General features: G+C 55.1%; 1 protein-coding gene and 1 pseudogene across 1 annotated transcript; one reads left to right on the forward strand and one right to left on the reverse strand.

Moving 5' to 3' along the window:
• Nucleotides 1–23,797: 23,797 nt before the first annotated feature.
• On the reverse strand, nucleotides 23,798–25,736 carry ASCL2 (achaete-scute family bHLH transcription factor 2). The gene is made up of 2 exons (XM_037839980.1): nucleotides 24,928–25,736; nucleotides 23,798–24,365 (listed from the first exon to the last, which is right to left on the reverse strand). Exon 1 carries the CDS (start codon nucleotides 25,516–25,518, stop codon nucleotides 24,946–24,948), a length of 573 nt encoding a protein of 190 aa, XP_037695908.1. The 5' UTR covers nucleotides 25,519–25,736; the 3' UTR covers nucleotides 23,798–24,365; nucleotides 24,928–24,945.
• A 5,530-nt stretch (nucleotides 25,737–31,266) lies between these two features.
• On the forward strand, nucleotides 31,267–35,612 carry LOC119536547 (annotated as a pseudogene).
• The last annotated feature ends 34,914 nt before the right edge of the window (nucleotides 35,613–70,526 follow it).

Here is a 70,526-nt window from a genome sequence, read left to right on the forward strand (position 1 = left end):
CCGATCTCATGACATTAAAAGGATAATAAAGGAATACTACAAAAAAACTCTATGCCAAGTTTAATAATTTAGATGAAACGGACCAATTTATTGAAAGACACAAACTACCAAAACTCACACAAGGAGAACTAGATAGCCTGAATAGCCCCTGTTTTAGTTTCCTGGCTGCCAAAACAAATACCATCCAATGGGTTGGCTTGAACAGTAGTTTATTGGCTCACGGGTTTGAGGCCAGGAGAAGTAAAAACTTAAGGTGTCGTCAAGGTGATGCTTCCTCCCTGAGGACTGAGGTGTTCTGGGACTGGCCGCCAACAACCCTTGCTCCTTGGCTTTTCTGTCACACAGCAAAGCACTTGGTGGCCTCTCCTGGCTTCTCTAGTTTCTGCTAACTTCCCGCTCCTTCCCGTGGCTTTCTCTCCATGTGTCTGAATTTCCTTCTGCTTGTAAAGGACTCCAGTAATAGGATGAAGACCCATCCAATTGAGGTGGGCCACACCTTAACTGAAGTAGCTTCATCAAAAGGTCCCACTTAACAAAAGTCCACATCCATAGGAATGGATCGAGTTTAAGAACATGTTTTTCTGGGCTACACACAGCTCCAAACCACCACAGCCCTGTATCCATTAAAGAAATTGCTTCAATCACTGTGCTGTTTTGCATCTATTATGTCCCCCACAAAAGTCACGATCTTTTAACCCAATCTGGTGAGTGCAGACTTATTATGGATGGGATCTTTTGATTCGGTTGTTTCCATGGAGGTGTGACCCTGCCCATTCAAGGTGGGTCTTGATTAGTTTACTAAAGTCCTTAAGAGATCTCAGGGGCCAACACAGACCCAGATGCTTGGAGATGCAGACAGAAGGACATTTGGAGATGCAAAGCTAAGAGATGAAGCCCAGAGTTTGCCCCAGAGAAGCTAAGAGGGGACCCCCAGACACTTAGAGAGAAAAGCCCTGGGAGAACAAGCAAGGATGCACAGGAGCTGAGAGAGAGAAGCTAAGAGAGACAGAAGCCCAGAGACATTTTGGAGAAAGCCATCTGAAACCAGAACCCAGGAGCAAAGGACCAGCAGACTCCAGCCATGTGCCTTCCCAGCTGACGGAGGTGTTCCGGATGCCACCGGCCTTTCTTCGGTGAAGGTGTCCTCTTGTTGATGCCTTAGTTTGGACACTTTTATGGCCTTCAGACTGTAAATTTGTAGCCTAATGAACCCCCTTTATAAAAGCCAGTCCATTTCTGGTATTTTGCATTTTGGCAGCTTTAGCAAACTGGAACAATCATCGAAAGTCTTCTTCCATGAAAAATATTACCAAGTCCAGATAGTACCACTGACGATTTCTACCAAATATTTAAGGATGACATGACACCAAGTCTCCTCAATTTTCTATGGAAAACAGAAGCAAAGGGATCACTCCCTAATACCAAAAATCAGATAATGACAGAACAAGAAAAGAAAACTACAGAACGATGTCTCTCATGAATATAGATGGAAAAATTCTCAAAAAATACTACCAAATCGAATCCAACACTGTTTCAAATGAATTATACATCATGACTGTTTCATTTCCTGGCTGTTAAACACCATACAGTGGGTTGGCTTAACAACAGGACTCATGATTTGAGGCTAGTAGAAGTCCCAAATCCAGGTGTCGGCAAGGTGATGCTTTCTCCCCACAGACTGTGGCGCTCTGGGGCCGGCTGCCAGCAATCCTCAGTCCTTGGCTTTTCTGTCACACGGTGATGCACATGGCGGTGTCTTCCCCTTTGTCCTCAGGGTTACAGTGACATCCAGCTCTGGCTGCTCCCTGTGGCTTCTCTCTCTGTCCCCAATTTCCTTAGCTCACAAGGACTTCAGCTATGTTCGTTTAAGGCCCACCCTCCCACAGTTTGGGCACCCCTTAACTAATCTTCAAGGCCCTATTGACAAACGGGCTCACACCCACAGGACTGGGAGTTGAGACCAGAACTGCCTTTTGTGGGGGACAGGACTCAATCCCCAACAATGATTGTGAAGACCCGGGTCCCTGCCCTCTCCCCCATTATGAGATACACGCAGCCACCTACATGGCCAGGCAACGGCCGCCACTTCCCTCCTGTGATGATTAGGTTCATGTACCAACTCGGCCAGGTGATGGTACCCAGCTGCCTAGTCAAGCAAGCACTAGCCTAACTGTTACTGTAAGGACATCTGTGTCTGGTTAATAAACCAACAGGCTGGTTTATTAAATCATCAGTCAACTGGCTGCAGCTGTAACTGATTATATCCATGGAGGGTGTGTCTTCTGCAACAAGAGAACATAGTCAGCTGGATTTAATGAAATCAGTTGAAGACTTTGAAGGGAGACAGATAGAGGACCTTCACTTCTTTGGCTGACCAGTGAAGTGTTTCCTGAGGAGTTCATCAAAGTTGCCAGTTCCTTTCCTGAGGAGTTCATCGAACATGTTCATCGAAATTGCCAGTTTGCTGCCTGAGGAGTTCATTGAGCATCTTCCTTGGAGTTGACAGTTTGCTGACTGTCTACAGAATTTGGACTCATACATAACCACAGTTGCATGAATCACTTTTATAAATCTTATATTTATAGATATCTCTCATTGATTCTGTTTCCCTAGAGAACCCTAACTAATACACCTCCCTAATCATGGTTAGTAACCAAATCTTACAAGACCTTGCTGTTAACAAATCCCACAAGAACTCTGTTGTCACAACCTTCATAAGCCCACCCCACTCCTCCCTCTTATCCACATAGTTCATTTTCCATGGCCACCACAGCCATGGGACCATCATCTCCTGTCAGTAAGTCCCAATTAAACCCACGTCCACTTCCATGCCTGGTGTCTCTTCGGTCTTAGGGCTAAGCTGGGCTGGAACAAAATGATCAAGTGATGTTTATTCCAGCCTTGCAAGTCACACTCAACATGTGAAAATCAATGCACATAATCCACATATCAACAAACTAAAGAAAAAAATCATATGATCATAATAATTGGTACAGGAAAAGGCATTTGACAAAATCCAACAACCATTCATGATAAAAACTCCCAGCAAATTAGGAGAGGAGCTTCCTCACTTTAACAAGAAAACACCTACAAAAACCCTACAGTTAACATAAGACTTAATGGTGAAGTGCTAGATGCTTTCCTTCTAAGATTGGGAATGAGGTAAGGATGTCTTCTCTCACCACTCCTATTCAACCTTGTACTAGAAATCCCAGCCAGTTTAATAAGACAAGAAAATGAAATAAAAGACATACAGAATGATGTAGAAAATGTGACAAAATGTTAAAATTGGTAGAGCTGGGTATGGGGAGGGTGGATGTTGGGGTTCTTTATATGGGATTTGAATTATTTTTGTAACTGTCCTGAAAGTTTGAAGGTGTTTCAAGATAAAAAGTTTTTTTTTTTAAAATAAGGTATACATGTTGGAAAGAAAAAAATAAAACTGCCTCTACTCACAGATGAAATGCTTGTCCATATAGAAAATCTCAAGGCAATAATCAAAAAATTTTAAAAAAAGGAACTAATAAGCTGGTATAACAAGGTAGCATACAAAATGAATATACAAGACAAATATACAAAATATCAGTATTGAACAACTAGAATTTGAAATGAAAAACCAATACCCTTTCCAATATCACCCCCACAAGTAAAACACTTAGGTATAAACTAACAAAAACACAGAATCTATATATAGAATGCTACAAAACACTGATGAAAGAAAAATCAAAGCAGCACTAAATAAATGGAGAAATATTCTGCATTCCTGGATCGGAAGACCCAATTTTAAGATGTCAGTTCTTCCCAACTTGATATATAGATTCAACAGAATCGCAATAAAAATTCCAGCAAGCTGTGTTACAGATACTGAAACTGATTCCAAAGTTTATATGCAAGGGCTAAGGTCCTAGAAAAGCCAACACGATACTGAAGAAGAAAGAAGTTGGAGAACTCACACTACCCAACTTCAAAACTTACTATAACAAAGTTGGCAGAGAGAATTCCCATACAGACCTCTTGCCCAGTTTCCCCTTTTGCTAACATCTTACATTGCTACAATCATTTGTCACAACTACAATTATCTTTTTAAAGAGATATAAGTAAAAGACAAAATAAATATATTTACCCACATAGTTACCATTTTCATGCTCTTTGTTCCTTTGAGTAGAACCATATTTTTATCCGGTATTACTTTCCTTCTGCTTGAAAAATTTCCTTTAACATTTCTTGTAGTGCAGATATGCTGGATATTAGTTCTTGCAGCTTTTGCGTGTCTGAAATGGTCTTTATTTGGCCATCATTTTGGAAAGATGTTTTCACTGGATATATGTTTTGGTTTCCTAGGCACTCCAAGCAAATACCATGAAATGGGTTGGTTTAAACAAAGGGAATTTATTAGCCTACAGATTTGAGGCTATAAAAATGTCCAAATCAAGGCATCATCAAGATGATGCTTTCTTCCCAAAGACTAGCTTCTGGAGATCCTTGGCTCCTCCATCACCTGGCAAGGGACATAGTAGCGTCTGTTGGTCTCCCCCTTCTCTTCTGGGTTTCTGGTTGCTTTCAGCTTCTCGCTTCCGTGGCTCTCCTTCTCCATCTCCCTCTCCCTTCACTGTAGTAGCCTCACCCAAAGGTCCTACTCACAATGGGTTCACACCACAGGAACGGCTTAGCTCTAAGAACATGACTTTCTGGGGTATACACAGCTTCAAACCACCACAATAGCTCATTTCTTTTTGTCACTGAAAAACATTCCATTGTATAGATGTACCTCAGTCTGTTTATCCGTTCTCCTATCGAGGGACATCTTGGCTCCTTCCAGTTTAGTGCGATTTTGAATAAGGCTGCCATAAAACCTTCATGGGAGGTTCTGCGCAGATATAAGATTTTGAATCAGTTGGGTCAATGCCCAGGAGTGTGATTGCTGGATTATAGATCAGATGAGGTTTAGCTTTGTAAGGAACTGCTGGACCGTCCTCTAAACTGACCCCTATTTTGCGTTCTCACAGGTAACAGCGTGTCCTGTGGTTCCACACCATGCTGGCCGTCAGTATTGCCAAGGTGTTTAAATTTTTTTAGCCATTCTAATGGGTGTTCAGTGATATTTCACTGTTTTAAATTTGTTTTTCCCTCATAACAAATGATGTTGAGCATCTTTTCTTGTGCTTATTTGCCATCTGTAGATCTTCGGTGAGATGCTGTTCAGGTCTGTGTTGGTTTCCCAGCTGCTGAAGCAAATACCAAGCAACGGGTTGGGTTAAGCAAGGGGAATTTATTGGCTCACGGCTCTGGGGCCAGGAGAAGTCCAAAATCCAGGAGTCATCAAGGCCATGCTTTCTCCAAGAAGACTGTGGCGTTCGGTGGCTGGCTCCCGGTCACCCGTGGTCCGTGGCTCTCCCATCCCGTGGTGACAGACACGGCGGTGTCCTCTCCTTTCTCCTCCAGTTTCCATTGACTTCCCAGCTGCTCCTCCCAAGACGGGGAACGAGGCAAGAATGTCTTTTTTTTTGGTAAAAAGGTGATTTTATTGGTATAAAACAATTTAAACATTATATAAATACAATATAAATATTTCTTTTAAAAATATGTATAAGTTAGAGATTTATTTGAGGTAAGCCTACACATTCCAAGAAATGATTTGGCTCTGAAACAAAGATATTTGACCTGTATAGCCATTTTATGTTAATATTTAAAAACTAATGCGTAAAACATTTCAAGTGGCACTTCATAAAAATATCTATCCCTTATATAAATTAACTCAACTTCACATAGTTAAGCATCAATAAATTAAAAATAATTAAAATAGTGTCCTAACGCTCATACTTGTAGTTCTTCAAAGAGAACATAAGTTATGTGCCCAGTGGACGGGTTTGTGGAATTTGTCTAAACCTCATTCTGTTTATGATTCCAGCTTGATTCAGGGGGGCCACAGCTTACCTGGGTAACACCCTGAAGACATCCTATTTCAAGGGGTCCAGCACCAGGACATGTCCAGCCTGGGGGCACGGTTCAAACCGCCCCAGACCCGTCTCTGCAGAGACTCTGGAGCAGGCCGGGCCACCTGCAGCCACGTTTCCACTCACAGGGAGGCTCCTGGGCTGCTCCCGGGCCCTGGGAGGAACGGGGCACCTGGCCACGGGGCATGGCTGGACTCCCCAAGGCGTGGGTCAAGAGAGCCCAGCAGCCCTCCACACTAAGACGGAAGAGCTAATCCAGACCCGGCACAGGTGAGCTATGGGAATAAGGGCCCAAACCCTCATTCCATCCATCACCGGCCCCTCGCCCCGGTTCAAAGCTCCGGCCTCGTGGGGCGGCCCCCGGTCACTGGCTCTGGGGGAGGAACAGGCCTGTGCTGGGCCCATGATAGGTCAGCTGGGTACATCAGTGGAGGCTAAAGTGGGCTGCTGTGGCAGAAATGGGGGACGGGGGACACCCTACCAGGGGCAGAGCTGTGAGCACGGCATCTGGTGATCCTCTACGTGTGGGGAGAGAAGCGGACCAAGTTTGAGATTCTACTTTCAGAAGCTTTGGGCTCTATTGGTCTAAAGGTCCTGGTTCCCCAAGGGAGACACGACCACCAGGGACACCATTAACCCTGAAGGCACAGCTCCCTCCTGGTCACCTTGGGCTCCCCATGCCAGCAACCAGCAGACCGAGACACGTCACCGCAATTGGCCCTGATCATCCCGAGGAGGTAAGGCTGCTATTATACACGGGGGCAGGAAGAAACAGGTTTCCCTCTTGGGTGATGCAGCAGAGGCCTGGATTTTACTGTCACGGACAAGCTCCACAATCCCAGCCTGACAAGGTCAAGGCAAATGGGCCCTCCAAGGAGGCAGGGCATCTAGAGATGGGAAATAATGGTTATCGGTTACGGTCTCAAGAGCAATGGCAGTAGAAGGGAGGGTTCATCCACTAACCCTAACATTGTAAGGTTCCCCAGAACTTGAGAAGAGTAACCGAATCCTAGAGAAGCTCCTCTGGACGGAGCTGGCCTCTCGGTGGCTGGCTCGGGGTGGCTGCAGTGGAGGCTCCGGGCCCATCCGATTCCTTGCACCCAGATCACGTGCATGAGAGTGTTGAGAGCCCAGGGCTCGCTGAAGAATGGTTCTTGGCTAAAAGGGGCTCCTCACCTCAGGGGTAGGTGTCCCAGGGGCCCTCACAGCAAATGACTGACATGGCGGAACAAAAGTCCAGCTGTTATGGGTCGAGTTGTGTCCCCCAAAATGACATGCTGAAGTCCTACTCCCCAGTAACTCGAGAATGTGATCCTATTTGGAAAAAGGGTCATTACAGATGGACGGAGGTCATGGTGGAGTGGGGGGGGGGCCCTTCGTCCCTGTGACTGCTGTCTTGTGGGGAGGAGTGGAGACACATGGAGAGGAAGGTGGCCACGGAACGGGGGGGACGGAGGCCAGGCCCCATCCCCAGTGGACACCCAGGTCTGGGCTGGGTAGACCAGCAGTCAGGGCTGGTGAAGTTCTGGATGTTCGTTGTGTGGGACAGGGAGCTCGCTGCCAGCCCTTCTCTGAGCTTCCGGAGAGTGAGGGGTGAGAGCAATGACTCCAGAGCGCCGCTGAAGCGCAACGATCCGTGACTTGGCGTGGTGCCATGCCCACACGACGCTGCTCCTAGAAACCAAGAGGCCACCGGAGCAGGGAGGCCCCAGCACTCGGCCGGACCCTGGTTCCAAAATCATGCTGACCCATCTGTGCACAGGACTTGAGTCTCACCTGGGACAAGGGGGATCCCAGGAGAGCCAGAAAGCTGACCCCACCCACCTCCCACGCTGGCCTGACTCGATTTCCAGGCCCCGGATGTCAAAGCCCCAGGCTGTCTGCACCTCCGGGCGTGGGCCTTGGGTCTGTGGTCCCCGAGTGGCGCCAGAGGCTCGTAGGCTGCAGAACCTCCAGAGGCCCCAGCACCCCAGGCTCCCCTTTTGTGCACGTCAGATCGTTCCAGCACCTCCAAGCCAAGACAGGACCCCAGCGGATTCTGCAGGACAATTGAACGGGGTGGCCAGGGCCTGTCCTAACCCCCTGGGGCCTTGGTCACCCCGTTTTTACATGGGCTGGTGGTGCCCATCTGCCCACCTAGGGAGGATACAGCAAGGACCTGATGTGAAGATACCTGTACAACCCTGGAAAGGAAAAGTAACCATAGAAGGCGACTTCCAGCTTCCACCTGGGATGCAGAAAGCTGGAAAGAGCACTGCCCCCCACCCAGAAAAAACGTTCACAACAAGCCCCAAACCAGCTGAAACTTCTCAACCTTTCTTGAGGCGGTCAGAGCTGAGGTCACGGGGCAGCCAACTAACCTGAAATCTAAGGCAAACGGGACCTGCCGGGAGAGAAGGAAGCAAGCCCTGCTTACCTGGGCCAGGTGACACAGCGGAAAATGTGAATGACCCGGGGAAGGCTGGGGAAGGCTGGGGAGGATACAGGAACCTGGGTCCGCAGGTACCAGGAAGATTTGCCCCCAGTTGCGGGCTTGTCTGCCCAGGCCTCGCGGCGAGCTCTCGAGAAGGGCTGGCAGGGGTCCTGGGACGCTGTCCTTGGGGCGCAGGCTGGGGGAGGGCTGGGCTGAGCTGTGCTCCCCGACACGGACGCGGCTTCGTCTTACTCAGTGTGCTCACAGGCGCGAGCCCAGTGCCAACAGGATCTCCTGAAGACATTGTCAGAGAAGGTGTGGCCCCACCGAGTCAGGCCACGACTTCATCCTTACCACCGGAGGCCTTATGGAGAGGACAAACAGAAGCCAGAAGTTAGAGAAAAATGCACAGGAAGGAGCCAGATGTCCACGGACCCCAAAAGAGCAGACACAAGAGGCGGGGGGCAGGGATACAAGCCAGGGAACCCCAAGGCTGCCGGAAGCCAGTGCCAGACCACTACGGACGCCGGGAGAAAGGAAGCCTTGTCAATCTCCTGATTCTGGGCTTCTTTTAGCCTCAAAACCGTGAGCCACGCCACTGTGTGGGAAACCGAGATGTGGGGGCAGCAGCCCCCACACAGGCCCAGACCCCTCCCTGACCATCCCACGCCCTCTTCCTATGGAACTACAGCCTTAAACTGTATATATTATTATATATAACATTAACATGATCGTTAATGACATATAAAGCAACGCCATATTATTTGAAGGTAGACACTGAATAATTAGCGATATATGTCATAAATCCTAGAACAACCATTCAATTAAAATATATATATATGTTTATGATAAACCACTTGTGAAGATATATGGAATCATAAGAAATATTCATTTAATCCAAAAGATGGCAAAAAAGGGGGGGGGGGACAAATACCAGATGTAACAAATAGAAAATGGCTACAAGGTGGTAAATTTTAATCCCATTAAATTTAGACACTCTAAGCACATCAATTAAAAGACATTGTCAGATCGGATAAACAGAGCGAGACCCAACCACATGCTGTCTATGGGAAATTCATTTTAAATATAATGACATAAATAGGTTTAAAGTAAAAGGATGGAAAAAGATACACCACACAAACACTTATCAAAATAAAGTCAGAATAACTATATTTGTAACAGACAAAGTAGACTTCAGAACAAGGGAATATTAGATGGGTAGGAGTGATAGGCCATAATGATAAAGGGTTCAATTATCCAAGAAGAGGAAACGTGCATCTAACAACAGAGCTTCAAAATGCATGATGCAAAACATGATAAAACTCAAAGGATGAACAGACACGTCCACACTCTTCTCCCTGAAATTGACAGAACAATTAGGCAAAACATCAGTAAGGACATAAAAGTGCAGGAAAATACTATCAACAAACGTATCCTATTGAAATTCATGGAATACGCTCCCCAGTGAGAGCGGAAGGACATTGTTTCCAGGTGAATATAAAACAGTCACCCAGATAGACAATACTCAAGATCATTAAACAAGTCATGAGAAACGCAAAAGAGGGGAAATCAGATAATGTCTGTTCCTGATCATAACAAAATTAAACTAGAAATAAAAAGCTAATATACCCCCTCCCCCCTATGTGGGAACCAACTCTCAGGGGTGTAAATCTCCCTGGCAGCGCAGCGTATGACTCCCGGGGATGAATGTGGACCTGGCATCGTGGGACTGAGAGTATCTTCTTGACCAAAAGGGGGATGCAAAATGAGACGAAATAGTTTCAGTGGCTGAGAGATTCCAAATGGAGTCGAGAGGTCACTCTGGTGGACATTCTTATGCACTATATAGATAACACCTCTTAGGCTTTAATGTATTGGAATAGCTAGAAGTAAATACCTGAAACTACCAAACTCCAACCCAGCAGTCTGGACTCCTGAAGACAATTATATAATAATGTGGATTACAAGGGGTGACAGTGTGATTGTGAAGACCTTGTGGCTCACACCCCCTTTATCTAGTGTATGGATGAGTAGAGGAATGGGGATAAAAACTAAAGGACAAATGGGGTGGGATGGGCGGATGATTGGGGTGTTCTTTTTTCACTTTTATTTTTTATTCTTGTTCTGGTTCTTTCTGATGTAAGGAAAATGTTCAGAGATAGATTGTGGTGATGAACACATAACTATGTTATCATACTGTGGACAGTGGATTGTATATCATGGATGATTGTATGGTGTGCGAATGTATTTCAATAAAACTGAATTTAATAAAAAAAAAAAAAAAGCTAATATACCTGGAAAATTCCCAAGTCTTTGTAAATTAAACAACTTGCTTCTAAGTAACCTGAGGGTGAAAAAGAGACTCTCAAGGGAAATTAAAAATTATTTTTCAGTTGAATGAAAATGGAAATAGAACATTCTAAAACATCCTCGGTGCTTAGAGAAAAATGTATAGCACTAAATTCTTATGTTTAAAAGAATGGAAGAAGTGCAAATCAAAATATAACCAGATACCACTCCACACCCACAAGGATGGCTGCTATTAAGAAAAAGTGGAAAATAACAAGTGTTGGAGAGGATGCAGGGACGCTGGAACCCTGCTGCATGGCTGGTGGGACGGCAAACGGGGCAGCCACTGTGGAAGGCAGCGTGGAGGGCAGTTCCACTTGTAGGAATACACCCAAAGAAAGTGACAACAGGGCCTCAGAGACTCGTGTCGTATATGGCAGCATTATTCACAACAGCCAAAGGTGGAGATGACCATGTGCCCATCAACAAATCGACAGTACACGTCCACACAAAGGAATGTTAGAATATTATTCGGCCATAAGAAAAGAGCGAAGTTCTGGAACCTCGAAAGGTACTCCGTGAAATAAGCAAGGACAGATATTGTAGGATATCACTGATAAGATGACTAGAAACAGCAAACTCACAGAGTTAGGAGGTAGATTTGAGGTGACCAGGGGTCAGGGGCAGGCGGAAGGGGGGAATGTTTGCTTGGAAAAAAATTAAAAATAAAAACAAACAAGCAAAAAGAATGAAAGGTCTCGAATTGGCAGTCTAAGCTTCCACTTTAAGACACTAGGAAAAGAAGAGCAAGTTAAACCCAAAGCAAACAGGCAGAATAAAGACGAGAGCAAGAATCGATGAAATCGAGCACAGGTAAACAGGAGGGAAAATGGACGGCAGCAAAAGCTAATTCTTCAGAAAATTAGAGTGAAATTGATAAATCTCTAGTCAGACTGACCAAGCTAGGAAAAGAGAAGGCACAACTGACCAATAACAGGAATGAAAGAGAAGCATCACTGCGAACCCCAAAGACAGCAAAAAGGATAATAATGAAATACTACAAATAACTATGCCCCAAAATTCAACAATTAAGATGATATCGATCAGTTGCTTAAATGACACAAACTCCTCAAATTCACTCAAGAAATAGACAGAGTGGTCCCGTGGCTATTAAAGAAATTGAATTTGTAGTTCAGAACTTTCCCACAAGTAAAACTCCAGGCCCAGATGTTTCTACTGGTGAAGTCTACCATATATTTTAAGAAGAAATAATACCACTGCTACATGGTCTTTTCCCAAAAAAATGAAAGAGGAGGGACTTATTCCACGAGGCCAGTATTATCCTGACACCAAATGCGATGGTTAATTTCACGTGTCAACTTGTCTCGGTTATGGTGTCCAATTATTTGGTCAAGCAAGCACTGGCCTGTTTGCTACTGTGAGTGTATTTCGTAAGTGGATTTGCATCCATAATCAGTTGATTGCATCTATGGCTGATTGCATCTACAATCAACAAAGGAGTTGCCTTCAGCAATGTGGAAAGTTTGCTCATCAAATCAATTGGCAGCCTTCAAAGCCAGAGCTGAGGCTTTGAGAAATCAAAAGAAAGAAATTCTGCCTCAACTTCGTACCACCAGTTTACCCTGGGGAATTTGGACTCCACTTCAACATCATCTTTATCGGAGTTTCGAGCTTGCGGCCTGCCCCACGGAGTTCAGACTTGTCAGACTTCAGAATCACCTTATCAGAGTCTGCGGCTTGTGGTCTGCCCTGCAGAGTTCAGACTTGCCAGCCGCCACTGTCACAGATCTCCGGATTATTGGTTCTGTGTCTCCGAGAACCCTGGCTAATACACCACAATACCTGAACCAGACAGAAACATACCAACCAAAAAACCACCGATTAGTAACACTGTGAACACAGACACAAAAATCCTCAATAAAATATTAGAAAATCAAACCCAGCAATACGTAAAATGACTATCATACCACAAAGGGAATGCAAGGTTGGTGCAGCATTACAAATCCAGTGGATGTCATTCACCATGTTAACACGAAAAAGGAAAAACCATATGAGTACAGCAACACATGCCGAAAAGTCAGCTGACAAAATTCAACATTCATTCACGATAAAAACTCAGCAAACCAGGAATAGAAGGGAACTTTCTTAACCTATTATAGGGCATCAGAACACACACACACATGCACACGCACACACACACACGTGCGCACACACACACACACACACAGAGCTAACATGCTAAATGGCAAAAAAAAACCACAAAATCTTTCCACCTAGGACTGGGGAGAAGGCATAGACCCCTTCCCTCGCTACGCCTCTTCAATATTGTTCTGGAAGGCCTGGCTCTATTTGCAAATGGCATGATTATTTACGTAGCAAATCTCCCCCAATAAACTACCAAAAGCTCCTAAAAATAATAAAATTGTTTGGCAAGATCCACACTCAGGATTAACTCGATCTCCAAAACTCTGTTTTATTTCTGTAGGCTAGCAATGAACAACTAGAACTCTAAATTTTATGGAAAAAACAATACCACTTACAGCAGAACCCAAAAACGAAATGCTTGGATATAAATATAACACAAATGTGTAGATTCTATATTCTGACAACTACAAAACACTAATGAAAAAAATTGAAGAGGACTTAAATAAATGGAAAGACATAGCGTGGTCAGGGATTGGATGATTCAATGTAGGCAATTTGTCAATTCTCTCCAAATAGATCTAAAGACTCATGCTGCCCCAAACCAATCCCCACTTGAAGATTTTGGATACGTCTACAAGCTGATTCTAAAATTCAGAGGGAAATGCAAAAGAACCAGAATAGCCAAAACAATTTAGAAATGGAACAAAGCTAGAGGATTCACACATCCTGAATTGACAAGTGAACACAGGCAAGTCAATGGAGAAAGGAGGGGTTTTCAAACCACTGGACATCCACGTGTAAAAAAAAAGAACCAAAACACAGACCATCCACTTTTCACAAAAATTAACTCAAAATGGATCATAGACCTAAAACACAGAATATAAAGATTCCAGAGAAAAACATGGGAGAAAGTCTTGTGACTTTAAGATAATCAGAAATTCCAACCTCGGCACTGCTGACTTCTTGGGCTGCATATTTTTGTGTTGTTGGAGGCTGCCCTGTAGTTTGCAGAATGCTTATCATATTTTCCCATACTTGTGACAACCAAAAATATCATCAGACATTGTTTCAAACATCCCCTGCAGGCAAAAATCACCCCTAATTGAGAACCGCTGCATTAGGCAATGAGTTTTTAGGTAGGACACCAAAATTACCATCCATTTTTAAAACAGTGAAAAATTGGACTTTGTTACATTTAAAATATTTGTTCTGTAAAAGATAACATTAAGAGAATAATAAGACACACCCCAATTGGAAGAAAACGTCTGACATGGGACGTGTATCCACAATATATAAAGAACTTTCAAACTCAATAACAAGAAAACAATCCAATGTAAAAAGTGGGCAAAAGAATTGAAGAGACACTTCACCAGAGAAGACAAGCAGATGGCAAATAAGCCCACGAAAAGATTCGACATCCTTAGTCATTAGGGAAATTCAAATTGAAATCACAATGAGAAACCACTTTATACCTACCGCAAAGGCTAAAAGGAAAAAGAAAGAAAACAGACAAGACACAACCGAGTGCTGGCAAGGAAGCGAGCCACGAACCCCCATACACGGCTGCAGGGGTGCACACTGGTGCCCCTGCGTTGTGTGTTGGGGTGGGTGTCTGCCGTGCTGCTAGTGGGGGGCCTGCAGGTGGGGGGAGCTGGGAAAGCCGCGGCCGCCAGGGGCAGCGAGGGGCCCTCATGGGGCAGCCGGGTCACCTGCTGCGGCGAGTCCAAACCCGCTGCGGGTGGAGGCCGGCGGAGGGCTGGCTCCTGGAGGCCTGGTCTTTGCAGAGGAAAGGCCCCAGGGCTGCGGGAGAGGAGGGCAGGGATGGCTGGGGCTGGGTGGAGGCCGCGGCTTCCAGCCTTCAGAGGCAATGGAGCAGAAAGAGAAGCTGGAATCCAGCCCCTGCGGCGGCGGCGCCAGGCCCTGCCCAGAACAGGTTCAACCTGAACCAGCTGCCCAGGCTGACCCAGGAGGGGGCTGGGGCGGGGCAGGGGGAGCTGGGGGGGGCTGGCTGGACCACCACCCACCCGCCACCCAGGGCCATGGACCCCACCCACTCCTCACTGCCCACAACCTCCCACCACCCATGGCCCCCAGAACTTGTGGTGCTGCCCAGCCTCAACCATGTGTGCCCAGGCCACCCTGGGGCCCCGCACTGCACCCGAGCCCTGGGACTTCCAGCCGGGCCCCTCCCCGCTCCGCCCAGTGGAGCCCCGACCTGCCCCTGCAGCCTGCTCCACCAGGACCCCCCGTGGCACATCCCCTTTGTGGCAGAAATGGCCAGGCACCTGCTCTTGGCCCAGACCCGTGGCCCACCGCCTCCAGGAAGCCCTCCAAGCCCTCGGCCCCCTCAGCTGGGCTTGGAACCCACATCTGTGTCGCCCATGGTAAGGGGGAGGTGGTGGGCAGGTCACCCCCCACTCCTCGGACCTTCAGAAATGGGAGACCCTGGCGTCCCGGACAAGGGTGCCCAGGGACCCTCCTTCACCCCCTCTGCCCTGCACACAGCGGGCGTCGAGGACGGGGTGGGCCTCACTGGCCCAGACCATCTGGGGGGACTCACGCCGACCCGTGGCCCCTGCAGCCTCCAGCCCTGACCTTTTTAGTCTTAAATCTGAGCATCCGTTCATCTTAACGCCGCCTTCCAGCAGGAGCGTGAGGCCGGGGCAGCAGGGCCTGCGCCTCCAGGGTGTCCGTGTCCTCTCCACAGAGCCGACGGCACCACCCGGCCCCCGGCACACGGGGTGCTCGGCGCCCCCTCCTCGGCAGCTGGCAGGAGCACGATGCGGCTGGTAACGGGGACAGATGGAGGCAAGGGCAGCGGGACCGGTGGACGTGATCGGCACTGCTGCCAGTGGCTGAAATGGGGGGTTCTGCATCGTGTATATGTTACCACGAGAAAAATTAAAATAAAAAGAGGAAAGCAGCCAACCGCCCAGTGTCCCCCAGCACGCTCACACTCACACACTCACACTCACACACTCACACCCCGCCCGCCGCCCCTGCCCCAGCTCCTCGGGTGGAGAACAGGCCCCGTCAACTCCCCTCACCGCGGCCTTGGCAGCCGCCCCCGATACAGACGCAGGGTGACGGTCACGCCCAGCTTTCCACTCCCGGGCACGACGGGGACCCACCGAGGGGCAGCTGCCCAAGGGACCCAGCAGCACCCTGCAGGCCGCCAGGCCCAGGAAGCTGTGGGATCCGTGCACGTAGCCGGGAACACGGGGGCAGGCCCCGGCGAGGGAGCAGGACGGTGCCCGATGTCGGACACGAAGAGCATGCGCTGCGTGGCTGAGCTTACGTGAAGGTCAAGAGCAGGCCAAACCCACCTAGCAGGGGTCCCCATGTACTGAGGCCCTGGTGCCCCCGTCCTGCCCTCTCAGCGAGACTTGCCCTCCTGGCAGCCTGGCCCCGGCTCTGTCCTGTGAGCTCGGCTGGTGTCTGGCCGTCTTGGTCTCTCCTTCCGTCCTCTGGCTCCTGGCCCAGGGCCGGTGGTCCTCGCAGGAGCACTCCAGGAGCAGACCAGCTCTGGGGGCAGAATGGGCTGCCCGGCTCTTCTCACAAACACGAAGATGCTGGGGCCCCTGCACCCCTTTCCACCTCTGAAATCACCCCTCGCGGCTCCCCGAGACCAGGCCTGCTGCTCTCGGGGCTCCCCACGCCCCTGGGAGGTGGCAGGGCAGGGGGTGCAGCAGAAACCGCTTGGGAGCCCAAAAGACGCGCTGGCCTCCCACCCCACCCCAACCCCGACCTGAGAGATGGCCCCACCTCGGCCCAACGGGCCCCCAGCTCTGGCCTGGGGAGGGCAGCCCTGGAGGGCTTCCTGGGGTGGAGGAGGGTCTGGGAGGAGGGGGCTCTGGTGCGGCTGGCAGGCAGCTTGTGTTGGCAGAGAGGGGCTGGGGGCAGCACGGGGCGGGGAGGAGGGTGAGGAGGGAGTGTAGGAACCCGGGGTGGTGCTGGGCAGCTACCCCGGGCCCAGCCCTTGGTGCCCACCGCCCGTCTAAGTTTCCCGGGTGCCCCAAGGAGGGGCCGTGTCAGGCTAAGGGGCAGCGGGGAGGGGAGATGGGGAGACCGCCAGTGTCGGCCAGCATGGGGAAGACACCTGCCCAGCCCCCACTGGCCCTGCTCTCTCTCGGACCAGACGGCCCTGCCCTGGGACCCTGCCCTCGGGCCTCCGTGTCCAGGCCTGTAAAATGGGCACAGCCCTGGACCCCGAGGCAGCGAAGTCACAAGGGAGGGCGGCGACACACGCCAGGGCCCTGCTGGACCCCTTGCACCGGCCCCCACGTGCCCCAAACCCAAAGTGACCCAAGCCTGCCACCAGCACGCCCCGGCCACAGAACCCCAGCTCCGGCCTGGGGTGCGGGGACCCCAGGACCCAGCCCCCAGCCTTGGGTCCTTCTCCAACAGGCAGGTCCAGGATCCCTGCCAAGTGCCCCCCGGGAGGGCGGGGGCGGGCTGCCCACCGAGGCCCAGCAGGGTGGGGGGTGGGCTCCAGCCCCGACCTCCCCAGGCCCAGCGTGCAGGAGCCGCCCCCGCCCCGTCTCCCACCCCGCCCGGGCCACAGACGGTATTCAAATGAGAGACAAATATTTGCCGCCCGAAGACAAAGCCCAGCCTGGCCTCCTGGCCCAGCCCGAGCTGCTCCCAGGCCCTCATTTGGGTATTAGTTGAATTTCGTTTAGGGATTTGCATGCTTATCAATGTGGGGTGATGGCCAGCACCCCCACCCCGGGGAGGAGGGGCAGGTTGCGGGCAGAACCCCAGGGCCCGTAGGCAAATGCTGGGCGGAGTGGGGTCAGCGGGACGGCCCTGGGTGGCTGCCAGCCCCACTAGAACAGTATCAGGGGAAGCCACCAACCTGGGGGCCCATCAACCTGGGGCCGGGGCCACGCCGCCCGACCAGGATGCAGGTTCCTCGGCCTAGACCCCCCCCAGGACCCGGTGGGACCACCAGGGAGAAGAAAGCGGTTCTTGCAAACAGGGCTGCCCATTTTACCAAACTCCCCGTTACACCAGCCCCCCACATTCCAGGTCCCACAAAGGGACCTGCCCCTGCCCCCCTCCACCTCCTCGTCTGCCAGGGCAGCCCAGGGTCCCGGCACGTGTCATGGGACGTGACCGTCCAGCCCTCTGTAGCCCCTGCGGGGGCATCTGGAAAACAGAGCCCCCCCCCAGTGATTGGGAACCTTGGAGGGCAGGTGTGCAGCTTTGCGCAGGGCCCGTCAGGTCCCCACCCCAGCTCTTGGGGTCCCAGGAGGACAGGAGGGGCCCAGAGAGGGCGGGACCCGCATGACGAGGGAAGCAGGAGCTGGTATTCCCGGAAACCCTCTGTGCTCCCTCTCTCGGCCTCTCCACCTGCCGGGGCCCTGGGGCCCTCCGCGGCCTCCCACAGCCCTCTCTGGAGGCCCGTGTGCCTGGTCACGGCCCTGCCACCCTCCCTGGCCCTCCCACAGGGGCTGGTTGGGGCGGCCACAGCCCCTGCCTGGCACATGGAGGCGGGTGAGCAGAGCATGCGCACACCCTGTTCTCCATCTGTTTGGCGTGTGGCCCTGAGCAGGGGCTGTTCTGGGGGTGCCCACAGGGTGACACCCTTTAGATGGCCTCTCTGAGCCCCGGCCAGAACGTATATCTGCAGGGATGTCTGGGAAGGGGTGGTGCAGAGCTCGGGACAATGGTCTGTTTTAATATGTACGGGGGGGACCCTGGGTCCCAGCCTCAGTCGGGGGCACCACTGGGGGCTGGGCCGGGGCCAATGGCCAGTTCTCCTGGCCTCCAAGGCCCCCTGGCTGATTCACTGGCCCCTTTAATCACAGCCAGCAGCTGGGGGATGGGACAGGTGGGGGGTCATGGGGAGTATAACAGGGCTGGGGGCTGGGGGTGCTAGTGCCTGGCTGACCATCCCCTGCATCCCCAGGGGTCTCACGGAAAACAGCCGTCTCAATGCCCCCAGGTGGGGTCCGAGGAGGAGTGGGAGGGCGGGGGCTTTGGGCTCTGGGGCGGACCCCTAGGGTGGAGCCGTGGGCCTTGGGCAGGCGGCCTGAGCCTCCCTGGGCCTCGCTTTCCCCCCGCGAGACCCCTCCCAGGGGCGCTGAGCTCAGCACATTCTCAGGCCCAGTGGAGACTGTTGGCCCCGTGGCCCTGTTCCCTTTGGCAGGCAGCTCCAGCGTGGCCCAGTGGCCCTCCCCCGTCTCCCAGCAGCCAGGGGCTCCCTTTTACCCACAGGGCGGGCCGGGCCCCCACCCTCCCCTCCCACGACCAGCGAGACCCCGGGCATCCCCTCCAAGTCTGCTGTCCGCCTCTTCTGTGAAGACATGGGTAGCCCCCTCCTCAGGGCCCCCTACTGAGACCACCCTGCAGGCCCCACATCCAGGAGGCCCAGCAGGGACGGAGGGAGGGAGTGGGCTGGGGAGATGGACGTGGGGGTCTTCCAGGCAGCCCCCTGTTCCCCCTCCTGACCCCCTGTCACCAAGGTCACTGTGTGGCCCCACCAGGGTCCAGTGAGTTCCCCTTGGGGCTCAGCTGCCCAGCTGCAGCCCCCACGGGGAAGGGTCCCCTGTGCCCCCACCCGGTCCCCCTGAGCCCAGTGGGCCACGCCAGCCTCTGCCTCGGGGGGCTCGTCCTAGTGGGACAGAGGGAGGGGCAGCGCTTTGTGCCCCCACGCCCTGCCCACCCCCCGCCTCATGGGACGCCCGGGCAGCCCCAGGCCCCGGCGCACAGGCGTCCTGCTCTCAGGGACCGGGCCTCAGCCTCGTGGCCTGTGGTCCACAGGTGGGACGGGAGGGTGCCGCGTGGCCGGGGAGACGTGCCTGGCACCGTGTGACCACCCTGGCCGCCCCCTCGCAGGTGACACCCGCGATGCCGCGAGCACAGAGCTCTGGTGGATCCTGGGGTGGGGGCGCACAGGGAGGCTCAGAGGGAGGACACGGCCGGCACTGGACGTCCCCCGCGATGAGGCAGGTGGAGGCAGCCCGGGAGGCCACACTTTCTGCTGGAACCAGAGCCGCCTGCAGAGCAGAAAGCAGCCAGCCGCCAGGGCCCTCCCCGCGTGAGTCAGCCACCCGCTCTGAAAATGATGACACACAAGGAAAGGGAAAGTGCCGGCCGCCTCTTCCTGTCCACCCCCTTACTCATCGATAAGCCCAAGACAGCGCTGGCTGAAGGTGCACGTGTCAAGAAGCGGAATAAAAACAGTGCGCTGTGTGTGGTGTTTCCACTGCTCTGGTGAGAACGGAACACGCATGGGCGGCCGAGCCGTGGAATACAAATTGTGCAATTTCAGCGATTCTGCCTATAAACCAAACGCTGTCACATTTGCATTTAAAGTGCGCATTGCACAATGTAAAGACGGACCGCACAGTTCATGCTAACAGTTGAAGTTGTTCATTTTTCTTAAGGCAGCATTAAATAGCAAATGAAAAGGCACCGTAAGTCAAGGAAGAGTCCACGAAGGAAAAGCAGACACTCAATAGCCAGATACCTCTGACGGCACTTGACGTTTCCACTGCTGTTGAACGCGGGGCCGGCCTTCTCCGCGTGCCCCGGCCCTGCACTCTGGCGGCCCATCCTGCTGGCGTGTCAGCCGACTCCTGGCTTCAGAGAGTGGCGAAGGCCCCTTCCCTGATCGGGGACCAACCCAAAATGAGCAGCCGAGACATCAGGAAACCCCTTCCAAGAGGGAGGCTGGGGGCTGCCCCAGGGACAGGATTGGTGTCCATTTGGGGACATGGAGCAGAGGCCAGAGTGGCCAGTGGGGACCAGGACTGTTTCCCCCAGGGGTGAGGCCTGTGTGGCCACTGGGAGCTCAGGCCAGGTGGGCCCGCCTCCGTCAGGGACAGCCCTGGGTCAGCAGAGCCAGCTGTGGGGCTTAAACTGTGCTTCCCCAAAAGACAGATTCAAGCCCCAACCCCCAGAACCCGGGAATGGGGCCCAATCTGGAAACAGGCTCGTTGCAGATGTGAGCAAATGACGACAAGGGCAGGCCCCAATCCAACCATGGGCATCCACTGAGCTTGCGTCCACAACTGTCCACTTCTCATCCTTGGCCCTGTCTTGACCAAACTTCACTCAGGCTTCCCCTCTCCCCGCAGGCCCCTGAGCTCTGCTCCTCCCACCCCTTCCCCAGCCCAGGCACATGGGCCTGCTCCCACCCGCATACCTCAGGAATCTGCGGCCAGACACTCTTCCTGGCCTCTTGCTCATTTCCTCCTGCCTGCCCAGCTGCCCCTTCAGAGTTTCTGCCGAGCTTGGCTGGCTCCTTGGCCCTCCATGAGAAAGGCCTTTGCCGTTGGTTTTGAGATGCTTGTGGATTTCTGAGACTGGAGGGCTCTCCTCCGCGTTGGCCCTCAGTTGGCACCTTACAGGATGGAGTTCTGGACACAGAGACTTGGACAGATGCCAGGCAGATGGCAGCAGGGCCTGGAGGGACGTGTCCGAGCTGGAGGAGGCTGGGAAGGAGCCCCCGAGCCCGTGCCTCAACTGCGGACTCCTGGCCCCCCAAACTGGAGGGGAACACGTTCCATTGTTTTTAAGCCACCCAGGCCGTGGTGCTTTGCTTTCCCAGGAAACTAAGACAGGGAAACACCCATTTTCTGACAGGGGTTCAGGACAAAAAGCCATTTGGGGCCTCCAGAGACATTCCCAGGAAGGTAAAGCCCAGCTCCTTGGGGGACCATCATTGCACCCCTCCCCGTGCCCCCTGCCTGGTAGTCACAGCCAGGGTGAAGTCGGCTGGATCCGCCTGTGGGGAGGGTCCCTTTGGCCCCAGCCAGCACAAGCACCCTTGCCCCCGCCCCACGGATCCAGGCCCTTGTACTGGAGCTCGGCCCCGCAGGGCCCTGCTACCGCCACCCCCTCCCCCAGCAGAGCCGACGCCAGGCCGGGCACCTGGGCCAGGTGGGGATGCGCCCCGACTCGCCCGTCCAGGACGCGAGGCTCTGAGGGCCCCACCTTCCCAGGCGACGGCGCGGGGCTCAGAAAGAGGCCTTCTGCTTCCGCTCCCAGTTCCCAAGATTTCCAAACCCCACAGGCACATGATCTTTCCAAGCCTCGACTTCCAGGTCTGTGGAACGAGGCGGTGACTGGCGCTCAGAAAGTGACAGCTTTGGGCGGGGGGCTCTGTCACGAGGGGTGGCCCTGGGGTCCCCACAGCAGCCCTTCCCACACCCAGTGTCCACGTTCAGACAGGACATTACAGGGTCCCAACTTCCTAATGGAGGCACCAGCCACCCCCCGAGAGCGCAGATCCATCCCGGCCGCAAGCCCCCCGACGAGAAGGAATCGGCTTGGACACCGAGGACAAACTGGGCCCTTCTGACCCGGTCCGCAGGGAACGTGGGGCAGACCCAGCAAAGGACACCCAGAGCCCGGGAAGCGCCCCAGGGCCCGCGGCTCCTCAACTAATAAACGGGGAAAGGGCTTAAAAGGCACCACAGGCAAATCCGAAATGTGGACCTGGGTGGTTCCTAAATCCAGAAATCCACCTGCAAGAGCAAACCTTGAGCCCGAGGGAGGGAGCCTGCAGCCCCCCAGCATTCGATGATACGGAGGGGCTGCTGCTGGCTTGGGGTGGGGTGATGGCATCGGGGTTCCTTCGCAGGCACACGTGAGAATTCACGGTGAAAAACATGAGCTGTGGGATTTGCCCGGAAATCATGTGCGGGCAGGCAGAGGGGCTTGGAGGGGGCAAGGGTGGCCAGGGTTGCTCATTCTCGAAGCTGGCCATGGGGTTTTATCACAGCCCTCTCTCAACTCTTGTACGTTTGAAATTTAACACAACAAAAAAGCCAAAACACCAAACTTGTAGCGTTTAACCGAGGCAGTTTCTCCGACAGCACTTTTCTCAGGCAGGGGTGGGGCACCCTCTCCTCCCGCCCTGTCCTCCCATCCCTTCCTCTCCCCCAAATCAGCACCGCCCCCTTGCCCCAGTGGCCGGCAGTTCACCTGGGGTCGAGGTGAGGGGTCCCGGGGGACCTCCTGAGATCGCTGACCGTGTCAGGAGAAGGCTGTGGGTGGCCCTCACCAGCCAGGGGGCTCGCAACCATGCACCTGCCCTGTTCCTGGGCCAAGGCCAAGGTGGGCTCACCTGGCCCCGCAGCCCCCAGAGAGCCCACTCCTCATCAGAGCCCCCGTCCCCATCGCAGCCGGGACTCGGCCTTTCACCATGGCTGCAGGGGGCAGGGGGAACGCCTCTGTCCAGCCCTGCTTTGTGGGATCCCCACCTGCCTGCAAGGGTCCCCAGGGACACCATGCGCCCCCCCCCCCCCTCACAGGGACACCTGCTCTCCGCCAACACCACTGGCTTCCCCCTCCCCCAGGTCCCAAGGCTTTGCCCCAGCCACACCCTCCTGAAGGAAAGGGTGCCTCTGGCTGCCCTATAGCAGCCTGGGGGGTCCCCTGAGCCCCACCCACCCAACGATAAATGGGAGATTGTGGGTGCGGCTGGGTTTCAAAGCTGCCAAGGCCCGGGGTCAAAGGTAGAGCTGAGTCAAGTCCCCGCATTGGCCCCGCATTGGCCCCCCCGGCAGACCTGGTCTTCCCTGTCCAAGGGCAGCTCCCCCAGCTCAGGTCCAGACAGACATGGAAACCCCGAACCACCCCCTGCCTGCATTTCCCCACCACCTGGGATGTGCACCCCCATTTGTAAATTAAGCAACTTGTTGGGGCTACCCAGCAGCTAACAGGAAGCCCCACAGCCCAGGCCTGGCCCCGAGCAAGGTGGTGGGCAGCAGCCCCCAGGTCAGGGCACCCCGGGCTTCCCCAAGCCTCACCTGCCTCCCACCCACCCCTCCAAGCCCCCAGCCCCACAGGCATCTCTCAATTGCTTTGCTCTGGGTGACAAGGAGGTTGGACCCCCAGATCTCACTCCTCCTAAACAGGAGGCAGGGTCCAGGGAAAGTGACTGCCCCCCACCTGAGAAATGGGGGGACGAAAACACAAGCCGAGGCACGACCAGAGGCCACCAATAAATAGCACTGATTTATTTGTGAAGTCCACCTTCCCCCAGACAGCACGTTTTCCAGGCCCAGATCTCTCGGGGGGGAGGGGGGCAGTGCTGGGGGGCACAAAACCCAACAGGCAGCCAAGGGAAGGGGGGCACCTGTCGGGGAGCCCACCCCTCCGGGGCTGCTGGAGTCCAGATCTTGGCCAGGTTGGTAAATTCCAGGTAATCTGGGGGAGGAGGGCGGATACCCTTCATGGTGGATTCTTGGTACAAAAATAAGTCTCCATATTCTCAGCAGTCAGTCCCGGAGTTCAAGTCAACTTGTAAAAAGTACATTCTCTCGATCCTTATAAAATCCTTTCCCCTCCAGGAAAATCTCCAAGCCGGAGCGCCCCAATCCCTCCCAGCAGAAAGCAGCAGCTGAGATGCTGGAGGGAACCAGGCGACAGGGGCCCGGTGGGACGAGGGGGCTGTCCTCGGGGTCCCTGGCTCGGGATGGCTTCGCCGTCGGGGCAGGTCTGCCTCGGGGCGGTGGGCGCCGGCCGGTCCGGGGCGCTGGCTGCGGAGGTGAGAGGCGCGCGCCGCTCAGCGTCCGGGGCTGTGGCTGCACAGGGGGAGGAGAAGGGGGATACGGGAACCCGCGTCAGTGGCGGCGGCGCACGGCGGCAGCCAGACCCTGCCCCCACCCCGCCCCCGGCCCCAGCCGCGAAGTCGGCAGTTTCGCTGGCTTCGTGGATTCTGGAGTTGGAGGCTGCGAGTGCCTCGGCTCGGGTCTGAGGCCTGAGGCCCAGCGGGGGTGGAGGCGGGACGGGGCGCGCCGGGAGCCGCGGTGAGTCAGGGCCGCGCACCCGCCGACTCACTTGTGCCACCCGGGGCCGGGGCGCGCGATTTGCAATGCAAAGTCTCCCCACCTCCATCTGCCCCGGGGACCCGCATTCACTAGGGGCCTAGCTCGCCCCATGCCCCCCACGCCCCCGTGTACGAGGGGAAGTTTTGCAATCGCAGGCAAACAAACGTCGGTCTTAAACGGGCTTGAAAAAGTTCCGGGAAAATGAAGCGTGAGCGGAATCGAAGCCATCGCCCGAGGGCGGCCCTCAGCTCCACGGGCTTAGGAGGCGCGCCCCGCCGGCCTCCAGTCCTCCCTCTCCCCGCCACCCGGCGGTTACCTCGGTGGTTGTCGGCGCTCAGTACCCCCCGAGCCAGCTGGAGAAATCAAGCAGCTCCCGCTCTGCGGGGCTCTGCGCGCCCTCGCAGCCGCTGTCATCCGACGAGTAGGCGGAGCGCGGGGAGCCGGGCTCCGAGCTGCCCCCGCGGCCTGGGGACGACGAGGCGCAAGAGGGCGAGGCGGCGGCGGCAGGGGTCCCGGGCGGCGGGCAGGGCGCGGGGGGGCGCGAGGCCGGCGCCAGCAGCCCCCCGGCCAGGGCACTGCGCCTCGCGTCGTGCTCGGCCAGCAGGCACTGCAGCGCACGAATGTACTCCACGGCCGAGCGCAGCGTCTCCACCTTGCTCAGCTTCTTGCTGGCGCCGCCGTGCGGCACATGCTGCCGCAGCGCCTGGAAGCCCAAGTTCACCAGCTTCACGCGGTTGCGCTCGCGTTCGTTGCGCCGTGCCACGGCCGCCGTGCCGCCCCCGCTCTCCGCCGTGCCCGGCCGCCGCCGCCGGCTGCAGCGCAACAGCTCGGGGGACGCGGGCCGCCGCCGGGGAGGGCGGCCGCCGGGGGCGCCGGGCGCGGGTCGGGGCAGCGCGCCGCCGTCCATCGCGTCCGCATCCACCCGCCGGGCGCCTCCGCAGAGCACCCCGCGCGTCGCGTCCAGGTACGCGCCCCGAGGGGGCCCCCCCAGCACAGCGCCGCCGAGCGACTCCCGGGGCGCGCTCCCCAGGTGGCCGAGCAGTGGCGGGCCGTGCACGCCAGGGAGGGTGGGGCGCTCGTGTCCCGCGCGTGCGGCCAGACGCTCCCCGGGTGTCCCGCGGGCGGCCCAGGCGGCCAGGCTTTAAATGTATAGATAACCCCCTCCGCCTGCCGCCCTTCCCACGCCCTCCTTCCCTCGCCTCGCCCTCCCGCCACGCTTCGCCCGCCCCCGCGCGCACCCAACCGACACAGCCCGAGCCGCGCGCGCGCGCGCGCCCCCTCCTCGGCCCCCGGGCGCTCTACGCCGGGCACCGGGGCACTCCCAACCCCCAGCAGGTGCCCAGGGTGGCCCCCTCCCAGACGCACTCCACAGGTGCCCGTAGGCGACCACCTGGTCTTTCGGACCCTGTCGGCAGGTCCCCACTGAGACCCGACCCCGCGCGCATCCTGCAGATCCGGGACCCCGCCGCCCTCCGCCCGCGCTGGGAGTGGGGGGCACAGAAGGCGTAGCCGCGACCACCTCGCGGGTGCCTGGGCCCAGCGAGACCCCCTGGGCCAGCCCGCGCCACGCCGCCCGTGTCCCGCCCCCTGGGGCCTGGGGGCGGGGCGAGGCCCTCGGCCAATCGCGGCGGGCGGGCCGCGCCCCCGGAGGCCGCGCGTACGCCCGGCGCGTGGCTCGCGGAGCGTCGCTGACCAGGCTCGGCCCCCGCCCCGCTGGCCCCGCCCCGCCGCGCACACCTGTGCCGGGCCCGGCGCACACCTGTGTGCTCGCGCACAGGGGCGGGGCGGGGTTTGGGGCGGGGCCGGGTGCCGCGTTCCCGCCCTCCGCACGCTTCGCCCGGGTGTCCCTGCACCCTGGGCCCGGAGACTCGGGGCGGCGCCTTGCGAAGGAGGGTCTGCGGGTTTGCACCCCGTCGCCGCCTCAGCCCCGGGTGGCTGTCAACCTGGCGGCGGCCCCCTCTCTTTTACGTCCCACGCCCCCTCCCCCTCCCTCTGTCCTGTCCTGCACTCTGTCCCGTTCGCTCCTGGCCTCCCCGCGCCTCTGGGCCTCTCTTGGCCCACAGACTCCTTCCCGTGCCCTGTTTCCTCCATCCCCAGCTCGGGGGGGGGCCCACTCCCACCCCTCGCCCAGCGTGGCTGACACTGGGCCTGTGGATAAGAGGTCGCTGCGTTCAGCTGCAGCGCCCCGGGACCGGTCTCCCAGGGGAGGTGGGACGTGGGAAAAGCTTTCTTCCTTGACGGATGGAGGGAAATTGGGGCGCCTGCGGGGTCACAGCCCTGCAGCGGTGTGCAGGACACCACATGAATGGGAGAGTTTCGGTCCTGCCCTGGTGTCGGGGAAAGCCAGCTGAGTGGCCTGTCCCCTCCTGGGGACCGTAGTTGGAGGCGGTGGGTGCACTCAGCCGCCTGAGCTGCGGCTCTGTACTGGCTCCACAAGGCTGGGGTGAGTCTCTGGGCAAGGCCCAGGTTCCCTCCCTGTTTTATTGGTTCCTTCTGTGTGCCCATTGGTTCTGTTACCCTGCACAATTGTCTGGGGCCCTCCTGCTCAGCCCTCCTGCTTTGGAGAGTGGGGTGCAGGGGCTCTCTGCCCATGTGGACCCCATCCTCCCCTCCACCCTGGGAGCTGGGTGGGTGGGCATGGGTCCCATTCTACCTGGGAGGAAGCCAATCCAGGGAGGGCACCTGATGTGCCCACAGTCACATTGGTGAGTGACCCATCCAAATGGAAGTTGGGGCCCTGCCCCTGACCCAGTGTTCCCCAGCCTTCGGCCAGCAGAGCAGCCCCTGCTCCCAACTGCCCCTCTCCCGGCTGAGAGGCTCCTGTCCTTCCCTGGCGGTCCCTTGGCAAACCCCACCCAAAGATGACTGCCTGTCCTCCTGCCCCTGCCCTCACAGGCCCACAAGACCAGGTGCAGAGAAAATCCCGGAATCCTGCAAACTGATCACAGAAATCCTTGCCTGGACTTCAGCTCGGCCTCCTGGGCCTGGAGACTTTCCGGTATCTGCTGTGATGGGACAAACCACGGGATTGAGTGGCTTTGGTGACAGTTTGTCATCTGTGGGACTGCAGGTGGCTGGCTGGTCCCTGGGCTGTCTCACCTGGCTCGTTCCTGCAGCTGCAGTCAGCTGGGAGGACTGGCCTGGATCTCCTCCCCACGGGGTCTCCCCTCCCGGCTCCTTCACAGCTGGGTTCCAGAAGTCATGAAGTCTCTTGAGACCCAGACCCCCAGGAGTCAGGAGACAGGAGGTCCACGTTCCTCAGGGGGTGCAGGCGCAGGGAGGCCCCAACCGTGTGCCCCGTCGGCTCTCTTTCAAAGCCCCCACCCCTCGCACCTGCACGCACAGCCCCACCCACTGGCAGCAAGGCCCTTGTCCCTGCTCAAAACGGACATTGTCACTTGGTGTAGGGATGGATCCCGCCTCCCATAAAAGGCGTGTTCAACCTTGTCCCTGGGGGTGTTCACACCCCCACGTGCACAGAGAACATCTGAAGATGTTTTAGTTAAAAGTGTGGCCCAGACTGCGTGAGGGTGGGCTTTCATCCAAATTAGCTGAAGTCCTTATAAGCAAAGGATATTGGACCCGGAAAGAGAAGCCCTGGGGAGCAGCTAGTGCTGGAAGCCACCGGAACCCGGACGAGAAAGGAGAAGACGCCGTGTGTGCATCGTGAAGGGAAAGCCAAGGAACCCCAGAGGTGGCCGCCGGCCAGAAGATGCCCACCCGGGAGGAAACCAGCCCCCCAGCCTCGTACACGTGGGCCCGTGCATTCCCGCTAAGCCCACCCACTGCTCGGGGTTTGTTGGAGCAGCGGGAATGAGCAGCGTGGGGAGGCCTGTAGTTTCCTGGCCCCAGGCGCAGGCCCTCTCGGCGGACTCCGGCCCTCCTGCTTCCTGCTGCCCCTTCCACCTGGCCCACCCCCGCCCCACCCCTGCACCCACTCTGCCACCCGCACCCCACCCCCCCGCTCTCAAGGTCCTCCCCACCCATTGCAAACTGGGTCCACCCGCCCACCTTGGAAACAGCAGTTTCCTGATGACTGGGGTCTCCCCGACCCTGCACCCCCACCCCCACCCTGCATCTCTTGGACCCCACTCCTTCCTCAGCCCACTGCTCCGGGGCTCTGGGCAGCATTCCCCTCTCCCTGTTCTGGAAGCACACTCTTTTCTGGCTGCTGGGTTTTCTCTTTGTGTTCGGGGGCTCCCCAACACTCACTGCACCCCAAGAACCAGCTCCTTAGCAAGCTCACTGCCAACTGAATGGTCGTGATAGCCAAAAGGTGGACGCAACTCGAGGCCCACCAGGTGACGAATGGATAGACAGCATGTGGCATGTTGCCTGGTGGAATATTATTCAGCCCTGAAAAGGAACGGTGTGTCGGCACAGGCTTCGGCGTGGACGAACCGTGAAAACGTTATGCTCAGAGAAAGAAGCCAGACTCAGAAGGCCTCGTGCCACCTGATTCCCCTGACCCAGACCGTCCCAGGGAGGCGCGTCCACTGAGGCGGCCGGCAGATGGGTGGGTGTGGGGGGCCTGGGGAGATGGGGGGCATAGAGGGTAACAGGTAAAGAGTATGGGGCTCCCTTTTGAGGGGATGAGAATGTTCTAAAATAACTGGGTGATGCGCATACCCATGAACGTGCTAAAACCATTAATTGTTCACTTTAAATGGGTGGATTCTGTGGTATGTGAAATATATATCAATAAAACTGTTAAAAAAAATAAACTAAACCTGCTGCCCAGGCACCTTTCCCATACCCTGGCACCCTTCCTGGAGCCGTTGCACCCACCCTTGAGTCTCTGTCTCCGAATTCTAGACTGGAGCTGGCAAACTTTCTGCCAAGGGCTGGTTAGGAAGTAGTTCAGGCTTTTTGGCCACACGGTCCCCGATGCAGCTGTTCAATTCTGTCATTGCAGCGGCAGACGCACAGCCGTGCTCCAACAAAACTCTACGCAGGGATGCTGAAATTTGAATTTCTTACGAATTTCCTGTGACACAAAAGTCTGCTCTCCTGTTGGTTTTTTCCTCCCACTTAAAATCGGAAGCACCGCTCTCGGCTGGTGGGCAGCGTGCGAGCAAACACAGGCCGTGCAGCAGGCAGACGGAGCCCACCCTGCTGCCCCCGAAACCCACTCCTCCTGGGTCGCCTCCCTGGTGGCGGCACCCCCCCCTCGCCAAGCCGGCCACCAGACACCTTTCCTCTCCTGCACCCCTCAAGCCCAGCTCCTGGCATGGCTCCCCTGCTGTCACTTCGTTGTGTCCCTGTCTGTCTGTCCGTCTGCCACTCCTCCGGCCTGGTCGCCATCTCATCGCCCTCTCTTGGGGTCCCTGGTTTGCCCACTCCCAGCCTCCCGCCCCTGGAGGGCCAGTGGACACGCCTTTGCCCTCGGGGTCAAGGCCTGCCCCATGGCGCTCCATCCTCGCTGTTCCCCTGGCCCTGCTCGGCACTGATGTCCGTCACCTGGAAGCCCCCCGGACCCCCACGGCCTCTGGCCCCCACTGACTGGCAGGCTCGGCGAGGGCACAGATGACCTCTACCCACCTCGATGGCCGAGGAGCCACAAGCATTGGGAGCCACGCTGCTGCCCTCGACACAGCATCAGCTGCTGGGCCACAGGAGGGGGAACCGAGCACCAAGCCCCTCACAGCCCCTCCTCCAGACAGCTCCCCCCCCCACCCAGGCTGCTGGAACCGGGGTGCAGGGTCCAGAAGCTTGGGCTTGTGGAGGAGGTGAAGTCCGGGTTGTTTGGCTTGCGGAGTAGGGGGTGGGGAACCTGCAGAGGATGGGGGTGTTGGCCCTGGGGGAGGAGGTGTTGCTGGGGTGCCAGGCAGACCCTGAGTAGGGCCCCCTCCCACAAGCCTTGGGACCTCGGGGTTAGCCCATCTGGGCCTCAGCCTTTCACGTGAGACAGAGCAGAGCAAGAGTGGAATGAGGAGAAGCACGTGCAGAGCCTGGGGGGCCAGGCCCAGCTTCAGTGCTCTGTGCACCCCTCGTCTGCCCCCAGCCGCTCCCTGAGGGGAGCACGTGGGTCTGCACCCTCCCGACCTCCCCCATCCCAAGAGCAGCGTGGGCAGAAGCCCCTGGGGAGCTCAGAGGGTGGTTGGGGTCGGGGCTGAGCACTGGCTGGCGTGGCCTGAGTCCTTACACCCTGTCCGCAGCCTGAGGCCACTGTGAATCTCCATCTTGGCCCCTCCAGGGACCGTCCCCTCAACGCCAGCTTCCTAATTTGTTCCTTTCTAGGTCAGGTCATGTGTTGGGAGCCCTTGGAACCTTCTGGAATCCTTCTCCAGGCACACACACCATGTTGCAAGCCTCGTGTGAGTTGAATCTGGGTGTTCAAGTCACTTGGGACCTTTGGAACCACCCAGAATCCTTCTCCAGGCATGCAAACCTTGCTGCAAGCCTCAGGTGCACGTCACATCTCGGTGTTCAAGTCACTTGGGAGCCCTTGGAACCTTCTGGAATCCCGATGCAAGGGGAAGCAGGAACCTTTGGAAAGAAGTTCACCCCAATGCTCAAGTTTCAGATGCGCTGAGAAGACAAATTCAAAGCCTGCTCTGGAGAGAAAAGCAAGGGGCTGCCCTGAGGTGGGGGGAGGGGTTCCATTCACAATAAAGCTGGCCGCTTCCATTTCGGGGGTGCAACATCCGAGAGCATGGCCCCCGTTGGCCTCGAGCAGCGCCGTCAGTCGAAATACGATGTGAGCCCCATATGCAATTAAAATGACCTGATAGCCACATTTATAATGCTAAAGAGGAACAGAGGAAATGAGTTTTAATCATATATCCAAGATGTGATCATTTCAAACGTAATCGGTACAAGACGAGCTGCTTCGCGTTCTTCTTGGAAATCATGCTGAGATTTCGAAATCAAGCAGGTATATTTTTGTGCTTGTGGCACATTTTAACTTGGACCAACCAAGTTTCGGTTGCTCGGTGGCTGCTCGTGGGTGGCGGTGAACGTACCGGACAGCACAGGTCCAGGCAGAGAAGCTTCACACTCACTCGTCTCACGTGACCGACGGGGAAACTGAGGCTCGGAGAGGGGAGGTGACTTGCTCAGGGCTGGCCAGTAAGGGGCAGGGAGAGCCCTCGACCCCATCCCCGTGCCCGTCGATTCTGCCTCCTCAGGGCGCTCCATCCTGGGCCCCTCGCAGAGGTGGGCTGAGCACACTTGGAAGAGCCACCCCACGTCCACAGGCAGAGGGGAGCCTGCTTCTCCGTCAAGCCCTTCTCATTCTTCCAAGAAGCAGAAAGCTGGCCGGGCATCAGACCATGAAGAAAATCGCAATACATTCAAGACAGGACAAATCATATGGCCACATGTTGTAACCACAGTGCAACAAAACGAGAAAGAAAACATAACTGCGAAAGCACACTTTTCTAAATAGCCCTTAGGTCAAAGAGGAAAGCAAAGCAGCAATACAGGCATTTTGAAAATATGTAGTCACCAGAAAATTCCCTAGAAACCTTACCACCAAACAAGTTTATGGTCTTAAGTGAATTTCTTAGAAAACAAGAAAGACTGAACATAAATGAACAAAGTGTTCAACTCAACATCAGGAAAAGAAAATCAAAATCAATGTAAAGAAGTGATGATAAGTTGTAAATGTAATAAAGGAAGAAGTTAGCAAGACAGAAAACAGAACCATTAACTTAGTCAATAAAACGAAAAACTGATATTTTTAAAAGATCCACAAAATAGGCAAATCTAATAAAGGAATTAGAGAAGACACTGAAAAAAAAATAATGGAAATCTGAAAGGCGACATAATAGAGATATGAGAAAGATTAAAAATTGAAGAGAGATTTCTGCTTCTGACCGAGATGGCATAACAGGGACAGAATTTACCCTACTCCTTGAAACAACCAAACAAAAGGATCCATTTCGGGAAAAAGTGGTTTTCAAGACACTGGACATCAGGCACCAGAGGACAGTGACACTCCAGAGATGGGGAGCCAATGGGGGGCTGTCCGCTGGGAGAGGCACCAGGAGGCAAACGTGGGCTGAGCCCATGGACTCCTGGGTTGGGGAGGCTGAGCGAGGGCTCCGAGGAGCCGAGGCAGTGGAGTTCTCAGGAGGAGGACCAGAGAGAGACCCAGAGCTCTGCCAAGGGCCCCCTCAAATATTCAGCAGAGGGTGGATCAGTGCATGGATGTGAAGAAGGTGCCAGAGACTGGGGAAAGGATTACCCTGAAAGATCATCCAGCAGCATTCAGCTCTCACCTACGGGTGAGGATAAATAGTGCCATCCCACCTGCCAGCGTGGGAAACCTCAGCATTCACGGGCGCTGGGTGAACTGCTCGAGAGCCTCTTGCCCCAGGAGTGGGGGTTAGTTAATGCTACAGCCCCCTCCAGTCTACTTCACAAATCTTAAAAGCAAGACCAAAAAGAATCAAAGTGTTTCCAAGTAACCTAACTATGCTCAGAACAAAACCAAAAACTATTAAATTTACAATGTCTGATACCCAATTTGAAAAAGCCAACATGCAAAGGAGCTCCGTAATGAGGAGACAAACACAGAACTGATGAGGCCATCAAAAAGAGTTATTACAATCACCTTCCATATGTTGAAAAGGTAAGCACAGATATGGAAGATATTCTAAAAGACACAAACTGAATTTCTAGAGATGAAAACTACCTTGCCTGCGATGAAAAGTACAATAGGTTGGATTAATTTAGATTAGATGTTGCAGAAGAAAAGATTAACGAACTTGAAGATGTAGCAATAAAAGATATCCAAAACTAAACACAGAAAAGAGAATTTTTTTTAATGAAGAAGGAAGAATCAGTAAACTATGGATAACTTCAAATGATCTAATATACGTGTAGTTGGATTCCCTGAATGAAAGGAGAGAGGAGTAGACAGAAAAAATATCCGAAGAAATAATTACTATCATTTTTTCCAAATTTGGTGAAAATTATAAACCCATAGATCCAAGAAGTCCAATAAACCCCAAAAATAAGAAACAAGAAAACTACACTGAGACACATCATAATCCAATTACACAAAACCAGCAGTAAATAAAAAAAATCTTACAAACAGCCAGAGGAAAAAAGACACATTGTGTACAGAGGAATGAAAATAAGGAAGAGAGAAGATTTCTCATAAAAAGCAATGAAGAAAAGGAGAAGAGGATGGAGTAAAATGTTTAAAATAGGAAGAAAGAAAAAAACTGTCAACCTGGGATTCCATATCCAGCAAAAATATCTTTCAAAGGAAAACTGACCGAATGACATCATGCAAGATGGCGCAGAAGGAAGCTCGAGGGGCTGGTCCCTTCCCCAAATCAGGCACTGAACTGGAAACAAAGATTGGAATAAGTCATTTTTGGGAACTGATCAGATGTGTATAAAACCTGGAGGAGGGAAATGGGAAAGGCTGTGGAGGAGGCCGCTTCCTGATCTGGGTCACTGCTCGCCGCCCTCCGGGCCCCTGGCCCCTCGCCCACCATGGAGAAGAGAAGACGGAGCTGATCCAGAAGGCGCAGGTGGCCGAGCAGGCCGAGCACTACGACGACATGGCCCCCTGCAGGAAGGCCGTAACGGGGCAGTGCATCAAGCTGTGCAGCGAGGAGCGCAGCCTGCTCTCCGTGGCCTACAAGAACGTGGCCGGGGGCCGCAGGTCCACCTGGTGGGCATCTCAAGCATCGAGCAGAAGACCAACACCTCTAACAAGAAGCTGCGGCTGATTAAGGACTATCGGGAGAAAGTGGAGTCGGAGCTGAGATCCATCTGCACCGCAGTCCTGGAATTGTTGGATGAGTATTTAATAGCCAATGCACCTAATCCAGAGAGTAAGGTCTTCTATCTGAAAATGAAGGGAGATTACTTCCATACCTTGCTGAAGTAGCCTGTGGCGATGATCGAAAACAAGCAATAGATAATTCCCAAGGAGCTTACCAAGAGGCATTTGATATAAGCAAGAAAGAGATGCAGCCCACACATCCAATCCACCTGGGGCTGGCTCTTAACTTTTCTGTATTTTACTATGAGATCTTCCTTCTGTGCCATCTTGCATGATGTCATTCTGTCAGTTTTCCTTTGAAAGATATTTTTGCTGGATATGGAATCCTAGGTTGACAGTTTTTTTCTTTCTTCCTATTTTGAACATTTTACTCCATCCTTAATAACCCAGAGCTTGCCTGTACACTGGCTAAAACAGCTTTTGATGAGGCCATTGCAGAACTTGATACACCGAATGAAGACTCATGCAAAGACAGCACCCTCATCACGCAGTTGCTTAGAGACACCTAACATTGTGGGCATCAGACAGTGCAGGGGAAGAATGCGACGCAGCAGAAGGGGCAGAAAACTAAATGCATGCAGGGTGTCATCTTTCTTCCCCTCAAGAAACCTTTTTACACATCTCCACTCCTTATTCCACTTGGATTTCCTATAGCAAAGAAACCCATTCATGTGTGTGGAATCAACTGTTCATAGCCTTTTCACACTGCAGCTTTGGGAAAACTCCATTCCTTGATATGTGTTTGTCTTGGCCTTCCTGGTGTAGAGAAGTATTAATAGCTTCATTTCATAGAAACATAAGTAACTTCCAAACACTTAGGCAGAGGACTAAAATGTACTTGGTATTTAAGTAATCTGACCCAATTCTGCAAGTGACTGTTTTTTGTATTACTGTGAAGATATGAAAATGTAGTTAGTTACAATTAAAGAGTGTTCTACATAACTTCTTAATTTCTACATTCTCTCCCTTACTCTTTTTCAGGGGTTTCCTTTCAGTAAGCAACTTTTCCATGCTCTTAATGTATTCCTTTTTAGTAGGGATCCAGAAGTATTAGATTGAATGGAAAAGCATTTGACATTTTTGGGTGCTGGGGGGGGGTCACAAATTGAAATGCCTCCTACATAATACAGTATGGAGGCCACATGTATCTGTGACAACAGGCAGTTTCCTTATTCACTCTTTATATGCTGCTGTTTAAGTTGAAAAATTCCCTTCTCAATAAAAATCCACTTAGCATCCCACCTTTTGTAGTTCTGGCATTCACTTTACTATGTAGTAGAAGTAGCATGTTGCTACCAGAATACAAGCATTGCTTCTGACAAATTAAAGTGCATGTTATTACTTGATACACTAGAAAGAGGATATAAATTAAAGCACACAAGTCCAAGTCTAAAACTTTCATACTTCCCCATGCAGATTTGTGCACATGTGAGGGTATCCAGTTTATCTAGTGATTGTTGTTTAGAGAGTTGGACCACTATTGTGTGTTGCTAATCATCGACTGTAGTCCCAAAACAGCCTTGGGAAAATGTTATGCCCTATGTAACAGCAGAGTAACATAAAATAAAGTTACATTTTATAAACAAACAAACAAACAAAAACATGGAGGAGCATTTGATGGAAGGAAAGGCCTAAATGAGCAGCACGTGGCCACAGCCCCCATTCCTCAACTGCACCACGTCCGTGTGGCTAGCCATCCCTGCCGATGTGGATGTAATGTGTCCCCCCAGACACCACGTTCTTTGATGCAGTCTTGTGGAGGCAGACGTATTAGTGTTGATGGTTAGGTTCAGGTGTCTACTTGGCCAGGTGATGGTGTCCAGGTATCTGGTCAAGCAAGCACTGGCCTAACCATTACTGCAAGGATGTTTATGGCTGGTTAACAAACCAGAAGTCTAGTTTACTAGATCATCAGTCAATTGGCTGAAGCTGTGACTGATGGCATCAACTAAGGGTGTATATTCCACAATGAGAGGATGCAATCAACTAGATTTAATCCTATCAGTTGAAGACTTTTGAGAAAAATAGAGGACCTTCACTCCTTCTTCAGATAGCCAAGGAAGCATTCCTGAGGAGTTTATCGAAGTTGCCAGTTCGTTTCCTGAGGAGTTCATCGAACTCATTCATCAAAGTTGTAGTTCACTGCCTGAGGAGTTCATCAAACATCTTCACTGGAGTTGCCAGGTTGCTTGCTGCCTGCCCTACAGAATTTGGACTCATGCATACCCACAGTTGTATGAGACACCTTTATAAATCTTATATTTATAGATATTTCTCATTGCTTCTGTTACCTAGAGAACCCTAACTAATACAGAACCTATGGAATGAGTGTTTCCATAGAGATGTGACTCAATCAACCATGGGCGAGATCTTTCAATGGATAATTTCCATGGAGGCATTACCTCACCCATTCGGGGTGGGTCTTAATTAAATCACTGGAGCATTTAAAAGAGCTGACAAACAGAAGGAACTCAGAGCAACTTAGAGAGACTCTTTGAAGATGGCTGTTGAAAGATGATGCTGACGTTTTGGAGAATGCCATTTTGAAACGCAACCTGGGAGCAAGCGGATGCCAGCCACGCTAACATCAGCTAACAAAGGTTTTCCCAACACCATTGGCCATCCTCCAGTGAAGGTACCCGATTGCTGATGTCTTACCTTGGACATTTTATGGCCTTAAGACTGTAACTGTGTAACCAAATAAACCCCCTTTATAAAAGCCAATCCATTTCTGGTGTTTTGCAAAACAGCAGCATTAGCAAACCAGAACACCACCCATGACCCAGGAGTGGCTGGCTGGTACCAGGCTGGGAAGGGGAGATGGTGTGCTCCAAAAATTGGGGTCATGCATCTGGCTGGTCTGGTGGTGCCCTGGGGGACTGAGGCACACACCTGCCTTGGTCTTGATCCTTTTGGGCTGCAATGGGTTCTACCTGTGGCATCTACCAGAAGATTGAAAAGGCAGTGTGACTTCTCTACCCTCTCCCCTTTGCAGGCCAGAGATTGAAGGAAATCTCTCAGGCCACAGACTGACCACAGAGATAGTGGATGATCACACACAGCAAGGAATGCACAGTTTCCAAATGTACAAATTGTTTGGTAGAATCACAAGAAGATGGCCCAACTGTCAACAAGTGAAAATTGGCAATTCCTGAGGAGTGGGAGAATCAGGTTCCCAGAGTGACCACATTTTAATTCTCAGAATTTCCAGTTCCTGATGAAAAATTACAAAGCAGACAATGGAGCAAGAAAGCATGGCTCATGCATAGGAAACAAAGAATTTGACAGAAACCATCCCTAAGGAAGCTCAGACATTGGAATTATTAGGAAAAATGTTTAACTGTCTTAATTATGCTCAAAGATCTTAAAAAAATTAGTGCGGTCGCAGTTGACTCGTTTGGGGGGGGGGAGGTGGTGGCCGGTTGCCAAATCCTAGGCTCTCAGGATTGCTTGGAGGGTACCGGCGGCGGGGGCTCTTTCCCGGAGGCGAGGGCAAGGCGGGGGACTGGGCCCGGTTCCCGGCGTAGGCGTGTAAAGTATGGAGGGCGGCGAGAAAGGAACAAGCGGGACACGGTTCTTTTAGGGTGAAGAAGCCAAGAGAGTTTATTAGGGGAGAGTACAAGCTTATATCGGGCGTTTAGAGGGCGGGGTAGCTGTAGAGGTTAAAGGCTTGGATTGGTTCTGAGAGGGCGCGGAGGTTGATTGAAAAGGGGCGAGAGTTGCTCCGGTAACGGTGTCTGGCAACAATGTATGCGCACTGGTGGTGATGGGAGTTGCACCGGCAACGGGGAGTGTCCGGGCAAGATAAGGGGGTGGGGAAAAGGCGGTTCCCTCCGGCAAGCCTCCCCCAACAGTGGTATTTTGGGTGAGGAAATGGGGCCTGCCTCCGGCCTCACTTTCCCAGGCCTGGGGGGCTGCGGAGGCGCTGTCGCCCGTGCCCACCACCCTCCCCAGGGGCTGATCAGGTCCCCCAGCCCAGGCCCGCCAAGTTGAAGCACGTAATCAGTGTCCCGCAAATTAGGAAAGTGATGTATGACAAAAACTGAGAATATCAGTAAAGAGAGAGAAATTAGTAAAAGAAACCAAAGAGAAGTTCCAGAGCCGAAAATTAAAATCGCTGAACTGAAAAATTCAGTAGAGGGGGTTCAAAAGCATATTATGGCAGGAAGAAAAACGTCCAGTGAAATTTGAGATAAGACTATTGAAGTTATACAGTCAGAGGAGCATATAGAAAAAAGATAGAAGTTAGCAGAGCCTCAGGTACCTGTGGGTACCAGCAAGCATATTGTCATGCTTCATAGGAGAAGGAGAAGAAAGACAAAGAATATTTGAAGAGATAATGGTCAAAACATCCCAAATCTGAGGGAAGACATGAATATACACATCCAAGAGTCTCAAAGAGCTCCAAGCAGGGTAAAGTCAAAGAGATCCACACCAAGACATATGTGATGGTTTGGAGCTGAAAGTCGTGTCCTTAAAGCTAATTCAAGCCTTGGCTATAGACCTATTGTGGGTGGGACGTTTTGATTAGGTTACTTTGGTTGAGGCATGCCCCAAGTAGGTCTTAATCCTCTTACTGGAGTCCTTTTAAGAAGATGAAAGTCAGAAAAACAGAAGAGAAGCTGAGAGAGAAAGACACAGAAGAGCAGAGAGAAAGACTGGGAGCAAGAAGCTGAAAGCAATGAAGCCCAAAAGAAAAGGGAAGGAGCAGCAGACACCGCCATGTTCCTGGCCACATGACAGAGGAGTCGTGGATCGCTGGTAGCCAGTCTTCAGGGAGAAAGATCTCCTGTTGATGACTTGATTTGGACATTTTCATGGCTTCAGAACTGTAAGCTTATAAGTTAATAAATCCCCATTGTAAAAGCCAACCCATTTTATGGTATCTGCATTTCAGCAGCTTTAGTGAGCTAAAACAACGTCATAGTCAAGTTGTCAAAACCTAATTGCAGACAGAATTTTGGACACAGCAAGACAGACACATCACATACAAGGGATCCTCAACAAGATTAATGGCTGATTCCTCATCAGAAACCATGGAGGCTGGAATGCAATGGATGACATATTCAAAGTTCTGGAAGGAAAAAAACAATGTTGACAAAGAATTCTACATCTGGCAAAGCTACCCTTCACGAATGAAGGAGAGTGGCTCTAGAAGATGGCAGCATAGAGAGGACTGGAAGCTAGTTAGTCCCCCTGGAACAATTCATAAACGACAGAAAAATTAGTAAATAACCTGGAATAACTGCAGGGAGACAAACATGACTGTCCACTCATCATACCCCAACCTGAATTGGGAGGAATGCCTGAGATCGCAGCATAAAATCTGTAAGTAAAAACCGTGGATCCGAGCGGAGAGCCCCTCCCTCATGGAAGCCTCACAGTGCTAGAGAGCAGCACTCTCTAAACAAGCGAATACAACTCAGCCCAGCTCCAAATGGGGGTTTAATGTTAACCGCTCAATACAGACAGCAAATCCCCAACAAGCAGACAGAGGCTTTTGGTGATGACTGACCTTGGGAGAGTCAGGGGACGTATCTGTCTCAGGATGGGGACCCAGAGGATCAGGTGCTATTTCTGGCCAATGGGTGAATCTGGGGGCTTTCTGTCCCTTTCTCTCTCTGTGGAGAAAACCTCAGCCATTTTCAGCTCACAGTGCTTTGACCCAGACAAGGGTGGAGGTAGCAGAGTCAGGAAAACAAAGAATCTATTTATATGCAGATGACCTCTCTGGAGGGGGCACAGCTTTCCAAGAGGAAAGGGAGGGGCACAGCTCTACTGCCTGCCTTTCCAGAACTAGACCCCAAAGCCTGGGGGAGGAGAGCCACAGGCCACACCCTCTTACACAGGCAGTGACAGGCTGACAGGTGCACCTGCTGGGCAGAAAAGCACTGGGGTATCAATCATCTAAGAAAAACCAATAGGGAAACCAGATACTGAATATTTCCTCCTTCTGTGACCTGAGCCTGTTCTCCTCTGGGAAAACCTGATTGGAGTGGCCTAGGAGGTCAGATGCCCAGACAACAGAAAACTACAACCTACACTAAGAAAAATGAAGTTATGGGCCAGTCAAAGGAACAAACTTACACTTCAACTGAGATACAGGAATTTAAATAACTAATGCTAAATCAATTCAAAAAGTTTAGGGAAGATATGGCATAAGAGATAAAGCCTATAAAGAAAGCACTGGACATGCATAAGGCAGACATTGAAAGTTCAGAAAAACAACTGGCAGAATTTATGGAAATGAAAGGCACAACACAAGAGATGAAAAACACAATGGAGACATACAACAGCAGATCTCAAGAGGCAAAAGAAAACACTCAGGAACCAGAGAACAAGACACCTGAAATCCTACACACAAAGGAGCAGATGGAGAAAAGAATGAAAAAATATGAGCAACATCTCCGGGAACTTAAGGATGAAACAAAATACAAGAATGTATGTATCATTGGTGGCCCAGAAGGAAAAGAGAAGGGAAAAGGGGCAGAAGCAATAATAGAGGAAATAATCAATGAAAATTTCCCATCTCTTATGAAAGACATAAAATTATGGATCCAAGAAGCACAGTGTACCCCAAACAGATTAGGTCTGACTAGGCCTACACCAAGACACTTAATAATCAGATTATCAAACGTCAAAGACAAAGAGAGAATCCTGAAAGCAACAAGAGAAAAGCAATCCATCACATACAAAGGAAGCTTAATAAGACTATGTGCAGATTTCTCAGCAGAAACCATGGAGACAAGAAGGAAGTGGTGTGATATATTTAAGATACTGAAAGAGAAAAACTGCCAACCAAGAATCCTATATCCATCAAAACTGTCCTTCAAATATGAGGGAGAGTTCAAACAGACAATGAGAGACTTTGTGATCAAGATACCTGCCCTACAGGAAATACTAAAGGGAGCACTACAGAGTGATAGGAGAAGACAGGAGTGAGAGGTTTGGAACACAATTTTGGGAGATGGTAGCACAGCAATGTAAGTACACTGAACAAAGATGACTATGAATACATTTGAAAGAGGGAGGTTAGAAGCATGTGGGACACCACAAGGAAAGAGGAAAGATACAGACTGGGACTGTGTAACTCAGTGAAACCTAGAGTGCTCAACAGTTGTGATAAAATGTGCAAATATGTTTTTTCACGAGGGAGAACAAATGAATGTCAAACTTGCAAGGTGTTAAAAATAGGGAGGCATTCGGGGGTGCGGTCGCAGTTGATTTATCTGGGGGGGGGGGGGGCGGCCGGTTGCTAAACCCTCGGCTCTCGGCGTTGCTCGGAGGGTACCGGCGGCGGGGGCTCTTTCCCGGAGGCGAGGGCGAGGCGGGGGACTGGGCCCGGTCCCCGGCGGAGGCGTGCAAGGTGTGGAGGGCGGCGAGAAGGAACAGGCAGGACACGGTTCTTTGAGGGTGAAGAAGCCAAGAGAGTTTATTAGGGGTGAGCACAGGTTATATAGGCTGGCATAGAGGGCGGGGGTTGTTACAAGTCAATACTGAGGGGATAACGGCTAGGATTGGTTCTGAGAGGGTGCGGAGGTTAGGATTGGTTCTAAGAGAGCACGGAGGTTGTTTGAAAAGGGGCGAGAGTTGCTCTGGCAACGGTGTCTGGCAACAATGTATGCGCACTGGTGGTGATGGGAGTTGCACTGGCAACGGGGAGTGTCCGGGCAAGATAAGGGGGTGGGGAAAAGGCGGTTCCCTCCGGCAAGCCTCTCCTAACAGTGGTATTTTGGGTGAGGAAATGGGGCCTGCCTCCGGCCTCACTTTCCCAGGCCCGGGGGGCTGTGAAGGGCGCTGTTCACCCGTACCCACTACCCTCCCCAGGGGTGGCCGATCCCCTGGCCCAGGCCCGCCAAGTCGAAGCACGTAATCAGTGTCCCGCAGGGGGGGAATACAATCAATGTTACCTAGAGACTATAGTTAACAGAATCATTGTATTATGCTTCCTTTAATGTAACAGAGGAAATATACCAAGGTAAATGCAGATAAGAGGGGGGCATAGGGGAGGGGTGTGAGACACTTGGCATTGGTAGTGTTGTCTGACTCTTTATTCTACTTTGATTTAAGGTTATCTTTCCTTTTGCTGCTTCCTAGCTGTTGTGTTGTTTTTTTTTCTCTCTTTCTTTTTTCTTTTTCTTTTGCCTCTCTAACTTCTTTGACTCTTCCTCCTGCTTTTTAGAAGAAATGTAGATGTCCTCATATAGATAGTGGTGAGGGTGGTAAATACATAAATACATGACTATACAGGGAACCATCAGTTGTTTACTTAGGATGGAATGTATGGTGTGTGAACAAAACCATCTTAAAAAAAAAATCTGTTGATGATGAAAACTTAAGGGCACTATACTGAGTGAAATAAGCCAGATACATAAGGACAAATATTGCAGGGTCTCACTGGTAGGAACTAATTATAATATGTAAACTCATAGACATGAAATATAAGTCATCAAGATATAGAACAAGGCTAAAAAATGGGGAGCGATTGCTTAGTATGAGCAGAATGTTCAACTGGGATGAACTTAAATATTTGGAAATGAACAGAGGTGACAGTAGCAAGATGTGAGAATAACTAACAGTGCTGAAAGGTGCATGAATGTGGTGGAAAGGGTAAGCTCAGAGTCGTGTGTCACCAGAAGGAAAGTTGGAGGTCAAAAGATGGGAATGTATAAAACTGAATCCTCTGGTGGGCAATGTCCATGATTAACTGTACAAATATTAGAAATCTCTTTCATGAACCAGAACAAATGTATGACACTACCACTAGAAGTTAATAACAGAGGGGCATATAGGGAAAAAATATATACCTATTGCAAACTATATACTATAGTTAGTAGTATTTCAACGTTCTTTCATAAACAATAACAAATGTAATATACCAATACTGTGAGTCAACAGTGGAGGGGGAGTGGTTAGGGATATGGGAGGATTTGAGTTTCCTTTTCTTTTTTTTTTTTCTCTTTCTTTGTCTTTATTTCTTGTCTGGAGTAATGAAAATGTTCTAAAAATTGAAAACAATTAATTGTGGTGATGGATGCACAGCTGTATGAGGGTACTGGGGGCAATTGGTTATGCACTTTGGATCTTTGGATAATTGTATGGTATGTAAACAATCTCAATAAAATTTTAAAAAAAGTAAAAAAAAAAAAAAAAAAGAATGTAGGAGAAATTAAGACATTTCCAGGTAAACGAAAGCTGAGGGGTTCATCATCAGCAGTCTGGCCCCATAAGAAACACTAAAAGGAGCCCTTCAGGTTGAAACAAAAGGACCCCAGACAGGAACTCAAAACACAGGAAGAAATGAAGAGCCTGAAAGAGGTAACTGCACAGCTAAAGGTAACATCCACTGTTGTTGTACCTTGGGCTTGTACCTCCTTTTTTCTATAGGATTCAAAAGGAAAATACATAAAACAATGATTATGAAACTAATTTAATGGACACACAATGTATAAAGATGTGACCTAAGCCACTAACAAAATAAAGGGGAAGGGACAGATATGCAGGAGCGGAGTGTTTGTTTATCATTGAAACCAAGTTGGTTGTTGTGCCAGTTTGAATGTATTGTGTCCCCCAAATACCATTATCTTTGATGTAGTCTTGTGGGGCAGACATTTTGGTGCTGATCAGATTTGCTTGGAATGTGCCCCACCCAGCTGTGGGTGATGACTCTGATGAGATATTTCCATGGAGGCATGGCCCCGCCCATTCAGGGTGGGCCTTGAACAGTGGAGCCATATAAATGAGCTGACTCAAAGAGAAGTAACTGAGTGAAGCTGTGAGTGACATTTTGAAGAGGAGCAAGCTTGCTAGAGAGGAACGTCCTGGGAGAAAGCCATTTTGAAACCAGAACTTTGGAGCAGACGCCGGCCACATGCCTTCCCAGCTAACAGAGATTTTCCGGACACCATTGGCCATCCTCCAGTGAAGGTACCCGATTACTGATGTGTTACCTTGGACACTTTATGGCCTTAAGACTGTAACTGTGTAGCCAAATAAACCCCCTTTTTATAAAAGCCAATCCATCTCTGGTGTTTTGCATTCTGCAGCATTAGCAAACTAGAACACTCCCCAACCTTGGGAAAAAAACGACCAGCTCACGCAGGTCTGGAAATAGTTTGCATTACCATCAAACTGCACAATACACAGGATGGCAGCAGAGTCCTCGGAAAAGTCTCACCTTAGTTGTGATACTGAATTAGCCTGAGATTTAAGGCTGCTCTGGACTCATCCTAACAAAGCTTAACAGCAAGCCTCAAAGGAATGCAACTGACACCGAGTAACTTGACAATGTGCCAGGACAAAGTCTAACACTCATTAAAGGAATGCAACAAAATCCAGTAACAAACAGCACCAAGTTTACAATAGTAAATTACCAGGCTTGCAAAGTCATGTGAAACTGTGACCTCAAACCAGGAGAAAAATCAGTCATTAGAAACAGACCCAGAAACAACAGAGATGTTAGAATTACTAGATAAGGATATTAACACAGCTCTTGTAGATACGTCCCATATGTTCAAGGAGGTAGATTATGTATAATGAGAATGATGAAGCAAATGCAGTAAAATGCTTGTGCTTGGAGTGTGTGAAGAGTACAGGATTTCTGTGTGCTATTCTTGTAACTTTTCTGCACATTTGAAATTATATCAAAATAGAACGTTAAAAATAAAAGAGAGAAGGAGTGAGCCCTAGGCATTGAGTCTTAGGGCCCACAGAATTATTTGACTCCTCCCTTCTCTCCTACTCCACCAGCACTTTCTGCAAGATGCACTTTTGACCCTGTAGAAAAATTCAGCTTTGGGAAGAGGGCTTTGGCCCAGGAGGTGAACCCCAGCTCTGAGATTAGATCAGACAAAGGAGCAAATGCATCTATTTCCATCAAGTCCCCCCATAGGGTTTCTTCTCTGCCCTAGTGTTGTTCCATCTGGGCTGCTGCTACCAGTGTCCATGGTGAAGGGACCAGAACTGATCGTCTCGAGGCAACTCAGGGCAAAGGTGAGGTGTCTCCCTACAGGTTCTCCTTCCTGCCCCCAGCTGCCCACTGTCCCAGGTGGAAGCCACCATCGCCACACGCATGCACACATGTGCATGCACACACGCAGACACACACACATGCAGGCACACACATGCAAATAAAGGCACACAAGCAGGCACACACGCATGCACACACACGCAACACATGAATGCACACACAGACGCATGCACGCACAGACACATGCATGCACACACATGCAGGTGCACGTGCATGCACACACATGCAGGCACTGTGCACATGCATGCACGCACAGGCACACACAACAAAGGCATGCAAGCAGGCACACGTGCAGGCACACACAGGCATACACACATGCACACACACGCAGGCACACCCATACAAAGGCACACACACGCACACAAAGGCACACATGCAGGCGCACACAGGCACACACGCGTGCATGCACACATGCACACACACACTCCAGGTCACCACAGCTGCTAGTGCTCCTGGAGGTTTGTCACAGTTGATCTTTCCTCAGGTCTGTTCTTTCCTCTAGATTCTGGAGTTTCTGCCGGGTTGGTCTGGGGGGTGGAAGCCAGCATTTTTAAGGTGATTCTCTGGCTGTGACATGGAGGGCAGAGCAGATGGTGCAGGAGCAGTGAACCCATGAGGTCATGGCAGCCTGGCCTGGGGTCATGACAATTGAGAAGGAGGGAGGCATGGATTTTGGAAATTGTCTGGAAAAGCGACCAGCCTCGCGATGGATTGGGGTGGGGTCAGAGGGGGTCTCCGTTGGCTTCCGAGTTCCTGCTTCGGTGTATCCGGAGCCATTGCCTGAGCTGAGAAAAGGTAGCTGACCACGGGGGAGGGCGGAGGGGAAATCAAGGATCCCTTTTGGACACGTGGAGTTTGGGGTGTCTGAAAAATAGTCCCACAGAAACGGGAGACAGCCGTTGACATTCCAATCTGGGGCTCACCAGAGGGGTCGGCTCTGCATTCGGTGACATGACAACCCGCAGCAGTTGAGGAAACCATCCGAGGAGCGAGAGAGCGATGGGAAAGGGGGCTCGTCTCTGGCCTCGAGGGACCCCAATATTGAGATGACAGGGAATGACTCCCCGTGGACCTGGTCACGCTGGTTATGTGCAGCTGCTGTCCCTGCTGGCTGGAGAAGCCACGGGGGGAAGGTGGCCGCTGTCCCATGCCCACGAGGTGGGGGAGCAGCACGCCCAGGGCGGGACGGCCCGAGCAGCCACGGCCCCCGGCGCCCTGAGCTGACCCATCGCACGCACAGGAGATGGCCGCTGCCTTGCTTCCACCTCAAAGCCCACGTGGGTCCCGCGACACCCCTAACTTGGAGCTGGGGAATGGAGCCCCAGGGCAGCCAAGGTGATGCAACATGAGTCCGAGGATGGACTTCATGTGCTCCTCCTTTAATTATTGTTATCATTACTAGCAGCTTTATTGATAAAATTCACCTACTGTAAAGTCACACTTTTAAAGTGTGCAGTTCAGTGGTTTTTTAGTATATTCATAGCGTCGTGCAACCATCGCTGCTATCACATCAAAAAAACCTCCGCGCCCGTGAGCTTCACTCCCCACCCCTCCCCGGCCGCCCCGCCACCCACCCCAGCCTCCCGCAGCCGCTGGTCAACCTTCCGCTGGTGGCTTTGCCTCTTCTGGGCATTTGCTACACAAGCCACACGTGCCCTGTAAAAACCGTCTCCAACTGCCAAATACAGACAAAGCAAAAGCTCCCAACTAACAATAAGCAACGAAGCTTGGACAACCAGAAACTTGCTACCTTCTCCCCAAAAGGTGACAAGGCCATTTTGGGGTGCTGTTCCCTCCTTTTCCAACCGACTCATATCCCCCCTTTGATGTTCTAGAATTTAAACATTGAAAGATAAGGTTAATTCCTAGTGATATATATTATATTATATTATATTATATTATATTATATTATATTATACTATACTATATTATATTATATTATATTATATTATATTATATTAATGTTTTCCAGTTTGCTAATGCTGCCATTTTGCAAAATACCAGAAATGGATTGGCTTTTATAAAGGGCGGTTATTTGGTTACTGCGGTCGGGGTTACTGCTTCTGGGGGGAGAGGCGGCCGGTAGCCGAGCCCTCAGCTCTCGGGGCTGCTTAAAGGGTACCGGCGGCGGGGGCTCTTTCCCGGAGGCGAGGGAGAGGCGGAGGACTTGGCCGGGTCCTCGGCGAGAGGCGTGCAAGGTGTGGAGGGCGGCGATAAGGACAAGACACTCTTCATCCAGTAGGAGTATGCGCCAAAGAGGCTTTATTCAGGGGTGATCACAGGTTATATAGGCTGGTAAGAAGGGCAGGGCTGGAAAGGGGGTGAAGTAGCCTAAAATGGCAATATTGAAGGGAGAGGGGCTAGGATTGGTTCTGAGAGGACGCAGGAGCCGTTGCAGCGGGCGGGGGTTGTTCTGGCCACGGTGCATGCGCGCTGGCGGTGGCAGGAGTGGCCTTGGCACCAGGGAGTGAGTGGGTAAGATAAGGAAGTGGGGAAAGGGCAGTTGGGAGAAAGGCGGTTTCCTCCGGCAAGCCTCCCCTGCCCGTGACATTTTGGGTGAGGAAAAGGGAGCTGCCTTGACCTTGCTCCCCAGGCTCGGGGGGGCTGCAGAGGGCACTCACGCCCGTACCTACTACCCTCCCCAGGGGGTGATCAGGTCCCCTGGCCCAGGCCTGGCAAGCTGAGGCACAAGCTCAGCTACCCGCAATTCCCCTTTCTTTTCTAATTAGAGGAAGAGGCTTTACCGGAGAGGCCCGCTAAGGGTGAGGGAAGGGGGAGGTCAGGGAAGGGAAAAAGGGGTTGACGGTGGCTCAGCGAGGCTGGAGCTCAGTGTTGGTGTGGTGCCCGGGCGCTTGACAATGGCTTCGCTGCAGCGGGCTGGGCGAAGGTGAGGGGTTTAAAGTTCAGGGGTTTAGAGAGGCTGGAACTCGAGGCAAGAGCGATGTTCAGGTGATTGAGAAGGGCCTCGCGGTCGGCGGGTTGACCGGTGGCGTTGAGGTCACGGAGGGTTGGCTGTCATCTTGGAGTGGGGGGCGTCAGAGGTGGCGAGTCGCTGATACTGGATTTGCACGAACGAGGAAAAAATGGCATCCGTTTGTTTTCTTACAAGCTGGACAATTTTGCGGATGAGGCAGGGTCCTAAGATGAGAGCTAGAATAATTATTAATAGGGGGCCAAGAAAAGGAAGGATGTACGGGAGGATGGGAGTGAAAAAACTGGACCAATAACTGGTGGCTTCACGATCTCTTTTACGCTTTTCCAGTCCTTCTCGGACCCTTTTCAGACTGTCCTCGACGAGACCTGTGGAATTGGCATATACACAGCACTCTTCTCCTAGGGCGGCGCAGAGGCCTCCTTCTTTGAGGAGGAGAAGGTCAAGACCTCGGCGGTTTTGGAGCACGACCTCAGAGAGGGAATTGACAGAATTTTTTAGATGGTAAATAGCGTTTTGTAAGTGACGAATGTCCTCGTCAACAGCCGCCCTGAGGTGAGTTAGGGCGGAGCCTTGACTGGCTAGTGCAGCGATTCCGGTGCCAGCGCCGGCAAGACCTAGGAGGGAGGCAATTGTGAGGACGGTGATGGGCTCTCGCTTTTGCAGTGGGGCTGGAGCTGCAGTTCTTTCCAGACGGAGGAAGAAGTCTTCTTCGCTATGATATAAGACCCTAGGGATAAGGACAATTAGGAGGCAAGTTTCTTTATATTCGCTGATGATATTCGTGCTGAGACAGGGGGTAAGTCCTGTAGAGGAGCAGAGCCATTGGGAGGAGTTATGAGGAATGAGAAATTTTGCCGAGCTGCTGGGAAATGAGTAGCTGGCACAGGCAGTGAGGTCGGGAGAGTTACTGGAGCGAGGGCGGACGCACTTTCCCGTATAGGAGACTGAATGAAAGGTCAGGGGGACGGCAGAGGTATTCCAATTGCATTCCGAGGGGCTGTCTTCTGTGCTTTCTGAAAAGGAGAGGTTGGAGGCAACGGGCTCATACAGTGAGGAAGAGGTGGAGAGGCAGAGCCAGCAGGAGGAGGTAAAATTGGGGTTGGAGGAGTTCACTGAGGCAAAGGCGGCTTGGATGAGGCTGAGGAGGGGAGAGGAATAACGAGAGGGGGGCAGAAAAGGTTGGGGTGGTGGGGTTGGCGATGCGCTGTTTGTAGCTGAGGTGCGGTTTTCGGATGCGCTGCTTGTACTTGAGGTGCGGCTGGAAGGCTGTGGAAAAAGGGGGTTAATGACTTTATTGGGACCAATGTCAAAGGGCTTTTTTAAAGCAGTATTTTGGCATGATTGGTTTACAGCCTCCTTTTTTTATGAGAATAAGTGATCCTCGGTCGGTTCCTTTTTCATAGATTCTGAAGCCTCAAGTTTGACCGAGTAACCAGGAGGGATTAGTGGGGAGCTGCACTGTAAGATTAAGATGTGTGCAGGATCCCTTACTTTCTTGGCCGAGCCAGTTAACAGTAGGGAGTTTGCACCCTGTAGGGGCCCACTTTAGGGTAAGGTAATGATCAGGAACAGGAGGCTTCCAATTAGTGGTTAGTGTTTCACACCCCCAGTATGCACAGTAGTACTTGTTGGGGGAATTGCAGTACGATTTTTCAGGATTTGAGGATGGGCACATGTAATATTGGGCCTGGGGATCACTTACCTTTTGAGCGCAGGTTTCTTCGACTCTGGAGACAAAGGTGGCGAAAGGCTTACTCGGCTCCTGGAAGAGCTTGGTGAATTTATTAGGCCGACAGGCAGAGCAGTTGGCAAATGCTCGTAAGGCGATTCCCCAAAGGATAGGCCAAAAGGTGGCAGGTGCATTAATATAAGCAGACGCATTTAGAAACGCTCCCGTGCCTAGATAGGCTTCGGGGGGATGATAGACTCCAATGGCTGCGTCTTGCTCACTTTGCTTAGCTGCTTCCGCCTGGAAGTGAGCACGCCAGTCAACAACTGACCGGGGTTAAAAATTGAACGGGCAAGCGAGGCCCAGTCTTGGGGGAGGCAATAGTTCATGGCGAGATCCTGTAGTATTTGGGAAGCGTATGGGCTACCTAACCCGTCCTCCTTGACGGCCCTGCGAAGCTGCTTGATAGTATCTAAGTCAATGGGATACCAGTCGTACGGTTTCTGTGGTGTGGGGGTAAGGTTAAGAGGAAAGCAGTGAAAGGCACGAGAGAAAGGAGGACGCGCTTGCAGAGGGCCTGGCGCGGGAGTGGGGGTAGGGACAGCGTTGCCCCAAGGGTTGCCTTGAGGTGTAGAAGGCAGCCAGGGGTTGTTAGTCGGCAGGGTGGAAGGAGCGGCGGCAGCTGCCGGTAGCGGCTCCGAGGGGGAGCTCGCCGAAGGGGGAGGCGGGAGTGGGAGGCCCCAAGCGTCGCAAGATGGCGGCGCGGTGGGCGTGGCCAAGACACAAGATGGCGGACCAGCCCCGCCCTGTGAAAGGGCGGGGTCCAAGGCACGAGATGGTGGACTAGCTCCGCCCCACGAAAGGGCAGGGCCCAAGGCATAAGATGGCGGACTAGCTCCGCCCTGTGAAAGGGCGGGGTAAAGCGCATGCGGTTTCCGGCAGGGCTTAGGGCTGACGTCATCGCCGGAGCATTTCCTCCCCTCGATGGAAGAAGAAGGAGGAAGTTCGCCATCTTGGCGTGGCGCAGTGTTATTTTGCTTTTTGGGAGTCACCTCGAGCGCGTTGTTAATCTGCTCGACTAAGGACTCTGTGTCCGAGTCGTGATTTGAATTAGTATCGCTATTTGAATCTGTTGGCTGGGTTGATAGGGCCTCCTTGGATTTAACGGGGCCTCGATCAGTGGGGAGGGAGCCTTGAAGGCAGGAGCGGATGGTTATCAGGGTGGGGAGCAAGCCGGGAGGGAAGCGCTTGCTCTCATGTTCCATGGCGTTGGTGACTCGATCAATAAGACGATCATAAATAACAGGGTCCCAAAGATGGCAAGTGGTGAGCCATGGGTTAAAGGGCAGCAGGAGATCCCAGTATATCTGCAGCTGCCGGACAGACACTTTACAGCGATGCGTGTCTAGGAGACCCGCTAGAGCACGAACTTGAGGTGCCTGGCATGTAGATATACGATTACCCATAGCTGAGGGGAGAGGAGGGGGGTTGTTCCCGAGCCGGGCCGGCCCGGCTGGCGGGGAGGAGGAGGAGGAGTTGTTTACCGAGCAGAGAGAATGAGATAAACTGTGGCCGCAAGGCCGAAGGAGACGGCGAGAGCAGAAAGCAGTGCCCTTTGGCAACGGGAGCAGTCAGGGGGGGCGGTAGCAAAGAGGCACACGGTGCCAAATGAGGAAACAAAGATACAAAGAACTACAGCAAAGTAATGGAGGGGAAGAGGGAGAGTGTTAGGAGGAACGGGGGTCATAGAAGTGCGCATACAAGAGGACGAAGAGAGCGTGGGGGAAGGGAGGAGTTCCTACTGGATGAAGAGAGCGTGGGGGAAGGGAGGAGCGGCTTCGGAGCAAGGAACCTCCCACGGCTCCGGAAGCGGCGAAGGAGAGGCGGCCCTTACCTTGCAGGCGAGGAAATGGGAAGCTGGAGAGGCGTCCGGGCGAGCGGGTGACCTGCCAAACTGTCGTGTGGAGACGTTCCTCACACGGGGCACCAGTTGGCGGTCGGGGTTACTGCTTCTAGGGGGAGTGGCGGCCGGTAGCCGAGCCCTCAGCTCTCGGGGCTGCTTAAAGGGTACCGGCGGCGGGGGCTCTTTCCCGGAGGCGAGGGCGAGGCGGAGGACGTGGCCGGGTCCTCGGCGAGAGGCGTGCAAGGTATGGAGGGCGGCGATAAGGACAAGACACTCTTCATCCAGTAGGAGTATGCGCCAAAGAGGCTTTATTCAGGGGTGATTACAGGTTATATAGGCTGGTAAGAAGGGCAGGGCTGGAAAGGAGGTGAAGTAGCCTAAAATGGCAATATTGAAGGGAGAGGGGCTAGGATTGGTTCTGAGAGGACGCAGGAGCCGTTGCAGCGGGCGGGGGTTGTTCTGGCCACGGTGCATGCGCGCTGGCGGTGGCAGGAGTGGCCTTGGCACCAGGGAGTGAGTGGGTAAGATAAGGAAGTGGGGAAAGGGCAGTTGGGAGAAAGGCGGTTTCCTCCGGCAAGCCTCCCCTGCCCGTGACATTTTGGGTGAGGAAAAGGGAGCTGCCTCGACCCCGCTCCCCAGGCTCGGGGGGGCTGCAGAGGGCACTCACGCCCGTACCTACTACCCTCCCCAGGGGGTGATCAGGTCCCCTGGCCCAGGCCTGGCAAGCTGAGGCACAAGCTCAGCTACCCGCAGTGTCCCAGCTCCTCTTTTAGCTCCTGTGCATTCTTCAAAATCACGTTTTGTCCTCTCTTAGCTTCTCTGGGGAAAACTCTGGGCTAGCATCTCCAAAGTGTTAGCAAAAGTCTGCTTTCAGCGGCCGTCTCTAAAATGTCGCTCTCAGCTGCAGCTCCTTCTGTCTGAGCTCTTACAGGTCTCTAGTAAACTAAGGCCCACGCTGAATGGACGGGGCCACACCTCCATGAAAATTATCCAATCAAAGGTGCCACCCACAGCCGGGTGGGTCACATCTCCATGGAAACAACCTAATCCAAACATTCCAACCTAATCAACACTAATATGTCTGCCCCCACAAGATTGCATCAAAGAACATGGCGTTTTGGGGGTCATAATAGATCCAAACCGGCACATTATATTAAATTATATTATACTCTTCTATATCAAATAGTGGGAGGATGAGAGAGGAGAAGAAGAAACCATTTAATACAGACACATCCGATGCATTCCTATCAAAATAAGGGAGGAACGCCGGCTGCGGTTGCAAGCGCGGCTTCTGCCCCCAGCTGTGTGTCCAGCCAGGCGTCACAGCTGTCGTCTTCCGTATTCCATTTGTCCCCAGCAGCCGACGCTCCTGCCTGGTGAGGTGACCTCAGCCTTCCTCCTCGAGGGTCCGGCCGTTAGCTGTCCTGCCTGAGCTGGGTTCCTGTCCTTTTCCACTGATTTTAATCACAGGACTTGGGAGCCTTCAGAAGCGCCCCAGGGGATCTGCTGCATTCCGGGCATACCTTTCCTTATCCCTGTTGTGGAAGGAGGGCTGATTTCCCGTGGACGGCTGCACAGCACGCCTTCTTTGTCTGTGGAGTCTCTGCAGAAGGACCCCGAGGGGGGCCGGCGGCTGTCAATGCCCAGTGTCATGGACTCGTTCTGTGTCCCTGGTGGAGCCCCAGCCCCCTCGGGAAATCAGACTCCCCGACTCAGAGAACCTGGAGGTGGGGGTAGGAGCGCAAGGATGATAGAGAGTTCATTGCCCTTCCCGCCCGGCTTCCCAGACCCGTGAATGTTGGCCCTGCGTGCACCACAGCCCGAGCGCTGGTTCGGAGCTTATTCTGCATCCCGGGGAACGTGGCCAACTCCACGAGGTGTCGCGTCTTTACGAGGCAGCCCCTGTCCTGGCCGGCCAGCGCTCCAGGCTGATGGGAACCGGCAAGACCTGAAAATTCTGGGAGCCTGGGCCCGTGCTGGGAAGTGAGTTCCTTGGTCAGAAGAGAAGTTCTGTGAGAGACGCGACGGTGAATAAGGCGTCCCAGAGGTCCTCAGGGGGTGGTTGGGCAGACGCATCGTGGGCAGGGAAGGCAAATCCATATCCAGGGCGAGTTTCTATTCCGGGACCAAAGTGAGCCCCTTCCCAGGTGGGAAGCCGTCCGATGTACTCAACTGCCACCGGGCAGCTGGTGGGTCACCCTGGACAATATGAGGGGCCAGTGTTGGCCTCGGCTGTCGCCAAGTAGGGAGGGCACTAGCAGGCCAGCCCCGGTGAGTGGGGGTCCATAGCCAAACCTAGGCATAACCTCCGTCCACGCGGCAGAGGTAACTTTACTTACAAGACCATCGGGCGATAAGAGCAGCTGCAGGAGGAGGCTGGCTGGTGGCCACAGAATGGGTCATCTTGTCTACCTAATAACTAAGATTCTCCTCTGAGCCATTTGGAGAGGTCTGACCACACACCTCTTTTCCAGATTTCCTGCTACCAATTTTCCAAGTGAGTTCCTTCCAAGTCCCTGACTGTTGGGCTGTACCATTAGCAAACGACCACAGATCAGTAGAGACCTGTAACTCTGACCTTCCCTCCTTCAAGGCAAAATGAAACAACCAGATGCACTGCTCGAAGTTCTGCCCACTGGGCACATTGGCCTTCACCACTGTCCCTCGAAGTGGAGCCGTGGTGCATCAGCCAGCCACGGTCAGATGGCACCTGCAGATCGTGCAAAACCACTGGCAAGCCGACCCCAGTTATCTGATCGTAGGGAACTTCCCAAGAGGTCACAGGTGGAGGTTGAAAGAGGAAAGGTAAAGTAGCAAGAGTGGGGGCTGCGGGCATTTGCACCACTTCCTCACATAACTCACTTGAACCTGCTTGAGCCAGATCTCGTAGGTAACTCTTTTGCTGGTGATAGAAGACAACCAAGGGCCCAGCGTTATAGCTTGGTAGGTTTGTTAGTTTTTTAGGGGTGTTGTAACAAAGTGCCACAAACTTGGCTTAAAACAACAAAAATTTATTCTCACACAGTTCTGGAGACTAGAGGTCTGAAATCAAGGTATCTCAAGGCCATGCTTCCTCCAAAAGCTCCAGAGAAGAGCCTTCCTTGCCCCTTCCTAGCAACTGGTAGCTCTCGCCATCCTTGGTGTTTTGGGCTTGTGGCCACCTCACTCCAGCCTCTGCCTCTGCTGTCATGTGTCCTTCCTCCCTGTTGCTTCCTGGGTCTGTGTCTGCATCTCCTGCTCTTTTATAAAGACATGGCCACTGGATCTAGGGCCCACTCTAAACCAGCATGACCTCCTCTTAACCTAACTACATCTGCAAACACCCTGCTTCCAAATAACATCACATGCTGAGGTTCTGGATGAACATGATGTTTAGGGGTTCAGTGGGTCAGACAACATCCAATGCATGGTGGGCCGCTCAGGGCACGTGACAATGTGGTAGCCCACGGCCACCTGCTCTGTCTCTCCTAAATCCCAGAAGCTCTTCCTGCAGAGGAGAGTAATAATCCACAGAGGATGGCAGGGCTTGGCTCCAAAATCCTAAGGGTCCTGTGCTGTGATTTACTACAGGGCCCTGCCAAAGTTTCCAAACAACATTCTTATCTGCCACAGACATTTCAAGAAACATTGGTCTGCTGGTCACTGAAGGCCTGAGTGGCAGAGTGGCTGGCGCAGCAGCCTGGACCTGTTGCAGAGCCTTCTGTAGCTCTAGACCCCTCTCAAAACTGACAGCTTTTGGGGGTCACTTGATAAACGGGTCAAAAGATCATTCCCAAATGAGACGTGTTGCCTCCTCTGAGTGTGCACCAGGAGTTGTGCTTCCTTTAAAGAAATAGTAGGGGCAGATGTAGTTCTCAATAGGCCCCAGACCACTGGATGCCTAGAAACTTCACCAAGGTGTAAAAGTAGATTTCAGTGGGATTTGTTTCTCACCCAAGGTGTCAGAGTAATTGCTACCAATCAGCATGGTGTCATCAGTGTACTGGACCAGCATGACATCCCGTGGAAGAGGAAAGGCAATCGAGCTCACCATGGACTAGATAACAATACAGGGTTTACATACTCCCGAGGTAGGACCGTGGCCTTGCCAGTGAGGCAACCGGCCTCCGGCGGTCTTTACTAAGAGGTATAGAGAAGAAAAATAATTCCCCAGATCCATGGCTCCAGCAAATCAATAATCACATCTGGAATAGCAGTTGCAATTGGAGTCTTGGCTAAGTTTACGATCATTTGCTATCCTTTGCTAGTCAAGATCCATCTATCTTCTGCATAGGGCAGATGGCTGATTTGAATGGGGAGGCGGTGGGAACCACACTGCGTCATTCAAGACCTTGATGCCATTAGTCTCTGCAATGTTTCCAGGGATGCAATATTGCTTTTGGTTTGCTACCTTTGTTGATAGAGAGTTCTAGAGGCTTCCACTTGGCATTTCCTACAATATTAGGTCAGGGAACCAATGTGGGGATTCTTCTGGGTATGTTCCAGAACTGAGGAAATAACCGCAGGTTGAACTTTGGGATTCAATGGACCCCCTGTGAGATGGACCTGAGCTAAAACTGACCACCTGACTTCCATAAGCCTCGACTCCAACTGATAGACCCCAGTGGCATTTCGAGTCTTCAGGAGCGGGTGTCACTTCAGAGCCAGCGTCCAGTATCCCTGAAAAGACTTCATTTCCTCTTCCCCAAAGCACAGTCACCCTGGTAAAAGTCTACAGGTCCCTTGGGAGGAAAGGCTGGGAGGAAGGGCAGCAGGATAAAATTTTGGCAATGTCGCAGCGTCCTTCCTCAAGGGGACTTGCCCTCCTCTCCATTCGAGGGCTCTGGTTCTGTAAAGCTTCCTGTGTCTGGGAATTGATTGAGGGGCCGTGAATCACTTTCTTGGTGATTCCAATTAGACTTCGGTTTATTGACCTAGAACCCCTCTGCTTATAGAGAATCCAGTGGACTGCCATCTGTCTCTCTATAGGGACACCAGGACCAGGATTCTGGTTGTGATCACAGCCTGTCACTGCAGCAGTCCCAGCAGCTTCTTTGCTGGGGCTGCCTTTGGCTGCCGTCCATCGCTTGACACAGGTGTCAAGGGCCCTCCAGGAAGCTCTCTGCGGCCAGCGGCTCAGCTCCTGCCCCTCCGATTGACCCCTCCTCGCATGTCTGCCTGAGCCTGGACTCTGCCATTCAATAGCCAGAACCTCTCCTCGAGCCAGTCGAAGCAAAAACGCAGCCATCAGCTGAAGGACCTGTGAAGCCCAGCTGTGAGCTGCCTCAGGACAGGACTGCAGCTGACTTCTCTCCCATCCCTGGGTCCCCTTCTCCCCACGCTCTCTCCATGGGGACGGGAGGTGCCTCCCAGCGGCCCCATCCATAGCTCATGACCCAAAGGGAGGGGACCATCAGGTAGCCTCAGACTGACCCTGAGTGGGTCCATGTCCACCCCTGGGACCCATCACTGTGGTGGAGGGGCACATGATTGGGCAAACGTGATCACGGACCTCCCCCACAGCTGGGGTGCTGTGTGGCTGACAGTTCCCCCAGACCCCACAGCAGGGGTGCAGGGGAGCAGAGATGAGAGAGAAGGGGAGCACCCCAACAAAGCGGCTTCACAGACCCTCAGCTCTGTCCTCAGCCCAAGCCCCCCACCCCAGTGCTCTTGCCTCCAGCCTCTCCTGCCCCAACTGTCTTGCAGAGGGTCCCCCAGCATTTCCCAAAGTGCTGCCTTCCCCGCCACGGCCTCAGGCCGTGTACCCAGACAGGGTGGAGCCTCCTGCTGGGAAGCGTGTGCAGTCCAGGGCCCTGAGGAGAGCAGCTCCCTGCCCGGCCTCTTCTCACTGCCCTCAACCTGAGGCTCTGCCCCCAGGACTCTCCCAGGTCCACCTGTGCTGGCCTCAGCCCTGCTCTGGGCAGCCCCTCAGACCTTTGCTCCTGGCCTACTCTAGTGGGCTTGTCTGGGCCCTCTGCCCCACCCTACTTCAGTCCCTCTTGTCACTAAATACATGTGCCAAGAAGCCATGGGGTTTTGTCTGTTTTTGTTTTCACAGGTTTCCCAAAAACTGGCTCAGTGGCACTCAGTGAATAAGAGGTGGATGGATAGATGGATGGATGGATGGATGGATGGATGGATGGATGGGAGGAAGGAAGTTTGAGTAGGGGGATGGATGGATGGGTGGGTGGGTGAATGGATAAATGGAAGGGAAGTTGGGTGGGGGGATGGATGGATGAATGGATGGATGGATAGATGGATGGATGGATGGAAGGAAGGTTGAGTGGGGTGGGTGGATGGGTGTATGGATGGATGGATGGATGGATGGTGGAAGGGAGGTTGGGTAGGGGGATGAATGGTTGGGTGGGTGGGTGAGTGGGTGGGGGATGGATAGATGGATGGATGGATGTAAGGAAGGTTGAGTGGGGGGATGGATGGATGGGTGTTTGGATGGATGGATGGATGGATGGAAGGGAGGTTGGGTGGGGGGATGGATGGATGGTTGGGTGGGGGGATGGATGGATGGATGGATGGAAGGAAGGTTGAGTGGGGGTATGGATGGATGGGTGTTGGGATGGATGCATGGATGGATGGATAGATGGATGGATGGATGGAAGGAAGGTTGAGTGGGGGGATGGATGGATGGGTGTTTGGATGGATGGATGGATGGATGGTGGAAGGGAGGTTGGGTAGGGGGATGAATGGTTGGGTGGGTGGGTGAGTGGGTGGGGGATGGATAGATGGATGGATGGATGTAAGGAAGGTTGAGTGGGGGGATGGATGGATGGGTGTTTGGATGGATGGATGGATGGATGGAAGGGAGGTTGGGTGGGGGGATGGATGGATGGTTGGGTGGGGGATGGATGGATGGATGGATGGAAGGAAGGTTGAGTGGGGGTATGGATGGATGGGTGTTGGGATGGATGCATGGATGGATGGATAGATGGATGGATGGATGGAAGGAAGGTTGAGTGGGGTGGGTGGATGGGTGTTTGGATGGATGGATGGATGGATGGTGGAAGGGAGGTTGGGTAGGGGGATGAATGGTTGGGTGGGTGGGTGAGTGGGTGGGGGATGGATAGATGGATGGATGGATGTAAGGAAGGTTGAGTGGGGGTATGGATGGATGGGTGTTGGGATGGATGCATGGATGGATGGATAGATGGATGGATGGAAGGGAAGTTGGGTGGGGGGATTGGATGGATGGGTGTTTGGATGGATGGATGGATGGATGGATGGAAGGGAAGTTGGGTGGGGGGATGGATGGATGGGTGTTTGGATGGATGGATGGATGGATGGATGGATGGATGGATGGAAGGCAGGTCGGGTGGGGGGATGGATGGATGGGTAGGTGGGTGGTGTATCCTGATACCCAACCAAACCCAAAGCTGTTACTCATCTTTCCCTCACTCCGTTAGAGACCCTCACTGCCCTGTGTTGTCCCTCCTGAGGTCCTTGCACAGAAGAGGGAGGGGCCTTGGCAGGGTCCTAGCCCTGAGCCCCCAGGGTCGGATCAGCAGCCGGACCCCGGAGCCTGACTCGGGACTGGGCCTAGGGACGTGTTTCCTCACCTTCCCAGAAAGGAGCCTGTAAGCAGGGAAATCGGAGCCGGGTTAGAGAGGCAGGGGCTCAGCTCGGCCCATCGCCCCTGAATAGCCTCCTCACGGGGGTCAAAGTACACTGACTTAGTGATCTTCATGATATGGGAATGCTCTGGTGCAACTATGGTTCGTTAGTTTTCTTTTGGTATGGTAGGAGTATATTGGAAGGAATGAAGTTGTTTCAGGATATTTGTTTTTCCCATTGCTTGGCTTAATTTTGTTTGGAAATTTTTTTTATTTAATAAATGAAGTAATTTAAAAAAATACAGACTGCCAGCTGGAAACATTTGTGCAAAGTCTCCCTGGGAAGGAGGGGGTCCACCAGGGGAAGGGTCTCAGGGCAGGGTCTATGGGCGCTCCCTCACCCCCACTCTACCCCCCAGGGAAGCCTGTGGAGGTCTGGAGCCCCAGCCCCATGTCTGGGGGACACCCTCTCAGACTCCGGGGGTGCCACAGCCCTTCCTCGGCTCCTTTGCCATCCACTGGGGGCCAGGGAGCCAGGCAGGCTGACCGTGGCCTGCGGGGCCCCTGGTTCTCTGCAGGAGAGAGGCACCCCACCCCCACAGGTCCTGGCACTGTGAGGAGGACGGTGGACACACACAGGGACGCCCACTGTCCCCCAAGGCTGCGGTTGCATCCCACGGACAAAGGGTGGTCCAGGACCCCAGATGAAGGGCTGTCCTAGTGCTGGGGGCTGGACAGTGGGAGGGAGCAGTGAGTAGGGCTGAGGTGGGTAGGGGACCTGGCAGGCCCCGGAATGTTCCTTGTTGGGAGATGGTGGTCAGTGCCCAGAGCCTGAGAGCCTGGGTCTGTGGGCTGGTGCAGCTCAGGAGGATGGACGGGCGTCTTAGGAGTAAGGGGGGGCCCCAGGCTCAGGGGTCCAGAGGCTCTCGGGGCCCACACAGCTGACCTATGACCCATACCCCCTCCCTGGGCTCAGCCCTCCCTGTGAGGGCTGCTTGGAGGACAGCTTTGGAATCAGGACAAAGGGCTGAGAGAAGGTGGTCTCATCCCTGCTCTGAGCCCCCCAGGTGGGTGACATGGCCAGCAGGGTGGGCCCCGCACCCCAGGCTGCAGGATTGAGGGGCTCATGGACACCCCAGGTGCAACAAGCCAGTGCAACACACTGCCTCCCCGGGTCAGGGTCAGATGTGGGAGCCTACCCTAGGCTCCAGGCTCACCCCTGACAGGGAGAAGGGGGTGCCCTCGGACAGTGGACGGGGGCTGCCACCGCCTGGCCCATGGAAGGCAGCTCGCCCTGGGGAGTGTCTGCTTCAGCACCAAGCCCACCCTGTCCCGGTTTCCCAGGGGCAACAGCCCAGGTAAACTGAGGCAGCAGGCGGCGAGAGCCAGGGAGCGAGCAGGTGAGTGAGAGCAGAACAAACAAAGGCGGGAACAAGAGGGTGCAAGGAGGACTGCATGAATGCGTGGACGGACAGATGGACGGAGAGTGGGTGAGAGGTGGACCTGGGCCTAGGGGGTGTTTCTGAGCATGGGAGTCGGCAGGGGGAGTGGGCGCTCGGTGGGCTGGCCCGCCGGCCCCTGGCCCTGAGTGGAGTGATGTGCTAACCTCTTTTAAATAAGCTTTATTTTCTAGAACTGTTTAGACTCAGAAAATTTGCAAAGATTGTACGAGCCCCCGTCCTCCCGGCCCTCAGTTTCCTGCCATTGGCGCCTGACATCCGCGCGGCCCATGTGTGTTGTGTTGCCCCAAAGCCCCCGCCGTGTCCAGGTGCCCCGGTGGTCCCTGCTGCTCTGCTCTTCTGCCCCAGGACCCCCCAGGACCCCCCAGCACCGCGTCTCTGTAGCCTCCTCCTGGCAGCAGCATTTGCTCGGACTCCTCCCGCCGGGACGGCCATGGTAGTTTGCGGAGGCCGGGCAGGGGGCTTGTGGAAGCCCCTTGCTGGGGGCGCCGGGTGTTTTCTCCTGGTTGGACTGGGCTTGGGGGTCTGGGGGAGAAGACCCCAGGGGAAGTGCCGTTTCCACTTCTCATCAGGGTAAGACTATCGGCATGACCTCTCAGGGTCGCCGTCGACCCCGCTGGCCGGCTGGGGTCCCGCTCGCCAGGCCCCCCGTGGGGCCAGCGCCCCCTTCCACACCGTCCTCATGGGAGGACGTCACCAGGCACAGCCCGCGCTTCAGGGCGGGGGGCTCTCCCCCTGCTTGAGGGCGGAGGAGCTACAGAAACCATCTAGAAATTTCTGGTGGGCAATTGTCCCTCCTGCAGCATTTATTGATCGATTCAATCATTTATTTCAGCCTGGATGCAGGGATGCCGACTTCATAGGGGGGTGTGGGCGACTGGATGATGAACCCCAATTTGCACAGTCACATCTTAACGCACATTCCTCTGGGTGTGAGCCCACCGTGAGGGGCCTCACAGAGATGTCACTTCAGGGAAGGAGAGGCCCCTGGACCGGGGTGGCTCTTACTCCCTGTTACTGGAGATTAGGAAGAGAAGAAACTGGCAGCTGAGGGAGAAGCTGGAGGGCAGTGGGGTCAGAAGAGCCAGCCAAGGAGAGGACACGGCTACATGGTGGGGCTGGAGGCACAAGCCATGGGGTCCCTGGACAGCCGGGCAGTCAGCCCCAGACACCGGGGTCCCCGGGGAGAAGCCAGCCTTGTCGGTATCTTCACTGTGGACCTCCAGCCTCAAAACCGTGAGCTGGAAAATTCCCAGTTAGGCCAACCCTTTGTGCGACATTTGTCACGGCAGCTGGGGAAACTGAGTTGGGGGTTATAACCCAATACCACTTTACTCAGCTTCCTGCTCAAATCGTCCGCGCACTGGCCATTGGGAGCTCTTTCGGTGGGCGCCTGTGACAAAACCATTTTTAATCAGTTAATTCTTTGATGAGGGAGGGAGGGCAGGAGGAGAAAGGAGGTCCCTGGCTGGCAAATAGCACCCGCCGCTCACAAGCCACACCCTGACTTCTTCCTGGGGGCGCCCAAGGGGGGCTCGTGGAGGGGCCTGGCCCTCAGGATGGGGTTGGGGGGGCAGGAAACATCCACCCCCTGGCCCAGCCCCTTGGAGCTGTACCTGCTGCTTTGGGGCCCCTTCTGGGCCCCCGAGGGCCAGCACTGTCCTCCGGAGAGAGTGACCTGCACCCCAGGAGGTCCGGAGGAGGTGGGCAGGTGCCACTGGGGCCGCGGAGACTGCACCCCAAGATTCCATTTCCTCTTGCAGAGCGGGCGACTCAACAAAGGGGGCAGGTGGTGGGGGCTCCCCCAGGGAATGTGGGCAGTGCCCAAAATGTGTGGGGGTCCCAGTGGGCCAGGGGAAAGGGGTGGGGTAAGCATCCTGGTCTTGGGAGGATGGATCCGGGGTCCCTCCCGGCTTGGCCGGCCCCCCCGGGTGGTGAAGACCAGCAGGACCACCCCTGCCCACACCTGGGGGCCTGGCACCCTCGGCGGAACACCCAGGCCCGGCCTGTGCTACGTGGGTCCCTGCTTACACACCTGAGAGGTTGCAGGGGCTGCTTTCCCTCCCTGCAGTTGGAGAAGGAAGATGCTGGGAAAGAGCCAGGCGCAGCCAGCGGCTCTCAGCTGGGGTGGGGAGATGGTGGAGCAGACGGGCCGGGGCACAGCCGGGACCGACGCTCCCTGACCCGAGCCTTGCACCCTCGGCTGCCCATCTCCACCGGAGCCCCCACTCAGGCCACCTCGGCTTGTCCCCAGGCTCCGCGGGAGCGAATCCACAGGCGTGCCCGCAGCTCCCATTGTGACGATACCCAGGGGACCCTGGGCCAGAGCCCAGAGGGGGCCAGTGGAGGCAGAGGGGGGTCCCGGCTGCCCCTGCGCTCTGGCAGTGGATGGAGATGACTCCTCCCAAGCAGGCCACTGGGCATCGCCTGGGTGGAGCTGCTGGCTTCTAGAAGGGCCTGCAGGTGCCGGGGGCCTGCCCCTCCCTTCTAAAGGCCCAGGGGGTCCAGGAGGGGGGCAGCTGGAGCAAGGGCACCGGGCAGCAGCAGCAGCCCAGAGGGTCAAAGGAGGCCTGGCCCTGGCGTCGTGTCCCCTGGTGTGGCTTTCGGTCCCCTCGAGGTCACTGTGGCCCGGTGGCCAGGCCCACTTGGACAGATGGCCTGGCCCGCGGGCGCTGAGCCTGCAACCCCACCCCAGCCGTGGTTTTAACAGAACTTCCTGGGGCCACCCCACGTGGGTGGGTGTGAGGGCCCAGCCCTCCCCGGGGCCCCAGCAGGCTCTTCTCCGACTTTCCCAGGAGCCCCACTCAGGCATCGAAAGTCGAATTGCCTTGTCAAAATGTGGTTGCCACAAATCAAATGGTGTTTCACAACAGGCTGCTTCAGCAAAGACGTTCAGATCGTACCATCTCCCCAAGTCCTCCAGGGATTGTCTCCTCAGGCAGGGCTCCCGGTGAGTGCAGCCCCCACTTGCATACTCCCCTGACGGGGAGCTCACCCCTTGTCGGGCGCCCTCTCCTCCTCAGCCCCCCGCTCCCAGGACCTCCCACTCTCCTCTGCGGCCACACCGAACCCGGGGCCCCACCCTCCCCGCAGAGGCCACAGCTATCAGCAAGTGGCCGGATCTGGGGCCAGGGCTGGGGTGGGCAGGGCTGGCGGGAGCGGGTGGCAGGAGCTGGCCCTGCCCCTCCCCTTCCTGCCTGCCCTTCTTCCGGGACCCAGGGGCTCTGTCCTCAGGGACTGTTGGAAGACAGACAGACAGACGGACGGGTGGATGCAGCCTGCCTCCTGGGCAGGCAGCTGTGGTTTGAGGGCCCCTGGAGACCACAGGGCAGAGCAGGGCAGAGGAGAGCGGGGGACCCCGACATGGGGTCTTGGCATCGCGTCAGGGTCGCCAAGTGCCAGCTGCTGGTCGCTGGGCTCTTTGTCTTGGTAACAGGCAGGCCGGGCGGAGGGTGGTGGCCATGGGGGACAGGGCTGTGGCTGGAGGGCAGGCTGAGTCCCCGGGGCCTCTCGCTGGGGCTACCCCCAAAACCCTCCCCCACAGGAGCCCACTCGCCCACCCCGCCCCCTAGGCGAGCACCTGGGGTTCCCCGGCCGACCCCTGCGGTGGCCATTGCGGCAGGAGGTCCTGTGGAGAAGGGTTGAGGGGGAGCCTGGGGTTGGGGGGTGCAGCAGGCAAGGTAGGGCTGGGGGCTCCCCCTCTTCCCACCCCAGGGTGTCTTCCTAGGATGGAGAAGGAGCACAGGGGCTGGCGTGGAGCCCTGCAGGGTGGGGAGGGGCAGGGGGCTGGGTGGGGCCTGGCTGGGCCCACTCCCCACTCTGGGCAGTGAGCGTATGTGAGGTGTGGTTGTTGCGTGTCAGTGTGCATGTGTCTGGGGTAAAGGACCCCCTGAAGACCACCCTAAAGGGACCCCCGGGCCCCCGTACTGGCCTGTCTCAGGTGAGCCCAGGGTGCTAGGGGACCGGGTTAGGGAGATCAGGAGCCCCTTGTGCAGTGGGGGGAGCAGGCTCTGCGCTGCAGCTCCTGCCCCCCACACCCTGCTCTGCCTGCCCCCCCCAGCTGCTGGGTCTCTCCGTGGCCGCCGTGACGGCCCTCACCTACTTCGGGGCCCACTTTGCTGTCATTGCCCATGTGTCCTCAGACAGGAGCCCCTTCGAGGCTGTGCACCGCTGGGGTAAGTGATGGCCTGCGGCTGGCAGCTGTGGGGAAAGGGGCTTCTGGGACAGAGCCGGCTGGGCTGGGGTCTTTCTCGGGGGATTCTGGCCAGTCCTGTGGACAGGGGCTCCTCACCCAGGGGCAAAGTCTCCGATGGGGGGCAGGCCCCTCGCAGGAGGATCCCTCACCCCCATTACCCAGTGTGCCCCGACGTTGCATGCCCCCATTCACTGTGTCCCCCACTCCATCAGCCGCCTCCCCCAACCTTGGCTTGGGAGCAAGGTCACCATGGCTCCCTGACCTGAGGCTGGTTCCCCTCCCTGCCTGCAGCCTGCCCTCCTACAGGGCAGCAGGGAGGGCATTGGAGGGCAGGAAGGATCCCCCTGGATCCAAGCTCCTCGGGGCAGAAGGCTGGAGCTGGCCGATGGCCGGGTGCTCCTGCCTGGGTCACCTGCCCCACACTCAGCCAGTGCCCAGCCCCCTTGGGAGGCCAAGGCTTGGTGACAGAGTGGGTGTGTCGGGGGGGTCTCCTTTCCTGGCGCCAGGACCCCAGCTCTGCACAGTCAGGCTCGTTTCAAAGCAGGGGCCACCTGGGGCTGGTCTGGGGGCTGGGCTGGGGCATGTAGCAGGAAGGGGCTTTGCCTGGTGTAGATGTCACGCACGCAACGGAAATGTCCGAACACCTGCCAGGCCCCAGCCTCTGCCCTGGGCAGTCCCTTCCCTGGAGGGACTCAGCCGAGAAGTAGACGGTGTATCCGAGGGTGGAGAAGCAAGCTGGGGTGCGGGCGTGCTGGTGGGGTGCCCACTTAGAGCTGATGCGGACGGCCTCTGATGCATGGATGAATGGAAGAATCAGAGTGTTCCAGAGAGGGGACCCCCGCGCCAAGGCCCCAAGGCATTGGCAGATCAGGAGGAGCCCGTGGTCTCTCGAGTGGGGGAGTGAGGGAGAGGAGGACCGGCCGAGATGAGGGGCAGCATAAGGTGCGGGGCCAGGGGGATCTGAGCAGGGCCACGGGGCACAGTCCGGGTTTTCCAGGGGTCCCCCGGCTGCATGGGGAGACCAGGCTCGTGGCTCTCACACCCTGCACGTTGGGAGCCTCGGACCTCTGTGGCTGAGTCCAGGCCCTGTCGGTTTTCCAGGATCCAGAAGATTCTATAACGTGCAGCCAGGGCAGGGAGAGAGGGGGCCAGCAGGAGCCCGAGCTGAGGCTGGGGGGAGAGGACAGGGCCCAGGGCCGAGCTCAGTCCCACCCCTGCTGCGGAAGGAGCCACCAGGACCTGGTGTGTGACAGGCAGACGGAGGGGCCAGGGGAGACCCCTGGAGATGCGGGGCGGCCACAGGAGACATCCAGGCAGCTGGTCCCACACACCAGGGTGACATCCAGAAACGTGGAGCAGCTAGCCTGGGGCTGGTCTCTGAGGCGCTGCTCAGGGTGGGCTCCCAGGTGGGCGAGGAGGTGAGGAGGGGCCTCCGGGGAGCAGGGGGGGCCCCAGTGCTGAGGGGGCAGGTGTAGCTGCAAGGTCACAGAGACCGAGGATTGGGACCGAGCGTTTTGGTGGAGGGGTGAGGCTACCGGGTGGGCTCCCAAGGATCCGACTGAGAGGGTTTGGATCCCTGCTGGATTCGTGCTTCTCTAGAGGGCTTTTGCTGAAGAGCGAAGCAGAGACAAGAGGCGGCAGCGAGAGGGCAGAGTGGAGTCGAGCACCCTTAAAGCAGAGGGGACAAGGGGGGCCGGGCTTGGGGTGGCACCGTGTCCCCCCTTGGGAGGTTCGCCGCAGGGGCACCAGGGCTGGCGGCCAGGGTAGATCGGGGGTGGATGGGGGCGGGGGCAGACAGGCCTCCCTCTACTTGCTGCTGCAAAGCCCCGCCTGGGGGGAAACTGAGGCCCGGCTGGGTCCAGCTCCCAAGCCCCCTGCCTGTCAGGTGCCACTTCCTTGCTGCAACCCCCAGGGACCGCAGGCCTCCCAGAAGCAGGAAGCCTGGGGCCCGAGATGGCCAGGGTTCCCCAAGGGTGTGGGCACCTGCCCGGGGCTTGGGGGTGGGGGGCCAATGTGGCTTCACAGATAGCACCGAGGGCGGCGGGGCCGGAAGGGCAGGAAGCAGGAGGGTGGGGGCTGGGGGGCGCCTCCCTCCTCCTGCCCTCGCGGTTCCTAAGGAGGCTGCAGGGCCCCCCTAACCCCCTAACTCCCTGTCCCCCCAGCCTGCCTCGTGGGGATCAGCCTGGCCGTGCTCCTGAGCCTGGGCGCCCTGCTGAGTGCCGCCGCTGCGGTGCGTGAGGCCGAGGGGCTCATGGCCGCGGTGAGTGCAACCCACTCCCAGGGTCCCAGGCCCCTCTGCCTACGTCCTCCCCCAGCCAGTGACCCATCCACCCGCCTCGGTTCCCACCACAGCCCCGGAAGGCAGAGCCCACCCACGCTGCAGGGTCTGGCTCCCCTCTCGGCGACACTGGGGGCTCTAGGAATGGGGTTCTGGTGAAATCCATCTTCTGCCAGGAAGAGGTCTAGCTGCCTTTGAGGGCCAACCCACAGGGAGGGTGCCCGTCCCCCCTGCCCCCCGTAACTCCCACCCTGCTTCACAACCTGCCAAGGGGGCTCCCCACCACCCTGACCCATAGGCCCCTTGACCTCGGTCCCAGAGGCAGGGCCCCTTGGGGTCCCCCACACCTGCCCGTGGGCCCCGTCTTGGTCAACAGCTCCCTTGTCCCCCCGGTCACCTCAGCTGGGCCCTGGCAGGTCACCCCAGGCCCCCTGCCCCTCTCGCCAGCCCCGCCACACCAGGGCCCTTCGTGCCCCCCTGCCCTGGGGCTGCAGCTCCCTGCTAAGGCCCTGGGCTCTCCCCTGCAGCCCAGCCACCCCTGGAGCTCACACCCTCCCTCCCAAAGCCCTCCTTCGGCTCCCGGAGGCACCAGAGATGCCCAAACCAGCTTCCCCCTTCCCAGCCTCCGACCTTCTGCTCCCACCTAAAGCCCTTGGCTTGCTCCTGCCGGGCCTGCTGTCAGATTTAGAGGTTCGTGGGGTCAGTGAGCCTTGGAGGCTGGTGCCCTGGGTCTCTGGGGGCCCCTGAGGCCAGACCACCCTGGGGACGAGACTCCCAGCCAGGCTCACTTCCTGGCAAGTGTTTGTTGAATGACTGCTGGTTTGTAAACCTCCCAAGGGCAGGGCCTGGGCGGCCTGGAGCTCCTGCCCCAAGCCAGCAGCCCTGGTGGGCCTAGGGGTGCAGAGTGGAATCCAGGCAGCTCAGGCTCTTGCCGGGTGTGGGCACGTGGGCGTGGGCAGGGACAGTGCTGGCCGGGGGTGGGAGTGGGGGTCAGGTAGGGCAGGAAGGGAGGCCCCAGTAGGAGGCCGAGGGGAGGGCGAGGCCGGGCAGCTGGAGAGGCCGCGGGACAGGACGCCGCGTCCGGCCACCAGGGGGTGCCCTGCTGCCGGGCCTGCTGGAGGGGGCGGGGACGGCGCGGGGCGGGGGTGGGGGGCCCTGGCTGGAGTCCCCTCCGGCTCCCGCTGCGCCCGCCCCTTTCCTCGGGCGTGTGGGTGCGGCCAGGCGCGGCCTTTCGGGGTGGCCCTGGGCCCAGCCTGCGTGGCCTGGGCTGGGGGCTCCTGGGCACAGCGGCAGGGGCCCCGCGGTCTGGGCGGGCTGTAAGCACGGCCTGAGCCGCCCCCCCAGGACAAACCTGCTGTGGGGCAGGGGTCCTGTCACAGGCACCCCCACACCAGCCTGAACCCCGGTTCCCTCCTCCCAGCCTGGAGGTGAGCCCAGTGGGGCCGCCGTGGAGCCCCGGGGACCCTCTGGAGGGGGAATACCGGCTCCCTTAAGTTGTGTTTGTGCACATGCATGTGTGCTGTGTGCATTTGTGTGTGCACATGTGTGCGTGCTGTGTGCATTTTGCGTGTGGTGTGCATGCGCGCGTGTCCTGGGCTGTCGCCCCGCGGGGTGGCTGCGGGCTGTCCTGCCTCAGGCCTCTGTGCGTGTCGCGTGTCCCGGCCCACGGACGGCGGCCAGGGCGGGTGGTGGGGAGCTGGTCCCCGACGGGAGGAGCCCCGGCCTCCCCCCGCCCGCCGTCTCGGAGCGGCCCGCGGCCTCCCGCGCAGGAAGTGAAAGCGCTCGCGGGGCGGGAGCAGAGCCGGCAGCGGAGTCCACTTATTTGCATATTTATGTGTTTGTTTCCAGTTAGAAGAAGGCGCAGAAAAGCGCCCCCGCAGCCTCTGCGGTGCAGGGGGGCCCGGGGGGCGGCAGGGGGCCTCGGGTGGGGGCCCTAGGAGGGGGGCCCTGGGTGGCCTCTGCAGGGCGCTGAGCAGGGTGGGGGCAGGGACTTGGTGTCTCTCCTGAGGAATGAAACGGTTTCTGGGAAGGGCCTGTCCCGGGGCTGCCTCCTGGCCTCCAGCCTGAGACGCAGGGTGGGGCGATGGTTTCCAGATGCCCGAGGCAGCCTGTGGCCAGGCCCGAGGTGGACGCAGGAGGGGCACCGGGAGGGGGAGGGGGAAGGGAAGAGGAGGGGGTAAGGGACAACTTCGGGGGAGGGGAGAGAAGAGGGGAGGGGAGAGGGGGAGGGAGGAGATCAGGAGGGGGGACGAGCCTTGAAGGAGGGTGGAGGAGGGAGGGAACGAGGAGGAGGAGGAGGAGGAGGAGGAGGGGACAGGGAAGGGGGAAGGGAGAGGTGGAGGAGGGGACGAGGAGGGGAAGGGAGGGGGAAGGGGAGAGGGGGGAGGAGATCAGGAGGGGGAAGGGAGGGGGAAAGGGAGGGGGGAGGAGATCAGGAGGGGGACGAGCCATGAAGGAGGGTGGAGGAGGGAGGGAAGGAGGAGGAGGAGGAGGAGGGGACAGGGAAGGGGGAAGGGAGAGGAGGAGGGAGGGGACGAGGAGGGGGCAGCTCCAGACCCTGCCCGGAACCCAGGCCCAGGCCCCACAATCTCCGAGCTGCAGAAGGGAGGGTAGGGAGTTGTCTCCCCCACCCTGGCTCCCCCTCACTGCCCCCCACCCGGCAGAGCTGGCAGCCCCCGTGCCTGAGCCTGCATGGGGGTGCCCGGTTCTCCCCACGCTCCCTGCGCGGCTGCAGCTCCCTGACCTGGACTGTTTCCTGGTCTTTGCCCACCCCGCCCCGTGTCCGTGGCCCGTCTGCACCCACGGACGTCTCTGTGCACCCGTTGGTCATCGGTTCTCCGGGATGTCACCTGAGGGCGATGGAGAGGCGGCCACGGAACTGCCCCAGGCTGCACCTACCCAGGCCGGGGTGCAGACAAGGGCGGCCCGTGTGGGGAGGGGTCCCCCGAGGCACGGCCACCTGGGGACCCTCCTTTCCCTGCCACCTCGACCGCACGGCGTCCTGCAGCCCACACGGGGGTGGCAGGGCGAACCCCTGGAGAGGCCGGGATTAGGTCCAGCTGCAAATACCAGAAAACAGAATAAAACAACCCGCAGGGCCTGCAGCTCGTGCCCCAGTCCCGCCATCACCGCCCCCGTGCAGAGGGCAGGCCGG

Source organism: Choloepus didactylus, chromosome 6 (genome assembly GCF_015220235.1).
Source record: "Choloepus didactylus isolate mChoDid1 chromosome 6, mChoDid1.pri, whole genome shotgun sequence".
NCBI lineage: Eukaryota > Metazoa > Chordata > Mammalia > Pilosa > Megalonychidae > Choloepus > Choloepus didactylus.

What these genes read in the sequence shown, in the direction of transcription:
- ASCL2 (XM_037839980.1), bottom strand. Translation starts at nt 25,518, where the DNA reads ATGGACGGCGGCGCGCTGCCCCGACCCGCGCCCGGCGCCCCCGGCGGC.